Here is a 71,532-nt window from a genome sequence, read left to right as displayed (position 1 = left end):
GAAACTCTGCTGGGTAAAAAATATGGGCCTCCACAGGCCAGGGCAGAGCTCATACAATGAGGACATTCATCTTGGGTGGCTGGACATCCCAGAGTAAAACAGACAGTGGAACTCCTCCAGCGCAAGTTCTGATGGCCATCCTTACGAGTGGATGTAGAAGTCTTCATCTCTAACTGCGCCCCCTGTCAGAAGTCGAAAGACTCCAGGAAGGCACCTGTTGGACTTATACAACCTCTCCCGGTACCCAATGACCCTGGGAGTCCACATCTGTAGACTTTATTACCGAAGCCTCCCGAGATCCTGGGGACAATCAGTCATACTAACTGTTGTTGACAGATTCTCCAAGGCAGCTCATTTCATCCCGCTGCCCCATCTACCATCAGCAACACAGATGGCTGATATTTTCATTAAGGAGATCTTTCGACTGCACGGCTTCCCCAGGAACATTGTCTCCAACAGGGGACTGCAGTTCATCTCCAAATTTTAGTGGGCCTTCTGTAGGAGACTGGGTATAAAGACTGACTTGTCCTCCGGCTACCACCTGCAGACAAATGGGTAGACTGAGCAGGTAAATCAGGATCTGGAAACCTACCTCAGGTGTCATGTCTCCACTTTCCAGGATGACTGGGTGACACATCTACCTTGGGCTCAGTTCTCCCCTAACATCCCAATGAACTTAGCCCCAGGCATGTCACCGTTTGATTGTCAATATGGATTTAAACCCCCTTTTCTCCAGGTCTCTTCCAACAGCTCCAGTGTTCTAGCTGCAGACCAAACATTTCAGGATTTAGAGGGAGTGTGGAGACTGGTGTAAGCAAACCTGAAGAGGACAGCACAACGGCAAGAGACCACCACTAACCGTCATCGGAGAGACTATTCTCCACTCTGAGTCAGACAGCGATGGCTCTCCACAAAACACCTTCGCTTACGTGTACCCTCCAAAAAGTTAGCACCCCGGTACATTGGACCTTTCAAAGTGACTGAATGGGTGAATGCTGTCCCCTACCGTCTCGCTCTTCCTAGCTCTCTCAGCCAGAAAATCTCGACAGCATTTTACATGTCACTGCTGAAGCCAGCACCAGGACATCTGGCACCTGAAAGGTCACCCACTCTCTATCTGGAGGACTCGGAGGAACCTCGCCCTCAGAGGATTCTCGACTCCAGATGGGTACAGAACATATCTGAATATCTGGTTCATTGGAGGGGGCATGAAGCTGAAGACAGGTCCTGGGTCCCGCGAGGGACTTATTTGCACCCCGGCTTTCCATGCGAGGTTCCCAAAGAAGCCTGATTCTAGTGCCTGGAGGTCACACTTTTGGGGGGGGGCACACTGTGATGCCCTGATGAGCTCCAGTGCTCCTGCATCAGCATCCTCAATCACCAGGGCACATTCCACATGTGCAAGGAGCTCATCAGGGCCATCTCTAACGAGATGAGACCAGGCTTTTCAACCTCGTTAAGAACCTCGCACACTATTTAAACCCTGAGGAACCATTTCTCAGGGCTCTGACATTGAGTCGACCAACAAGAGTGTGTGGTTTGTTCTTTGTTTCAGGTTACTTTACAGTTTTTCCCATTCACAGCCTTCCGGTTCCTGTTTGCAATGCTACTACTAACTATCATAAAAGTTAAAAAAAACTGTACTGAATTGTCATTTAAATGGCAAATATTTATAACATTTCTCATAATTAAACTAACTTATGTTTTATATTTATATACAGATAATATAGTGAAGTTGTGACATTGTGGGTAACTCAAATCTACTGTCATGAGTTTTGATATACGGTGAAAACAAGTAGATATGATGTGTTATGATTCAGTAGCATACAAAAACAAATACCAGTGTTACCACTAAATAACATTAAATAACCATTAAATAGCTCTCAGAGTACCTCTACAATAAATCTCAACAACTTCTTCTTTCTCTTGCTTCAACACTTTCTCACTGTATTTTCCCCAACTTCTCTTTTTTTCTCTTTTCCATAGACATGAACTTAAGACTCCTCCCACCTGTTCAGGTCCAAACAATCGTGGATTTTCTGTTTAGTTTCTGTTTTGAACCAAAAACAAGCAGAGGAATCCAATACAGACAACAGGAGACCCACATACTCCTGATCAAGATATTATTAATTAAACAAAATAAAATGTTGGATGGATATGTTAGTATATGAATATACTGTATATATTAATGTTGATTGTGTTTTAATGTATATTCTGCTTTTATTCACATGCTGCTGGCAATAAATCATGTGATGACTGTTATGTCTGCCCAGTGATGAAGCTGCGGGGCATGTTGCAACTGTAGGAGCCGTGGGTCACGCATCCACCATCCTGCCTGCTTTGCAGCGGTTGACAGGGAGACAGTAGGATAGTTGTAGCACTTGAACATCAGGTGGTCTGTCTTATTTAAGCCCTGTTTAGTTTCACCTCAGCAGCCAGCATCATGTCACTTACAAACCACCAGTTAGTGTTTCCCAGTGAAGTCCTTCCCTTTTTTTCCCTGTTCCCTGTCTGCCTGAATTCTTCCTGTAGCCAATCTGATTCTGGATTTTCCCCGTCACTTACCTGCTTCCCGACCTGCCTGGACTTCACTTGGAACCCTTTCTGATGCTGTCCTGTCCTGATCCAATCCTTACTGTGGCATGTGGCTGTGCTGTCAAGGGGCATACTTATGTACCATTGACGTTCACATTGCACTAGATTTTCTCTGTGGTGGGCATGAAGCACTTCTGTTCACCTGGTGTTCGTGCTAGCAGTGATGTCTGCTACTGTGTAGTTCTTGCAGCACTGGTGCCTCTGCTGGCTGAGGGGCCTGGTAGTTTAACCCTTAAACCTTGCACCCTAGATTACAGCACAGCTTCTGGCCTTGGTGTTTTTTTCACTCCGTCAACGCTTCTGCACTCCAGCTCTGTTACCTGCCAACCTGCTTACCATCCAGACAACTATAGACTCTGCCTCAGCCTGCCAGCCTTTCAGCTTCTCCTCTGCCTTGACTTATTCCCTGGACCTTGCCACTATTCCTGAACCTATTTGAGGGAACCAGTGTTAATTTCTTCAACAAAAATGAGCTGAAAATGTTTGCCAATGACCTGTTTTTCATTTTAGTTAATGAAGAAGAAACACTCAGGAAAATAATCCACAATAACAATAATGAAGATTAAACTGCTTTGCATTTTTGTTTGAGTGAATTAAGATAAAAAAAGAGCTGTTTGATTAACACTCAAACTGAAATTACTTTTGTCATGAGGTTCAACATTTGCACATATACTTTCTCTCTGGCAAATAGCAGGCTGGCTGTAATGGTTATAATACTAGGACTGCGGCTGTATGTGGACTACGTGGTACCTGGGGGTTACCACTGTGCAAGAATTGCAAGTATTGGGGTGTGCCATTTTCTATCCTCTTTTCTTTTGTTTTGTAACTGTCCCTCATTTCCAACTGGTCTAATGTCATGAATTCTTATTGTTTGTTAATAATGGATTAACTTAATGGATTAGTGCCCAGATAGACAATGAGATGTGTACAATTTACTAATTAGATTAAATATTAAAACTAGAGCATCTCGCTTAGAAAAAGAATAGCCATGGAGACACAAGAAATGCATCTCCATGCTTTCATCTGAAAAAGATCTAGAGGCTGGCAGTACTTCATATAGGATAAGCAAACCAGGAAATGCTATTGTAAAAAATTACTGAACATAAACAGAATGTGGCTAAATTATGAATGGAAATACTACAACAAATTTGAAGCGCCACAGTCACAGCACCCAGACACTTTTGCACAAAAAAGATGTTTGTTTTTTACACTGTAGCTAGTCAACAAATTAAATAGAAAACTAAGCAAGAAAAAAACATATTGTACAGTTTGTGTATTAGGAAATTTTCAGTCGTTTGTCTTGGCTACAGAGTAATGTGTAAGAAGTAAGTTACTGTTTTAAAATGTGAGAGTTGGTGTTACGTCGGTGTAAGCCAGAGTAGATGGTAATGAGGGCCCTATGTGGTAGTTTGTCAGGGTTCAGGGAACAAGGGTCAAGAAACCAGGTGTACTTAGCCATAACGTGAGATCTGAAAACTGTGATTGAGAAGAAGCGAAGTTCAGGAACTGGTAACACACAAGTGAGTTTGCTTCAAAAGGCATAGATGTGAGGCTCAACAGGGAAACCCAATACTGAACACCAAAGTAACAGTGGACAACTCTTAAGTAGTCTAAGGCTGGAAGGTGTGGTGGTAAGCAAGAGAACCGATTGGATAATTAGACCTGAGGTCTACATCTTCTCGAACTGGAAGTTAGAGGCCTGTCTCTAATTGTGAGAGACCGTGACAGTTGGTCAAACATGCTATGCGTGCTACATTTCATAATGGCACTCTGTCAGAACTTACAGGTTAAGAAGACTTTGTCTAAAATTTGCAATTGCAAATTTGATATCACATCAGTATTAGAACTGCTTGACATACTGTTGCAAGACATGGGTAATGTCTGGCCATTCTGGAGGATCTTCACAGAGCTGACAGTTCAGAAATTTAAGAAATATAGCATTATTGGTCACATGAGTGAGTTCAAAGGTTCAGATGGTTCCCTGTATAAATAAAAGTTTTTTTAAAAAACATTTTCAACATTTCTTTGAATGGACTCATTGACAGTTTAGAATAAATACTTAATTTGCTTTTAGCTTTAAGTTTCTTCACATTTGCTTTTGTTGTCTTTTTCTTCCAATTATAATCTTCAGAGTTTTCCTTCTTATATTTATATATCCTTGTGTGTCAGTGTAAAGCAGTGACTAATTTGTTTTTATTTACTTGCTACCAATAGCAGAAGCCTAGATTCATCAAGCTAATCGTACAATTAAAACAGACTCTCTTCCCTCAACAACTGGGTGTGTCAAAATGACTTAGCAAGAACTAAAGTTGCTTACTGGAAATCTAACCTAAAGATGTTGAAAAAGAAATAAAAATGTAATGAGGCCACTGAAGAAGATACAGTAAAGGACACCTCAAAATACCAAATAGAGGTGTTATAAGCAAGCGTGTTTAGAAGCTTTAATGGTGTAAAATAATTTTTAGTTCTATGAAGTGGTTTAAGTAAAGAGAAAAAAGTGCTGAACATCATAATCTGTCTAGTGTCTAGTGCAAAAAGTGTTCTGTGGTTAGATCTGTGTGGTTAGAAAGAGAGGTGAACATTGTGCATGTGAAAAATGTCCTAATTAAAAAAACCTTTAAATATAAAAAAGAGGGATCATAAGTGACTCTTATTAAACAAAACACAAAACAATCAGTGTAAACTTGGCTTGCAAATAACACGGCACAGTTTTCTAAATAGATAGAACCAGTTAAAACCATATTGTTTATTTTATGATAATTTTTCAGTTAGCACAAAAAATTTTTTTTGTGAACATATCTGTTTATCACTGTTCCAATTTATCAGCTTATCATATTTCCCACAAACTGTTTCTTGTAACTTGCAAAAGCTTGATATCTATACACTGGGGTCTTCTGCTAGTTGACCACTTTTAACATTAATATTTTTTGCCTGTATTATATTTACAGAAAAGTAGAAAATAGTATTTTATTAGGCCTGTAATATGGAATGGAGCATATTAGTGTCATAAGCTATTTAAGGTAAAATAAAAAAAATATATAAAAATTTGTAAGGGTTATTGTCACTAAATGTTTGAATACAAAAATACATTTTAAAAAAAGAAAAGCCCATTTATTCTGTACACAGATATACATTGTAATTATAACATACTTAGTGATAAAAAGTATGTTTTCCAGAAATTAATTTATTATTTAATGTAATATTTAATTTTTTAACTATCATGTACATAAAGCAAACAGTCTACCTACCTCTTAAAGCTGCTACAACAGATGTCTTCAAATAAGTAAGACATGACTGTATTACCGTAAGAAGTGTCCTATCACATTCTTTTTTTTGCTTTTTTATTATAAAAACAACATATAATGCTCTTTCACATAAATACATAAACAAACCTATGCATCTAGAAAAAACCCATCAGCAACAACCTCCTCCCACTATGGGACAGAACATGACACCTTTCTTGGGCAAATTATCCTGGCACAATGCCAGTCAACATTAGACTTGAAGCAGCACTCCGCACAGCACCTCTCCGAGAGCAGGCATGCCCCCATGAAGCACATGTAGTAGATCTTAATGTCCAGGTGCTGCTGGGAGGTGCAGTTCAGGAACTGGGAAGTCTGGTTGTGAAAGCAGTGGTAGTGCATGGATGTGCAGTGTGGAATTGTGGTCTTAGTCCAGAAGATTACGGCAGCATTTATAGAACACCATCCAGACAGCTTTCTGATTGGAGTATTCTGGTGATGAGTCTATAGTTGTAGCTGCTGTGTCTGACCAGGGTCTCCATCTCAGTAGGTCGAGGTCTCCCTCACTGTAATGACATGGGTCTCACTGCCATCTCACTGTGATTTGAAAATATCAAAAAAAAAAATATTTGAAAAATATTTTGATCATTGACAGCCATTACTTTTCTGTTACACGTATGTTACATAAACTAGACCCCCTACACACAAGTCACCAATCCAACTCAGCAAGAGGTTCTCTTCTTTAGGCAGGGCATCTGTCGATGAGGATAAGGTGTTCATAATTGGCAACAGGATAATCAGGAATGTTAGAATACCTAACCATCAGAAAGCTGCGTCTCTTTAAAATGCCTCCCTGGGGCCAGAGTTTCTGATATTGAAGCGAAACTAGACACATTTTCAAGCAATGAAGTTGATCTTGGTTGATCATGCTGGAACTAATGATATAAAGTACCAACAATCCAAGGTGTTAAAGAGCAGCTTCATTTCTATGTGCAAAAGAGCACAAAGAAAATGTTGGAATTTGTGTCTGGTCCCTTACCAATCCTATACAAGGGGGATGTATCCTATAGTAGACTAAACTCGCTGGTTTGAGATTTGGTGTGCATCCAATAGAATAACCTTTATTAATAATTGGGACATTTTTTGGGAATGGCCTGGATTTTATAAACAGCATGGTCTCCACCTTAACCAGAGGGGATCATTAATTCTATCCCAAAATATAGCAGACAAATTGCTTGCTTGACTACTAAGAGCACCACCCAGGCCTCAGCTATGTGATCTTAAATCGTATGCTGTCTGTACTCCTACCTCTAGTTCACCTCCTGTACCGACCCAGGTTCTCTACCACATGACATCCCATCAATCACATTACTATTCAGAACCAGATAGGACTGTGAATAGAATAGACAGAAAATTGCAACTATCACTAGATCTAGACTAGATTTCAGACATTCCTTTAGGGGCTCTTGTGTTGACAATTTAATCTCCATTCCACTGGTAAGCCTAAATCAGTTAAAGCAGTGGTTCTCAAACTTTTTGGACCAAGTACCACCCCTAATCCAACCAAAGCATCCAAGTACCACCTACAAGTCATCATCTCATAGGAACCCCAGAAATTCTCAATGACCAACATGAGCGCGCGTGCACACACACTCACACATACATATAATAAATATTATAATTATAAACTTTATTTCATATAGCGCCTTTAAAGGTGGCTTCTCAAAGTGTTTTACAGAAAAAAAAACAGTAACAACAACTAATAAAAAAGCACCATTTCAGTGTGAGGGGTGAGCTTGTTTAGTCGAGCAAAGCAGATGTGAATTAATTTTTCTAGCCTTGATACAATTTACAACAGAGTCACAACAGAGTCTAACAGATTTTAAATCGTCAGGCATTTTCTTGACGGCAAAGGTCTCGCGGTGGATGTTGCGATGCGTCCATTAATTTCTGGAGCAACCTCTCTAATTCGTGCAACTACACCGTTATGTCGGCTTGTCATTGCTCTAGCACTCTAGTCTGTACAAACTCCGACACATTTTATCCAGTCGATGCCATTCTCTTCGATAAATTCATTCAGAAGCTGAAATATGTGCTCTCCTGTAGTTCCTGTTGGTAGCGGTTTACAGAACAGAAAGTCCTCACGGGACGTACCCTCAAACTCGTATCTAACGTAAACGAGCGAATTGGCCAAATCGACTACAGACTCATCTAATTGCAGTGAAAAACATCTGCTCATCTTAACGCGCTCTATCAGTGTACTTTTGATATAATCCTTCATTTCAATAATTCTATGAGTGACTGTGTCTTTCAGGGGGAGTGGGGCAGCAGGTCGAACTGTTTAGCAGCTTTTTCTCCACATATAATACGTGTCAGCTCTTTTGCCAACGGTAAATACGGTTCTTCAAAAATAGTGTGGCTTACCTGCTTTAGCAATCCGCAAGCTTGCATTTTTCCGCGTTTCCGTTTTTATTTCCGTATTTATTTTAATAAAATAATATTATAATAAAATATTTCATGCACATGGGAGCGAAACACAGAGACGCTCTGTGTATTTTTCGTAAATTAACTTAGAACAGTTCTTAAATAGTTTTCTGTTATCTATCACGCTTTCCTGTGCTCACAAGATTACCAGCGTTCTTAGCACGTATTTCTATGCATTCCTGTGTTTACAACTTGGCATTGTTCCAAAATCACGCACATTCTCCTTCCTCCCTATTTGCTGGAGATACAGTAGCTTTTTTAAAATACAATTGGTCACTTGCGTCCGTAGCACGCATTCCTATAGAGTGGTATAGAATTACAGAGTATCTCTTGTGTCCACTGAAGTATTAGCGCGCACTGTATCGCAGTACGTAGCTGCGTATTCGACACGTTTAAAATACAAAATACAAAATATGAAAACCCGTCCCGATTTTTCAGCACACACGACACAGTTCCAGGGTCATTTGGCGTACCACCTGGCGGCACTCCACGTACCACTGCCGGTACGCGTACCACAGTTTGAGAACCACTGAGTTAAAGCATAAAACTACCATATAATGCTCACTGTTAAATGTTCACTCACTGGGCAACAAATCAGTTCTGGTTAATGATATGGTGCTTGACACCAACTCTGACCTGTGCCTACTAACAGAAACCTGGCTTAGACCCACTGACTCTATTCCTTTTGTTGAAGCCTCACCTAATGGCTATACTTTTTTACAGAAAGCTCATCACTCAGGGCGTGGAGGTGGCCTAGCAGCCATTTTCAGTGAGTCCATGAGAATTGAATTAAAAACTATTAATGACTTTCACACATCTGAAGCAATGCCTTTTAAAATAACACACGAATCATCTACATACATTCTATTAGTGTACAGACCCCCAGGACCATATGCATTGTTTCTTTGACGAATCTGGTGAACTGCTCTCTGATTCAGTTATTAATTTAGACAAAGTTGTAATATTAGGTGACTTTAACATACATATGGACATACAGTACAGACAGACACCTTCAGTACAAATGTCTTGTCTTTCCTTGACTCTGTAGGTTGTACTCAGCATATAACAGGTCCAACACACATATACAATCATACACTAGACTTAATCATCACTCATGTACTAGTCCATCCCATCAATAACTCTTTTTCTGAACACTCTTTAACTTTTGAGATTTGATTGCACTTGATAGCTTCCAAAGAGAAGACTATTACAACATGACACATTAACTTTAATACAGTGGTTGTTAGACCGCTCCTTAAGAAGTCAAATTTGGATCCTTAACAACTACAGGCCTGTCTCAAATGTCCCATTTCTATCTAAAATTCTTGAGAGAATAGTTGTGGCTGAACTTCAATAGTATCTGGACTCAAATAATATACTTGAGAAATTTCAGTCTGGTTTCTGCCCAGGCCACAGCACCGAAACTGCATTAGTTGACAAGTGTCATAAATGTCATAAATAATATTCTGTTAGCCACTGACGCAGTGCTTGTGCTTCTAGATCTTAGTGCTGCCTTGGACACAGTTGACCACTCTGTTTTGTTACACTTTTTGTGGAACTTGTACTAAACAGTCAACATTCTGAGCACAAACTTTGTTCAAGTTCATCTCAATGCTATCAAAGACTACGCACTTGAAAGAATTGACTGTCATTGGAAGGTTACAGCAGGATCCTTTGATGCAGCAGAAAACAGATTGACCAGTGCTGCGATGGACCCGGTTGCTGTTCCCCCATCCTTCTGCACAGGAGTTATGAATCCATGGTTGTGGATGAGTACAATTCAATATTCACCACTTTATACTGTTCTTGAGAATTCAATTGTGATGTTAACACGTTGATATTAATTTAATTCAAGTAGCGGTGGATACAGTTAGACCTGTAGAGGCAATTTCAGTCTGGAATGATGTCCTCTCAAACACTCTGTAATATCTCTGGAAGTATGGACAGTACAGGCCAAGTTTAGGGCTTGAATTGGATTTTTCCTGTCTTCAAAGATCAATTTTTCAAGTTTTAGTCTTGACAATTAACTGAAAATTATTGTAGACTTCGTTATATTTGTCTCCTAGCTTCGATAAAAGTTGGACAAATACACAAAAATACATAATTCTACATTTTGTGAAGACTGGACCTAGAATGATATTACTCACATATCCAGAAAATGTATGTTTTGTTACTGGCTAAAGTTGCTAGCTAAGCTCAAGGTGTGAATTATTGACCACTGATAAGAACTGATTGGTATGTAAACAAAGCAGAGCCTATGTTTTTTTCTTTTTTGTGTCATCTTACAAAAGATGTCCTTTATCCCATTGCTCTGAAAGGTCAAAAACACAAGGAATGGCAGCAATTTGAACTAATTAGACCAGCTTTTTCAGAGGTGGTCGGTTTATAGCCATAGAAATTGAGACTTTCAGTTTCTCCTGACCCAGGTGTTAGTAGACACGCAGAGTTAATTGAAACAAACTGAAATCAGCATACTAACTAGAGATCAATCTGTGGTTAGCTTGGAGCTTTGTGTTAAACTAGTGTGCCAACTTAAGATCAACTAGAATGAACTGCAATAAAATCAGACCACATCACCGTATTAAACATCTTCTCAATTGCAAAGTACACAACGTTACAGCTGCTGCCCTCTAGAAGTTACTGAATTAGGGGAATAACTAAAACCACCTCTTCACATGGTTTAAGCAACTTAGAAGCAGACCAAGCAGATCACATAATCAATATTGAAAGTTCCCAAATATAGTGGAAATAATATGATTACTACGTAATGAATTTACGCATCCATTGCTTGGAAATTATATTAATATTTAAATAAAATTGTTTTCCAGTCAAACAACATTTATTAATAATGAACTTTATTAACACATTTATTAATGAAAGTGTTTATAATTAATAAAAAAAAGTTTAGTGGCTGTCTTTATTAGTAGCTGTATGTAGACCCTTTATAGTGAATTTTTAGATATCCTGAAAAGTCATGAGAACTGAAATTAAGGAAATATTGGGGTGTACTTCTTAAATGTGTTCTGTCAACCTGGGTATCAATTGAATAGATTTGTTGTATTTTATTGTGATGGGACTCTACACTTTTGATTCTCAAGGAAAGGTAGGGATATTGGTGATTTGAGGACGCAGTGAAGAACTTGTATAGTCAAATGTAAGGGTTAAAGAAAAATCTTATCTGCATCTTTTTTTTAAAGTGATTATTTATGACAGTTCTTCAGAGCAATGTCCCTTCTCTGCCCTGTGGCTGTGATCCAATAATAACAATGTTGAAACTGGAATGTGGATGCTGGAATGTGGAATGTGCTGAATTCCAATCAGTGTAACTTGAAAAGGTAGAATCTCACATGCTACAGAGATGGTGCTGGCTCTTAATTGACTAGTATGCTGACCAAATGAGAGGCAAGTAAAATGCTATTTTAAAATTCGAAACGTAAACACGGTCAAAGGAACAGTGATAAACTGAAATGAGCTGTAAAAGTCTATTACAGAAGTCACCTAAGTTTACCTTTTTAGAGCTGCAAATATATTTTTTTACTTGTAGATTAAATCTACTCCCATGTACTATCACCTTATAGTGCTATTTCTGTTTTAGAAATAAAATTGCTAATGCTATTGGACATTAGCCAGTACTTTTTGTAAGTATTTACTAACTCAGCTGTAAGCATATGTACAGTAGTACATACCTTTGTCCGTCATTGTTCAACATACCTGTAACTATCTCACAACCTCAGACATAGATCCACAAATTAAGAACTCTTAGTTGAAGTGCAACAAATGTGGCTCCAAAAAGAGTATAAGACTTGTGCAGACACAAATGTAGCCTATACATAAAACTGAAATAATCATTCACTTATATATTAAGGATTTCCTTATGAATCTTAAATAATTTATCAATGGAAATAAAAGCCGCTATAATACCGTACATGTTCACATTTAGACCAATATCTGCTGTACTTATGTGCTTCTTGAGTAATTGTAATTGAATATCGCATTAGTAGTTATGTATCCTCATCTGATATTTTAGCATAAATGCAATTCTTAAATTAAATACTAACATTAAATTGTCAGGGACATACAGTTATATATAAACATGAGACAGACAAAGTAATAATTCTATATTAACTTACTGATTAGATTAATTTAAATGTTCTTATTCAGAGCCTCCCTCAGGTCCTGCTAATTAGAACAACATCTACGCTGAACTGGAATTAGGCACAGAAGGCCTGTGAGAGTGTGGTCTGTAGTCCTGGAGCGCGAAATGCTGCTAGGCCTCTTGTGTTCACTACAAAATCCAAGCGAGCTGACATATGCTTTCAGGTAAAAGGAGCAGAAGTTCCTGAGCCAGCTAAGCCCTGATGCATGATGAAACTTTACTAAGCGTCCTTGTTGCTGTGAGGGATGGGAAGAAGTCTGGCAATGCTAACCAGAGGCAAGTGAGAGGATTCAACAGCTGCTCGCCTTACCAGAATTGAACAGGCTATTGGGAGGTGTGTAGAATACAGACCTTCTCCTCAGGGTGCCGGAAGGGTGAATGAGCTCAGGCTCACCTCCTCAGTAAAGGTGGGTACACCCCCCTCCGCAGGAGTCTAACCGGGATCCTCCTAGTCCCTCTACTCCAGTCTCTCTAATTGGGTGAAAGGATCTCTATCAGGGAGACCTCCATGACTTAGACTCTGGAGCTGACTCCATCCCTGAACTCATTGACACTGTCAGGAGGCTTAAAGCAGAGAGGCCAGGCAAGAGGCATTTATTTCAGGGTTTCTATTGAAAACGTTTAACACAGTGAAGCACCGATTGATACTGGGGTTGAAATTTGTTTGATGTCTTTGGGTTGTAGCAGCAAGGCTTATTAAAATACAGGAATTAAGTTTGCTGCTCCCTTGCCAGTCCCTCTCTGCTTCATCTCAAGTGGTGCTGGATACAGAGAGGCCATTCCATTTGGTTCACATTTAAGGTGTTTTTCTAGCTGATAGAGTGTCCTGATAAGGAACAACTCCCAAGGCTGAGACACATCAGCCACCCTAATAAATGGTCATCTCTGGCACCTTACTCATTCACTCATAGGAATTAAATTGATATCAACTAGGGTTGAGGTAACAATTGAATTCTCGAGCTGCAATGCAGAATGTTGAATACTCATCCAATCTGTGGAATTTAGATCTCCCGCGGACACATAGGAGCAGTGGCCGGCTGTTGCTGTGTCCAATCGGCGTTCTCTGGCCCGGTGCCAGCCTGTGCTGGTTCACCATGAGAGAAGGAAAGAGATTTCTGCTGCGATGCGCTGCTGATGCTCTCTGAAGACCGGCTAGTTAGTGTTGGCTGAAACTAGCAGAGTTTGTGCACATGAGAAAAGTGACTGCGGAGTGTGTCCAAGTTCACACTCTTTAGACAGGAAGAAGACCGGTTCGTTCCTGATGTAGTGCTGGTCCTGAATACTGATATTCAGCTGTCCACAGTTCCGACCGTAGTTCACTTGTTGATCAGGTGAGCAGGTGGGTTCATGAGGCTTGCTGCCGGGGTAACCTGGGGTGGATCCTTTGGTTACGTGCTGACAACCTCTGTTCTCGACTCTTAGAACAAAGTAAAGTCCTGGCACTCGGACACACTGGCCGTTACGTGGTTGTCTGAGCTGAGTCTGAGAATGTCCAGGAGGCACAGAGGAAGCCCTGCGCTGCCTGTTTTACCTGGAGGAACTCCGGTCGTTCATTGCTTGAAAGTTTCATGGGAATCCGAGACCCACGTGGGGTTACCCTGCCCTACCAGTTCCTGATTGGCTGATGATGAGTAACAATGCACTCTGACCTTAGAGTTGTAAACAACTTTGAATAAGACTCTCCCAGAATCTCCCAGACTTTGAGGCTCCAGAGATGACCATTTATTTGCCTTGCTGGAGAATCTCAGCACTGGGAGTTGTTCCTTATCAGGACACTCTATCGGCTAGAAAAACACCTTCATTGTGAACCAAATGGAATGGCCTCTCTGTATCAAGCACCACTGAGATGAAGGAGAGAGGGATTGCCAAGGGAGCAGCAAACTTAATTCCTGTACTTTAATAAGCCTTGCCGCTACACATCTTTAGAACATTTTAGAGACGCCTCATCTTGGTGATACTTTAAAAAATTGGCACTTGCTATGCATAGTGAAACAGGATCTTCTTCAACACACTGCTTCTTTAACTTGGGAAAAGGGAGCACTGCGCATTGTTGCAAATAATGCATTCAGAAGGCTCTGCTCATCTATTCTTACACAAGATGCACAGTTGACCTCTGTCTAATAAGCTGTGGCAGCATATCTGTCATTAATTACTTTGACATAACCATGAAAGAGATGGAGATATGTAAACCACAAAACTTTGCACAGTCAATGTGACATCTACAGCAATATTTATGCTTCTGTATCTTGAAAACAAATCCATTTTCCAGCTCCAATACAAGTTTAAATAAAAGTGTGTCAAATTACCATTCAGTATTTCTACGTATTTTCTGTTGACAGCCCACTTTTGGTGTTCAAAGAAATATGCGCAAAATACAACACAGTGGCAGGTACGAATAAGATATTTATAACAAACACACAAGACAAAAATTAAAGTAGGTAATCTCCAAAATACTACATTAGAAATAATAACATGTTCAAAAAATATTTACATTTCATAACGGTGTCCTTGAGAACAATGACAGTACATGTTTTTCCAAGAACAGATACACAAAATTGAAAAAAGAAACAATGCACAAAGTTAAAGAGGTGCTTCAACTAAAATCAACCTGAAACACTTAAAAAGGCAGAATACACACTCCCCACTCACAAATTTGTATAATGCTAATAACAAACACTAGGGCAGCATGGTGGTGCTGTGGCTAGCAAAGCTGCCTTGCAGTGTTGGGGCCCTGGGTTCATTTCTGGACTTGTGGAGATCTGCATGAGCTAGATTGTTCTTCCTGTGTTCATGTGGATTTTGTCAGGGTGCTCTGCTTTCCTCCCGAAGTCCAAAGACATGGTTGTAGGATAATCAGCCCTAGTGTGAGTGGTTTAGGTGGGTAGCTGCATCAGCATGCATAAGCTTCAAAGCAACAAGAAAATAGGTTTATTCCATGCTGAAAAGAGAAGAAAGAAAGCACCATGTTTCGGCTGTGGAGCATTTTTCAGGTGTAATGGACTGCCCTATCTTTCTTACACCCGAAGAAGGCTCCATGGCCAAAACGTGTGAGTGTACGTATTTGTGTCTGTGTATGCCCTGTGATGGTTGTCAGGGAACCGATAGGTAGAATAGGAGGATCCTTATGCGTAACCGTGAATCCTGCAGAATGTGGAGTAGCACAGGGACAATCCGAAACATGTAATCGAGGGGCTTGGTCGATTGGAGAGGCAATGAGTCCGGTAACCAGGGAAATCCAAGAAGGACAATCCAAAAAACAAAATCCAAAGAGAGTGGTCAAAAAGGCAGGAGCAAAGATTAGAAACCAGGAGATCAGTCAAAAAAGTTTAGAAACGCACACAAGAGAATACTTCAGGAGGATTCTCAATAGTGAGCATGGGTTGGTGTGTGAGGGAACTTTAAATACTGAAAGGGACTTGGTTGGATAATTGCCCAGGTGTGAGAATTTGTGGAATCTGGTGCATGTGGGAATGTGATGGGTTCAATTAGGAATGAGATTGTGAAACAGTAGGTTTGGGAATGTAACTGCATTTGCAAGGGAGAGTTAGGGGCATGACAATGGTCTTGTGTCCAATCCATTGTGAAAACTGGCCCTGTGTGTGTCCTGAGATGGCCTTGGGCCTGTACACCTTGCACCAATGCCACAGGGCAAACAGTGTCTATCCAAACAAGCAAAGGGTACAAGGCGAGATACATACTGCCATCACAAGGTACACACAGACAAACATATACAAACTCAAACCAGGGCCATCTTTCTGTGTTCTTGTGGGAGTGATTCCGCGTGCTACAGACATCCTTCCTACACAAACCACGACTGCAAAACAGTTGATAAATGATTATTATTTACATACACGAAAAAAATGTCAAACATAATCCATATGAACATCAACAACATTAACAAATACTTTTCTGAATCTCTAACCTCCAATAAACAGTACTGTGTTTTTTTAACAACACTCCCTGACAGTTTATTTTACAATGTTGATGTTATGATTTTTACTCAGGTAAAAAGGGCTGTACACAATTTGATTTTAAGCAAAGAAATTCACTATTAATTGTGTTTCCAACTGTAAAACATGCTGTCATTGATGAGGCAGTGTTTTATATGTAAAACAATACTACATGCAGCAGTACTTTTAGTCTGTGTTTAACTGGGCCTGCTCAAATAGTGGTCAGAAATTTCAAATTTACAGAAAAGTGGGAGATTAAGTAAAAAATTCATTTTCACAAGGGATACTAATACTCTACATAATGTCAGCATGTCTTTGCTAAACCTTTCTTGATTTTAACTAGTTCAAAATATGTTACTTATTCATAGACAGATAGAGCTTTCTAAAGATATTCACTTTAAAATCCATAAATAGTTAAAAGGTGCATTATGTAAAAAGTCTGAGACTTAGAATTCAGTAGTATTAAATGTCATGAAAACATAATGTAAACATTTTACTTAAAACATAAAATTTAAGTAAACAAGACTTTGACTGTCACCGCATTGGATATGATCCATTGGATTTGATGGAATTTAGGATTTTTTACACAGTTTTAAGTACATTTAAAAAAAATGTCACTCATCGTCTTCTTTTGCACTTGTTCAATAGAAATAATGGAAGAGAAAACACAGATTGGGCAGAGACTTTTGTGATTGTGTCACCAGTAACGGTCCAGAGTGTTGGGCACAGGGCACATAGAGTTTTACAGGAGGGAGGAGGGCATTTTGGAGCAGGGAGAAGGGTGCACAGAGTTTTGTAGGACAGAGGAGGGTGTCCTAATATGGACACTGTATCAGAGGAAGTCCAACAGATCTGAAGGTGAGGAAAAAAAGGTTTCCTATGATTCTAAGATGTAGCAGTTCATTTTCCAGGCTCAATGGGCTTGAAGGATGCTGCTGAGCTGGGCATTAAGCAGGATGGCATTGGCACCTGGAGAAGTAAGGCATCACCAGCAAGGTAGTGGCGTACCATCTTACTACAGAAAAAGGGTTAGGAGTCTAGATGGCACAGCTGGAGTTTTGAGTACTCTGGTCCCTACTGTTAGCAGACAGGTGTGCTGAGAGAGTGCAAGAAATGTGTGACAGAAAGAAGAACTTTCTGCCTGCATCTGTGCCAGGAGCTCTAGCATGAATGGTTGTGCAATGTCCTTGCCAAACACCATCAGTTGGTTTAATTAGGATTGATATGAATGAATGGCTATTTGTGAAGAGTATGCACTTGGGGAAGACAACAGATGAAGAGAGGAAGTAGCAGAGCTGATTGAGGTAATGCGAAGGATGCAGTGAACGGTGAATACTGAGCTGAGAGTGATTGGGCAATGCCGAGTGAGACAGGTAGAACACTGCAGTGCCTGATTACATTAGTGAGCAATGATTGATGTGAGGATTGTGATTGGATGACACAGATTGAATGAGATTGAATAATCCAGTGCCTGATTATGTTGATGTAATTAAAGGAACACCAGCTAAGGAGAAACCTAAACATAAGGCCATGCATACTTCGCTCAGAGGGGACTAACAAAATAAGAGCTAGGATTCCAGAGGGAGTCTGAAAGGACAAATGACACAATGCCAGCATTGCCACAGAGACTTACAGAGGATTTACAGAATTCCAGACACAATTCTCCATAGATGCTATAAAATATTTGGAAGCATTTTTTATAACAACAGTCAGTTAGCATTGTATAACTCTGATTAGCCACAATGTCAAGCTATTATTGACCTGCACAAAATGATACACATGCAGGTAAACGTCTCTTAATTTAGGCAACAATAATGATTACAGTCACTTACTCTACAGCTGCCATTGAATGATCTTTTTTCTAGTTTGAAATGAAAAAACATTGCACTGTACACTTATTTCCTAGATCAGCAAATGCTTCTCAGTTTTAACCCTAAAATTAATTGAGAATAAACTGTTGAGTACTCCACACCACCAGTTTAAGTACTACAATTCAGTCACTGAGAACTTTGTGAAAAATGCAGATGCTAAAAATGGAGATCCTCACAATTAAACAATAATTGGGTAGTTTAGTTTGAGCATGTAAACGCTCATTATTAAAACATAAAGAATCAGTTATAATATGCATTAACATAATACAACTTGCATAAACAACTATAAAGGGATGCATATACAGTGCCTTCAGAAAGTATTCACCCCTTTGAATTTGTTCACATTTTGTTCCTGTTACACCTCAAAATTTGAACACATTGAAATATTTTTTTCTCCCTTCAATAACACAATACATCCAACACATTTATGAATCAAAAATACTTTTTATTCAAGAACATTTGTTTCTCCAGAATGAAAGACTTACGTTTCTCATTTATAAAAGTATTCACCCCCCCAGAATCAATACTCTTGTCCGATCGCTCAATTTGGTAGGACGTCCTGATCTTAGTAGTGTCTGGGTTGTGCCATGTTTTTTTTCCATTTTGTTACAATGGACTTCATGGTGCTCCTAGAAAGGTTCAAAGCTTTGCCGATCTTGTTATAACCTTCTCCAGCTTTTTTCCTCCTAACAACTTCATCTTGAAGTTCCACGGGCAGCTCCTTGGTCTTCAGGACAGCAGGACTGATCTGATCTGCTGTTGTGGGACCTCACAGTCAGTGATATTTATTATGCAATCAAGCAATTGAACACAGGTGGATTCGAAATGAACACAGGTGTACCTTGTTAACATATTTAGTGTGATCTCTCAAGATAATTGAATACCTCACCCAATTTAGGTTGTTAAAACAAAGGGGGTGAATACTTATCAATTAAGTAATTTTCAGATTTTTATTTTTAATATAATTATGAAGACATCTAAATACTTTATTTCATTTTAACATGATAGAGAATAACTTTAACAGGAGTGGAAAAAATCCCATTTAAATATGCTTTGATTTGACTTTGCAATGCAGCAGAATGAGAAATAATCGATGGGGGGCGAATACTTTCTGAAGGCATTGTAAGTACTCTAATAAAAATTACATTAAAAATCATGAAATAGAGTGGCAGAAGAAAAGCAGAATAAGTCCAAAATATTTACAATTGATAAACATTTAATTTCCTAATTGATAATACCTAATTGATAATATCCTTTACCATGCATCTTATGGGATGTAGCACATAGAGGCCAGTAGTCTGCAATACTGACTAAAGAACAAACAGAAATTACTATCCACCACAACAATAATAAAACCTAAAGAGCTATACATATTCATATTATAGTGGCCATTGACTTATTAGTTGAACATTCAACTGTACTGCCACTTTTGGCTTAAAAATATTCAAGATCATAATCTTAGACTTTCATAGAGAAGAAAAGTAAGCAAAAGTAAATGTTTTCACAAGAATCTAATCTTATTAAACAGAAAGATTTTCACACAAAGACATTATAATGTACTCAGGGAAAAATGAATGACATTCTTACTGTATAAGATATAATTAATGCCTATCATTTGAATTATATTTTCAGTAATAATAAGAACTGCAGCCAACAGTTAATGGAGGGCTTCAGAGGAAAACTCATGTCCCTGGATACTGGCGCCATGACTCCATGAGATAAAACTCACATATTTCCTTTACTGTCAAACAGACACTGTAAGCAGTGAAGTTAATTATTTCTGTGTTGTGACAAATTGGGCAATTTAGCTGTAAAGTAGTTCACCATCATTAATTTAAAGGCTCACATCTTACACTACAGCCCCTTTAGCCTCTGGAATAACAGTCTAATCAGACGATTTATAATGTTAAAATGAACCTTAAAATGCCACACCAGCAACACTTTAGTCAAGCATTTCATTGCCCATCCCTTTCAAGCCAGTTTTTGTTTTAAAATTCAGTAGCACATCTACCATTGGTCCTAAAACACTATGTTACAAGATGAAGAGAAATAACAGCGAAAGTCACTTTAGTTCAGCTGCACAGGTGTGTTATTTTATAGTTAATCCACCAAAAAAAAAAAATTCACAGAATAGAAAACGTTTCATGCAGCTTCTCATTAGAAGTTTTCCTTAGACTTGTCTGTGTAGTCATTCTCTTACTCTGAATTCTCTTGTAGAACCTAGGCCTGCAGCCTCTTCCTGGCTACCTCACACACCTGTTAAAACGGAGCATGCAATTTAAATAGGGAGGAAATCAGCCATTAAAGGACCAAAAGTTGGCTCCTTTCAGGCAGTGATTATACTGTAGCTTACAGCCTGTCAAGTGCAAAAGAAAGTGCATAGAATTACAGATGAGTAGGTAAACTGGAATCTTCTTTTATAGAATTTCACTATTTGAACCAAAAAGGGCCAACTTAAAAGTATTTGGTCAAGAATCTCAAGACATTTGATCTATGGATGTTTGCATTCTGAAAAGAGTAGCTCTCTCCCCTTTCGTCTTTCCATGGACATCTAATTAGTTTGTGAGATGTACATATAAACTCACAATCTTAAGCAAGGAGACATCTAAGGCTTCACATACATTGCTTTCTTCTCTTATATGAACATCCCTAAAAGCTACTGCTGTCACAGTGTCAAGAATACATATCTCTATTTCTGTGAAGCGGACACTCTATCTAAACTCTACTTGTCCTCACACAGCTGACTGTACTCCTCCCAATGGATCAAGACAAATATTCTTGATCTGCCACATACTGTGTGCTACTTTAGGGGATCTTGACCATTACAGCCCCTCTGAAATGCCGAAACCTCCCCCGATCCATGCAGTTTAATATTATTATTTTCTACAAGTACCTAATTTCCTAAGTATTAGTTAAATTTAAGTAACAATATACTTAATCTGGAGACTACAGTAAATAAAAGGGAAATTAATTCAAAACTGAACATTGGGTTGTAAAGCTGACTTGCAAACTTAATCTGGGTCCTTGCAAGAAAAAGAGCCCCTGACCTGCAATTACTGTATTAAGCTTGTTGATTATGAATTAATATTCTTCTTACAAGTGGGTGGAGATCTTGTGTCTAAAGTTTCTCAGAGCCAGGTGTAATACCCACCATTCTCCTAGTCCTAGGTTTTCATTGTAATTTTACTTTCAAGATCTGGTTTATAGTACAACAGAATTATGCACCTCAGCCATGCTGAAGGGATGGGTTTGATCTCCCTGAAAAATGACCAGTAGAAAATGAACAGAGCTGGGAATGCAAATAATACATTTGCAATGTCTTGGGCATGTACATGGGGATGATGTCATGGATGTCGGAAGGGACAAACCGTGGAGAGACAGGAGAGCGGAAAAAGACCCATATGCGTAGCGGTGGAACGGGGAAAAGGCCCGGGCTCAGCAGTTCAGGAGTCATATAGAAACCAAAGCCCTCAGGCAGTGGACGTGGGGTGACCAGGATGGTAGGCGGGTTTCAGGACATCTGAACGTCAATGCTGAGCGAAGCAGAATAAGTGACCCGAAAATATAGAGCCCCAGGGAGAGAGAGACACCGGAAGGAGAGCAAAGGACAGGAAACTCGGGACAGGACAGAGTAGGAGCGCCCTCTGGCTGCAGAGGGTGTGACAGGTGCCAGTTTGTTAAAATATGATTTATTAGATTATTAATTGCTAGTACACAATAGTTTTAGGGAAGTATAATAATTAGAAAACCAGTACAAATCTAAAATAGTTCATTATATTAATGAGACCCTTCACTTTGCACAAGATTGAAAGTTGTTCAATCTGTGGTCATGTATTTATAAGGCTGCATCTTAAGTCAGTCAACTTCATAGCTTAATTTTTGTGATGGTTTCACACAAGTAGTTTATACAAAAGGATAATAAAAGTTTCAGACCCTCATTAATTAGCATAGCTTTTTTAGCTACTACATTTTAATGAATTTAAGGACACACACCTCTCTCAAATGCAACATGAAAAGCAAGGCATCTCTGTAACTACTTGACTTGTCTAATTTAACTGTTTCACAATGAATAAATTAACCTTTTTGAAATGAATAAGTGGGCAATTTTAATTTACCTGTAATACAAATGGTGGATTGTATTGTATTGGTATTTTGCAACTTTATGAACAATATGGCATACAGTAGCTTATGTCTGTGCAAACCATCAGCCTCTTCTCCCTTCACTTTATATCCTTCTACTAGAAGTCCTAGGAATATGTCATAATGTTACATGTGTTTTTGAGGAGTACTTGTTCTGGGAGTTAAACATGAAATCTAACCATAGATGTATTAAATGTTTTCCTTTATACTAATTACTTTTCACAAAAGGGAGTGTGATGTTATTTTTTTATTCTTCTGAAAATACTTTCATGATTATGGTATTCTCATTCTCAAACAGCTGCAAAACATTTTTCATTTTTTCTGGTTTTTCAAAATATTGCAAAATAATGCAAAGTTAACTCTTAAAAAAGCAATATTTTTCTGTCCGTGGCACTAAAATATTTCTATAAAAACAGACTTCAAATTAATAATAATAATAATAATAATAATTGCTTACACTTACAGATGCAGCCATTCAAAACAAGTGGGCGATACCGCATTATTTTGCGGTGCGCTTTACGCAGTCTACTCCGAGTTACCGTAAATTCTCCTATAGTACCGCAAGTAAAATAATAGTATCCGGAATTTCCGCAAGGTGGAGCTAATAAAGCTCAACCTCTCATGTTTGAGCTGTCGCCATCAAAATCTTTAACGAAGATATTACTAATAGTATTAATAATGAATGACCTTGGACAAGCTGTAAACTCAAAGTATTGCCCTGGTGCACATTCTTTTTTTCATTGACCGTCTTTGTAAAAGTAACACCACAGCATTTCGCAATCACGCATTTGTTTCCAATCATGCAAAGTACAGTAATTTTTGAGAATCTCCGATTCACCATGCCTTTCACATGCTCATAAAAGAGATTGATTTAGGAACATAAACATATTACTGTATGCAAACTGTACTGTATACAGTATGTATATGTATATTTAATGTCTTTACTGTGCCCGTTTAAGTATTGAATATTTATATTGAACTTTACCACTGAAGGGAAATCTTAGTAGCTGAGCATAAAAAGAATAGGAGCATACTGTAACTTGTGTGAAGGCCATAAACGATATTAATTTTGGAACTTAAACATACAGTATATGGCTGGTCTCGGTACTTTAAAGAAAACATACACACCAGTATTCCATTTCTCCCTAAACATTTTAAGCATCAAAGTCTTTAACTAACGTGATACCGGAGTCAACAAGCATACTTTTAGAATTTGATTAAAAGGGAATATAATATGGAATTTAAAACTGTATTACAGCAGCACAATGCACAATGCAACGTAAATCGCTATCTTTGTCTTTTGCGTAATAATGTTCACCTCTCTGTCCAGCAAATTAACAATAGTAATAATAATGAACTTTATTGTATATGGCGCCTTTAAAGGTGGCTCCTCAAAGCGCTTTACAGGATAAAAACAATAACAACAATACTGTTAGGCTGGGCAAACGATTTTTTTTTAAAAAGAAATACAAAATGAGATATAATGATGTGTTCCGGCTTAGACATTAACGAAGAGCATAACACATGGGCGGCCAGCGGGAGTGCTGGCTATGACGAATTAAACCGGTTTCACAGGTATTTTCAAAGTAGAAGGGGGCGAGATTTCCAGCGAAAGACACCTCCCCCCCTCCTAAACCACCCAGTAAGTACAGTACTTACTAGTTAAGAAAGCTAGGCTCCTCAATGAAATCGCTTTAACATGCTAATGCGTTGGTGTAACAGTCCTGGCGTGGCAAGCTTCTAATGTCAACCCGACTACGGGGAGGGATGTTGGTTTTGCATAAGGGGCGGGGCTATGGAAATGAGGTCTATTTGGGAATGTGGAGTTACATGTTCTGGCTGTTTGTGAATTATCGTTGTTGAGTATGGAGTGTTGAGGTATTGATTTTGTGTAATGCTTTATGTTGAAAATTGAGGTGGATTTTGTTTATGATAAAGAGGATAAACTGGGATGGGAGGAGGGTTTGGTTTTGCATAAGGGGCGGGATTATGATAATTGGAGGAATTTGAGAGAGTTTGCGGGCTATTTTTGGTTTGTATTACGAATAATTCGTACAAGATAATGAGATTTGTTGATAATTGGAGGACGGTTTTGCTTTAATGGTTTGATATATTTGATTTTGTATTGTGGTTGTTATCTATGTTTTTGGTTGGTATTATGTTTATATGGTTGTTTTTGTTGGTTGGTCGTTATTATGGTTATTATGTTTGTTGTGTCATTTTTGATTATTGGATGTAATAATCAAAAGAGAGAGAGAGCGAGTACGGAAAGACAGACACATGTTTTCACAGTTTAGAAGCCGCTCTGGAAAGATTAGATTTAGAAGCCTGTGGAAAGATTAGATTGTAATCGTTTTTATTTTTTAAATACATTTTAGAAAAGTGTAATCTATACTAAAAAGCTGTACACCACCTGCTATAGAGATACATATTGTAATACTTTCGGGTTCGGATAGGACGGACACAAGAACTCAGACTTCAGAACTCAGAACTCAGACTTGCGGAGTTAAAGCAAGTTTAAGTTAAAGCACCTTGAATTTAATTGAATTGAGAGAGAGAGCACAGCCAGGACAGACAGGCAAATAACATACACTCCACAGACATTCACAACAGCGACATATCATAAAACGTTTGCACATATTGTTAAATTATTACTTGTTTTTCAGGAAGTTAAAAAAACACTTGAATTACTTATCCAGTCTCTCGAAATAAAATTATTTTTCAAGCAATGCAACTAACGTCAGGCAACGTGTTTTTTTAATCCAACATCGACAGCCACATCTTAAATCTTGTCAGTCAGCTCTTTTTTCTCTATTTGAATTGTGGCGATTCAAACAACTTGGGATAACAAACGATATTAGTTTTGGAACATAAACATACAGTATGTAAACTGTATATGGCTGGTCTCGGTACTTTAAAGAAAAAATACAAACCAGTATTCTATTTCTCCCTAAATATTTTAAGCATCGCAGTCTTTAACTAACGTGAAATAACATGTGTATAAAAAGTGGTAGTTTTAAGCTTTTCTGCGAATACGCTCGATACCGGAGTCAACAAGCATACTTTTAGAATTTGATTAATAGGGAATATAATGTGGAATCGTGTATCTAAAGAAATTAATAACGATATAATTTGGTTTCTGTCAAAGCGCAGTGAAACCTATAACTTGATTCTTATGGACGCCCGGTCCCGCCAGGGATTAAAGAAAAACATGGAATCGCGTATCTAAAGAAATAACAGTATACAGTAACTATGTCCATGCACAAACAGTAGCATGTTACATTATTAATTTGGGGGTCTCCTCTTGCCAGAAAGCGCTAAATTGCATTTTGAGTGCGGTTTTTTACTTTTTTTAAATTACAACCCATACATAAGCTGATACTGTTTAGACTTTTATTTATTTTAAACTGTATTACAGCAGCACAATGTGCTTTTTCACGAAACCTAGAGTAACTAAATGTCTTGCGTTGTACAGCTTTTCAGCTATATATATTTATTGCTTACACCTGACACTTGAGATGCCCGACAAAAACCGGTTGAACAGCTCTGTTGTAGGTTTGCAGATCAGATCAGATTCCCTTCCCCCCACAGAAAGACAGACTTATTAGTCGCTATTCACTGCGACTCCAATTTCAGGCGTAAGCGATAGATCACAGTTTAGCCGATCTTGTTACAGCATGTTACAGTTTACTCTTATTAACCATATTCATTTTAAGTGCTTAATGCCATTTTTTGACCACTCACGAATATTCTTATGTCCATATCTTCGCAAGGGAATCAGTGCGAGTTGTAATACTAATTAAATGACCGCGGGCACTTTCCACCCCCTCTGACAGCAGGAACATAACCCATTCTCAGCTCAGCAGCTCATTACAATATAGGGTGTTCGAATCTTTGCTGCCTCACAAAGCTTTAGAGAAGTTAACATTTCTATTATCAACAAATTGTAAATATGACGTTTACATTGGCATTACTAATTTTTCACTTGAGTGTATGGAGGATTGTCAGCTGTCACTGAGAGCAGTTAATTAAATGTATTTTTTGATTCACAATCAGACAAATGCAACATAAATTGTTATCTTTGTCTTCTAAGTATATTAATAAACTTTCAGCATAGCTTTCTCCCCGTTTAGATTTATTTTTCTTGGGATTTTGGGATCAAACGTGGAAAGATTAGATTAGTAATCGTTTTTATTTTTTAAATACATTTTAGAAAAGTGTAATCTATAGTAAAAAGCTGTACACCACCTGCTATAGAGATACATATTGTAATACTTTCGGGTTCGGATAGGACGGACACAAGAACTCAGACTTCAGAACTCAGAACTCAGACTTGCGGAGTTAAAGCAAGTTTAAGTTAAAGCACCTTGAATTTAATTGAATTGAGAGAGAGAGAGCACAGCCAGGACAGACAGGCAAATAACATACACTCCACAGACATTCACAACAGCGACATATCATAAAACGTTTGCACATATTGTTAAATTATTACTTGTTTTTCAGGAAGTTAAAAAAACTTTATTATTATTATATTCCTTATTCCTTATTATTTATTTAATACCACTCGATACTTATATTAATGGAGTTTAGTTGATACTGTTTAAACTTTTAATTATTTAGATTGTATTACAGCATTGTACACATGCTTAAAAGAGGAGAAAACGCAAGTCTTCTACAGGTGTGAGGGTCTTCTGCTCAGAATGAAACGCTAAAATGTAATGTAGGCTCTGAATGGGTTCAATTATGATTTGGGCTTGATTAAGGTCGCTGCCTTTCATCCAAAATCCTGCTCGAATCCTTCTAAACTAAAAATTAGACACGAGAAGGGGCTCTGGTGAAATTTCTCTTTTTTTAATTTATCTTTTTTTCTTGGAAAAATATCTTACCCGCTGCAATCTGGGCACAGAAGGATTAAAAGAAGCCAGACAGGCAGGGGGAAGAGTGAGTTCTAAATAAAGAGGTATCCAGGTAACAGTGAAGGTAACAGCCGCAGACGTGGCCTACTTAGCCCGCCAGGGTTACCCTACTCTCCCAGAGGAGGCCCACCGGGAGATAGCGCTCCAGGCGTTCCTCTGGGCCCTGGCGCTGACTGAGGTGCAGTGCCACATGATGCTGGCCGCGCCTGTCCTCTTGGAGCAGGCCCTGGCTTTGGCTGAGCAGGCTGATGCCGTATTCGAGGAGACTGGTGGGCACCAACGGAGGGGCGCACGGGGAATCAGATGGGGAGGAAGAGACGCCCAGCGCTGCGATGCTGGGGGAGCGACGACGGCTGGTCATCTGCCACCGCTGTGGGGAGAGGGGACACATCGCACGGGAGTCGCCCTTGAGCGACTCTACCCCCACTCCGGAAAGCCAGAATGAGCGCTTCACCCCACCTGCTGCCGTGGGAAGGGTTGGCCACAGCCGGGGCTTATTTCTTCCCTGCCTCATCGAGGGGAGACCCTGCCAGGCCCTCGTTGACACCGGTTCGACCATCAACCTGCTGCGGCCTGGTATCCTGCCGGGCACGAAGGCAGCTAGACCCCCAGGGCGCTCACCGTGCACTTTGGGGCTGCGTGGGTGAAACACCCCTTCTACAGTACCTTGTCCCAGTCCGTGAGGATTGTGTCCTGGGGTTGGACTGGTGGCAGCAGGTGGGTGGTTGCCTTGACTTGGGCCGGCGAGAGTTGGTGGGGCAGGGGGAACGAATCAGTTTCACGGTGGGCGGAGCGGGAGGTGTCCGGGGTGTGTGGGATGACTGGAGCGGGAAGCGGGGGTGGCAGCGGCGTGCGTCGCCTGGGCCTGCCGGAGCCGCATGTGTCGGGGCGAGCGTGCCAGAGCTGACTCCCAGTACGGTGAGATCAGCTTGCCCCTACCCGGTCTGTAAGGCACTCTGTGCACTGTGGGAGGCCTTGGAGGTAAGGGACGGGGTGCTGCGCTGGGGGTGGAAGGTGCCCTCCAACGGCGAGGTCACTGCTTGACAGCCTCCGGCTGGCCGTGCACCGCTTGGAGAACTGCCCCACAGAGCGACCGCAACACCACAAACTACCACCTGACCTCGCCGCTGGAGGGTACCCCCCACCCCCGGCGCAGCACCCCGTCCCTCACGCCCAAGTCAAGGCAACCACCCACCTGCTGCAACCAGTCCAATCCCAGGATACAGTCCACATGGAGTGGGGCAAGGTAGAAGGGGTGTTTCACCCTCGCAGCCCCAAAGTGCATGGTGAGCGCCCTGGTGGTCCGGCTGCCTCGGTGCCCGGCAGGACACCAGGCCGCAGCAGGGTGATGGTAGAACCGATGTCGACGAGGGCCTGGCAGGGTCTGCCCTCGGTGAGGCAGGGAAGGAATAAGCCAACTTTTCTCACAGCAGGCAGGGTGAAGCGCTCCTTGCTTAGAATAGCAATATTATGGACAATCAATTGACAATAAACATAGAAAAGCACATATTAAATTTGGGAAATTTGGTTTCAAAAGTCTTCATATCAACGATGCCTATACTGTGTTCCTCTACAGTATGCTAATCTATTGTAGTGCATTCGCCCCCCTCTTAGGCTGCACAAACGATCTTTTAGATTTTTATAGAGAAATAGAGGCTGTACAGTATGTGTTACAATATAAACATTTACTGTCAACCTTTAAATCAACAATTGATTTAAAGACAATCTGTCAAAGCGCAATGAAACCTATTACTCGATTCTTATGGACTCCCGGTTTATGTCTTTATTTAGTGGTTTCATTAGTGACAAAGGCTAAACTTTCTTGGAAAAATGTCTTTTATGTAAACCATGTTTGCTATTAATTCATTTAGGGCTAGAATATGTTCATTGTCTTCCAATGAAAGAAGGGTTCCTTTCGCCGTAGTCGGGAGACATTAGAAGCTTGCCACGCCCGGACCAACACATTAGCATGTTAAAGCGATTTCATTGAGGAGCCTAGCTTTCTTAACTAGTAAGTACTGTACTTACTGGGTGGTTTAGGAGGAGGGGAGGTGTCTTTCGCTGGAAATCACTTCTAGTTTGAAAATACCTGTGAAACCGGTTTAATTCGTCACAGCCAGCACTCCCGCTGGCTGCCCACGTGTTATGCTCTTCAGTAATGTCTAAGCCGGAACACATCATTATATCTCATTTTGTATTTCTTAAAAAAAAAAATCATTTGCCCAGCCTAACAGTATTGTTGTTATTGTTTTTATCCTGTAAAGCGCTTTGAGGAGCCACCTTTAAAGGCGCCATATACAATAAAGTTCATTATTATTACTATTGTTAATTTGCTGGACAGAGAGGTGAACATTATTACGCAGAAGACAAAGATAGCGATTTACGTTAAGTCTAAACAGTATCAGCTTTATTTATGGGTTTTAAATAAAGGCGATTTAAACGCGATTTAAATCAATATAAATGTTTATATTGTAACGCCTAGGTGACTATTCATTGTTATTAAAAGGACTTAAATTCGATCATGTTGTGATATTTAGAAATATAAATTTGTTTGGTGCAAGTGAAGTTTTATTTAATCTCTGAGCCAGGGAAACATTTTATTTTTTCAAAGAAATGTTTGTTAAAAAAAAAAGGTCATGGCTTCGGCCGGATTCGAACACGCAACGTGTGATATAGGAGTCAGGAACCTAACCCACAGCGCCACCAGCAAGGTCACATGAGGACTGCTGAAAAAGCCCTACAAAACATTATCAACAGACATCGTACAGCGCGTACAATTCTTATGTTGCGGTACATGAGTATAATTATATCGTTATCAATTTCTTTAGATACGCGATTCCATATTATATTCCCTTTTAATCAAATTCTAAAAGTATGCTTGTTGACTCCGGTATCACGTTAGTTAAAGACTTTGATGCTTAAAATGTTTAGGGAGAAATGGAATACTGGTGTGTATGTTTTCTTTAAAGTACCGAGACCAGCCATATACTGTATGTTTAAGTTCCAAAATTAATATCGTTTATGGCCTTCACACATGTTACAGTATGCTCCTATTCTTTTTATGCTCAGCTACTAAGATTTCCCTTCAGTGGTAAAATTCCATATAAATATTCAATACTTAAACGGGCACAGTAAAGACATTAAATATACATACTGGATACAGGTTACACCCCTACTCTTTTCAAGAAATGCCCTGGGATTTTTAATGACCACAGAGTGTCAGGACCTCGGTTTTACGTCTCATCCGAAGGACGGTGCCTGTTTACAGTATAGTGTCCCCGTCACTATACTGGGGCATTAGGACCCACATGGACCGCAGGGCGAGCACCCCCTGCTGGCCCCACTAACACCTCTTCCAGTAGCAACCTTAGTTTTTCCCAGGAGGTCTCCCATCCAGGTACTCACCAGGCTCTCACCTGCTTAGTTTCAGTGGGTTGCCAGTTGTGAGCTGCAGGGTGATATGGCTGCTGGCCATTAAATTAAATTAAATTTACTAAAGAGGGACATGGCAACCCTAAACGGCATGGTGACCCATTATTGGACCGCAATCCATAGGTTAAAAACTTCTAGTGAAGGTACATGAAAACTGCAGGCAGAACTCCTAACCACATTCTACCTGGTCCCATCATTGTTTTGCCAAAGAACTTTTACGCCGTCTTTTCATTTTCTCCTCCAACACCTGGGTGTCCCATTCTTATATTTATACCTCCGGTTATTACAGGTAATCCATCTATGACAGTACTTTGCTACAACAAGTGCAAGTGCTATAATCCCTTCCTATTCCAAATCAACACCAACTATCTTCTAAATTTCTCAAAATTAAAAATTAAAAACCTAACAGACTTGTCAAATACATGCTTGTGCTGTTTTCTTAACTGTTACATGCTTTCACACTCCATCTTTGAAATTCAGATTCAAACAGTTTTATTGGAATGACCAATGAATTACAGTGTTGCCAAACCATATACAATCAACACAACATCTACAGATATTTTCAATACAAATACATCATAGAATATTCATGTACAACACACAACACATACTACATTATTGAGAGACAGGCTCTCTCTCCGTTCTTCAGGCTGTGACAGATCACATACTGGGTTGCCAGCTCTCTGTAGTTCCCTCCCCCCTCTCCCAGTAAAATTGGATTGGGACTATTCTGATTCTGGCAGATTTGGGAATTCTGAGATCAAAATGGTTATTTTAGGGAAGAATGTCTAATCCCAGAATATTTCTAACAGTGCATCAGAAGGTGCATCTGTCTCTTTTTCAATAATATATTTAGTGTAATCCTGATCTGTAAGTGGACCCCACACATCACAGCCATTTAGGGCAATGGGTTGGATTACATTTTCAAATATTCACAGACAGATTTTTATTGGAGGGGTTGATGTTGCAGAGTCTCCTTCTAATGGCATAGAAAGCCCTGCACGCCTTCTTTTTCAGTGCCTTCACTGCCAGGTCAAAACTCCCAGATAAACTGATTGTCAGTCTGAAGTATTGTATGTGTAGCTGGTTGTGGGTTCCAATGTGTTGTTGTTCAATATGAAGTAGTACCCGTTTCCCTGAGATCTAGGTTCCTTCTGGAAAACCATTACTCTGGTCTTGTCAATTGACTGTCGGGACCCAAGTCTGACAGTACTACTCCAGCAGTACTGGCTCTGCTGCGGTTTCTGTTCTGTGGGAAACAGCAGGACCAGGTCATCAGCATAGAACAGGAACTTGATTTGTGTGTCATGTAGTGTGGTGTTTGGCTCTTCAGGCTGTTCCAGGTTCAAGCCTATTTCAACTCTTATAGATAGGCATGATCAGTTCTTGATTCAAGGTTTTAGGGAAACATCCATCTCTCAGTACTAGGTATAAGACTTTGAGCAGGACTTGCTGCAACTCTGCAGTCTCAGCATCTCGTTTTTGACTCTTGGCCACAGGCCGTTCATTGGTCTGTGGGCCTGGAGTTTGTCCAGTAGCTCTTGCTCTGTGATGGGGGAGTCTAAGGTTCTTTGATTTTGTTTTATAGCTGATTCAAATATTTTCAGTTTTTCATACACTGTATGTTGCTTTGCTCTTATATTTCTGGGTTTGGGATCTATTCATACACATGTTCAAAATAGGTTTTCCAGATTTATATCTTTTGGATGGCCAATTCCTCTGGTTTTGGTTTGTTCAAATTACTCAATTTTTTACCCAAACTGACTCTTTTATTGCACTCTTGCAGTGCTTTTATGTTTGTATCTCTCAAGTTTGTATCAAACCATTCTTTTGCTTATGTTTAGACTGTTTTCTACTTTTTTATTTTAATTTAGATTTTAAGGATAGTGTCACAAATTTGTAATTTAAATCTTTTATAGACAGATTTTTGCCTTATTTGTTGGTTTGATACGGAGTATTTTGGAATGTAGTTAATAATGTGTGAAATTCCTGGTTATCTATTGCTTTTTGGTATTCATCCAGTCTCTTTGTATCCCATCTGTACAACTGGATTTGTCCATATATATGAGTTTTTTCCTTGTATCTTTTTCCTGCTTGAGTTATTGCTACCAATTGCACAATCTAAACTTATAACCTCTGTCAAATTTACCCTTGTCTATTATAGTCCCCTTAATGTCCAGCACAGTTTAGCTGGTCTGAGTTGTGAATTCCACATATCTGCAATACCTATATACAAATAATACCTTCAAAACTTCTTTTTTGGCTCCACTGTTAGATAGAATACAGCTGTGATTCAACCCTTCTCTAAGCTTACCGGTAGCTGGATGAACTCCTGTGTCTCAGAATATTAGGACAGACTGATTATCTGAAATCAAATGAACCTTCCATCAGGCATGTACTATTTTTAAGTACATGGTATTCAAGAGTTATACTATTGTTTGTGGAATCTGTAACACTAAATCACAGGATTTAGTCCACTGCTCCCATGCTACTAGTACAATCTCCATACAGTTGAGTCAATTCTGTACTATAAAAGTCTCCAACATTACAGTGATATGAGTGAAAGGATTTACGATGGATTGTCAGATCAAATGCTGGAACATTTTCTGAGACAACGAGGGTAGAAAGTTATTGTGTCATTCGCTGGGTGGCCTCTTTTTGAGCATTAAATTGACTCAGTAAATTCTGTGGTAACCAGTCAGGTACCTGCTGGACATCAAATTGTGCTTAAACTGTGGCATGAGGCCTGCTGAGTTTTACTGGTGTCCTGTTACACTGTTACTGCTTATATCATGGTTCTTATTTGGTCTTCCATTCTAGGTTCAAAATAACAGGAAATGAAAATAAATATTTAAATAAATGATTTCACATTGGGGCACTTCTGGATACTATTCCATTCCACGACCATATGTGAAAGACCCCCATATGTGGTAGCATTGCTCAGAATCTTTAAACTTTTACTAAGTCCTCAACTCTTATTGTTTATTGTTTACTTGAATTGTAAACTTGAACAGTTTATAAATTAGTATCATATACTGTAGTTCAGAGGTTGACCACCTTTCAGAAGTGGTGTGCAAACAGTTAGCTCATGCACTTATTTTTAATCACATGCGATTACTTTTTACATGCCATACCTTTTTAATGTCTATAATAGCCCTACTTACATTTGGTTAATAAAATTTTGATATTTAAATTTAATAATATCTAAAATTAAGAAATTAATATGCATGTCCTATCGAAACCCTTAGTTTGATGTTTGGTGAAAAATTTGTTGGGGAAAAACCCATGTCACTGGTTTATAGCTGTCTGGTTTAATCAGAAAAGAAAACCATCAGGCCAAAATGTTGGAAATCCTAAAATCTGACAGAAAATTCTGATGACATTTCTTGCATGTGAACTCCAAACTCAGGAACACAGAGTGTGCAATGTTTTGAATGTATTTCAAAATGTTTATTATTTGGTAATATTAAATAAAACCAAACTTAACATCTGTTTTCCAGAACCCAACATACTATCACAAGAGTTTCACAACAACCTTTATATATCTAGTTCCTAATTGTACTTAATTTTTGTCTTCTTTACCCTGTTAATATAGCACTTATTTTAAATTTTGTATCCAAAATATATCTGTGTGAATGTGCTGTTTGTATAAATTGTTATTACCCAAATGTGACTAAAACTACAAAGAAATAAACATATATGATTTTATTCATAAAAAGAATAAGAATTTCTGTGAAAATATATTTGAGTACTTAGTTTGGTTAAGATGTACAGAACACCTTACCATTCTTTTTTACATAATACAATTGTCATGACCACCCCGCAGTGAAGTTGTGGGGCATGTGCAGCTGCAGTGGCTGCAGGCAACACCTCCTCCCTCCTGCCTTCCATGCACCTGTTTCTGAGGAGACAACATACCGGCAGCACCTGAATGCAATGAGAAATCAGTCTGCATTGGGTACTGTGGGTTATTTAAGTCATCTTTGGCTTGCCATCAGCAATCCCTTTTCAGTTCTTGCCCTGCACTGCACTTACAGACCACCTGCCAGTGGAGCAGAGTTCTCCATCATTTTCTCCCATTCCCAGTCTACCCACATATGCCTCCTGTATTCTGTTTTCTCACGTTCCTCTCTTGTCTGGACTTTCCATGTTGCTTGCCCGTATCCTTGCTGCCGGGATTCCTCCTTGGGAACCTGTCCTTTGCTGTGCTCTCACCACTTCAGCTTGCTGCATGTCTTGGGGAGCTGGCTGTTTGGCAGTTAGCTGTGCCAAGTGGGGCTGTGGGTTTAGGGAAGTGGCTACATGCTTTCAGTATGCACACTTCTGTTCCTCCTGCAACCCATATCTCAGTGGAATTGTCCTGCAGTGGGTGTGAGGTGTTCCTTGGCCACTCCCATGGTGTGCGCTCCTGCAATGAGGATTGCTGCTGCACCGGGGTCACATTTCTCTTGTGGTGCTGCTTCTAGCTGAGGGCATTTAGTTCCTCCCTGCACCTGGCAGCTCTGCACAGCTACCAGCTCTGGTAGTCCTTCACTTCCTGCACTCCAGCCCTGTCTCCAGCCCTTTAGATTCAGGTTCACAGTTTCACCCTGCCAGCTTTTCTGCCTCTCCTGTCCTGCTCGAAGACTCTGCATTGGACCTAGACTTTAGTGGGCACATCATTTGGTCAAGTCTATAGTGTGCCTTGTCTCTAGAGGAGATACCCTGTGAAGAGCACTTGCTCTGATCAGCCTGGTACCTGGTGGGCCAGCTGGTGTTAGGAATCCCTAATGAAGAGATATGGATCCTGTGCAGACGCAGGAGTAGGCAGAAGACATGGCAGGTGTACAATTCAATGCGAAAGGCGAGTTCATGGTCCAAAGGAAAAGGTGATTCAGTATCCAGGAAGTCCGACAGAAGCAAACAATCCGAAACAAGAGGCGAGGTCGTGGTCGAAAGGAGTAAGGTAGGTCAAAATCCGGGAAGTACACTGGTAGCAAACAATCCGAGTCGAGAGGCAAGGTCCGAAGTCAAAAGGCAAAAGGGAAGTCCAAAATCCAAAGTCATACGAGGTACAGTAATCGCCAGGTAGAGCTCTCAGGGAGTAGACTCAATACCGAGCAGCGTGAAGCGGGTTGGAATGGCTTAAATACTGTAGCCTGCTGCACCTATGGGGCGTCTGGTACCGAGTTAACATGTGCGGCAGCGCTTATAATTATCGCCCCACTGCTGGCACTGATTAGCTCTCTTGGGAGCTGGTCTGGGCAGGTTGGTGGTCGTGACACCTGGTAGACCTCACCTGTCCTACCTGGCTCTAGGTGCAGAATGACCAGCTCTGCCCTGTCCCTGGTTTCCCTAAGTACACTTGGTTTAAAGAAATTGAGTCCTTTCTGGAGCACGTTGGCCACTACCCCTGGACTGTGCTGCCCTTGCTAATGGGTCTGGAACACCTCCTGGCTTACCCCTGTCATTCTAATAGATGGCATGGCATGAAAACAAGATAAAAAAATCAGTTTCACTAATGTGTTCATTATATGTTAGTGTTAATTAATCCTGTAGCCAGAATCTAGAAATGCATTAAAATTATATTATACAGTATAAGTAATATATACAGTATATGTAATTTATCACAGTTGGACTGCAGGTATTTTACATAAAGACTTTAAAGTAAGCAGATGAAACCATATAACTTTTGATACCAGCTTTTTCATCAATATAGTTATTTTTTAATGTAATGCCTCTATATTTTTAGAACATAAGAAAGGTCTGCAAATGACAGGCAGCCATTTGGTCCCACTTGCTCATTTGGTAGTTTATTGGATAAGTGAAACTAAAATAGAATCCAGGCATCTGGCTAGAAAGCTTATTCTATATGGTCACAACTCGTTGAATAACTCTGTCCTAAATTAATTCCCTTTTAGTTTCCAGCTGTGACCTTGTGTCCTTGTTGCACTAATTTGAATCTTAATTATAATAAATCTTAAAGTATATATTTGAATCAAATCGCTTCTCACTTTGTTTTTTTTAAACTGATGAGATTTCCCTTAACCTGTTCATATGTGACAATTTCTTGACACCAAAAACTATACTATTCTTAATTATCATCTTTAAACTCTTTCTATGGCTATAATATCTGTTTTGTTTGATTTTATAATATTTTTGTCTGATTTTATAATATCTATTTTTGTGGTATATTGACAAAAATGAAAAATCTAAAAAGTCTAACTAGTGCATTGTAAAACTTCAGCATAGTTTCCCTGGATTTAAATAGTTATTTACTATGTGACTGAACACATAGTACATGAACACATTTTTTTTCTAAGGACCTAAGGAACATTTACATAAACATCCATATCCCTTTCTCATATATATTTCTTCTGCTCAGAATCACCCATGCAATATTCATAATGTGTGTTCCTTGTACAATTGAGCATCACTTTGAGCTTTACAATGTTAATTTTAATTTACTACTGTATGTGTCTGTTCATTGCATGAAAGTGTCCTTACAATTCTCTTCCCACACTGCCTATTTTTTGTATTTATTTTTGTATTTTGTATTTTTATTATAGATGAGGCTGAAAAACAGGCCAAAAAAGGATCCTTCCAGCATACCACTGCTTATATACAGTATACCCAAGTAAATGTTTTGCCCTTTATGACACACTGCTTCTTCTTAATGGGTTCTCAATCAAAATGTATACATCGACATTGATTTTTATAGCATTTAATTTGAACATCAGCATTTAATGGGTGATTTTATTTTAGATTTCTTACTCTATTATGCTGTATCCCTTAGTTTCATTTACTGTATTTTTTGTTTATTGGAAGACTTTTAGCAAGTTACTTAAACAAGACCTTCCTTTTCTAAATTAATATTGACTTTCCCTTAAAAGGCCTTTGGTCTCTAAATATTCTTCTAATTTAGTTCTATCCTGTAACTGAAGCAAGTAGAAATCCGATTTTTAATGTAATCTGAGTTTTAATTACATGTAATGAATACCTTTACAAGTCTTTAGTTACAGAACAACTGCTTTGTTTATTTAATCTCATATGTTATGTAATGCTATGTTGGTATGCTGTTATGTTGAAGGTATTTACATCTATTATGTGTTGCAAATTTCATGCCACAGAAAATGTTAGTGTGGTACAAATCTATGGGAAATAGTAAAACATGTCTGCAGTGGTCCAGATGTAAATTGAACTGAATACAGTCAGAACAAACAGTTACATTATGCCATATGTTTTTTTCTGTTGCACTCAGTAGTTCATAAACTATTATTGTTTCTGAAATGGATTTAACCCAGTATCTTAAACGTCGTCTCAATTTTGTTAAGTTCTATGAAACAAAGTTATGCAGAATGAGGAAGAAGTGTCTAATTGGGTTACCTCACGTGGAGGTCAAATGTTTGTCAAGTGTTTGAATTTCTCAAAAAATACAATGTTAGGCTGCTCATGAAAGCAAAACATGTTCCTGACAATGCTCAGCACGACAAGCTATTTAGAGATAGAGGAGTCAGGAAAGGTAAAGATTAATGACTCTGAAACAATTAAAAATGGAGAAAATGCAGAACCAGAAAAAGTGTTGATGACATTTCCTTGAAAATCAGAGCTTTTTCATGAACTCCATATAAAAAACAAATCCTGATATTTGAGATACATTTAAATTATGGCTAGTAATAACCTTACAAAATCAATGAAGTAGTTTACAACTATTTTTTTTGGTACATAATCAGAGGGGACTCATGTTTGGCCAGATGTTAAGAAGACACCATCTGACCTAGTTTCTGTTATAGTTGCTGTAAAGATCTGTATTATAAGAATACGAAGTCTGATATTAAAGCTACTGTGTGCAGCAGTCTTATAGTGGGCACTGCCCTTGACTCTCACAATGGGGGCGGAGTTCAGCATGGTTCTTTTAAACGTGCCCAGCTCTTTGAAACAGCCAGAGAGTTTTTTGAACCGCTGCCAGAGAGGCTGGCCTAGCAGTCACATCTGAAACTTTTACAAGCTCCCTTGCCTGCAAGCAGGAAGAAACAGAGAGAGATTTGTAAAGAACTTGCAGTTTACCGTTTGCTGCTCTCTTACAATATTTGCATTGTAGCAAACTATTCAATTTAATCGGACTCAATTTTAAAGAAAAACAAATGTAATATCCAAATCTAGAAGCTTACTTGGGGGGTGGAAAATAAAATAATAAATAACAAAAGGTGTGACGTCATTCAGAATGCTGCCCGGGACAATGCCTGAAAGAAGATAAGGATGAGAAAATGAGATTGAAGCATTTTGTATTTAAGCAGTACTGCCTTTTAACAAACCTCTGCATGATGCTAAGGACTGAATTTGCCATAGAAAGGCTGGATTATTTTGGTCACTTCCCCTTCTTGGTAAGGAGTCTCAGGGATCTACATGTTCTCAGCAATGCAGAGGAATAATTTTGCAGGTATTGGTTGTCCCAGAATTTGCAACATTTCTAACTATTAACACGTCTTCACAAAAATACAGCATTAAAAAATTTGATTTAACCAAAAAAAAAACTCTAAAGGGCTTTTCAGCACCTATTTTTTTAAGTATTAGTAACATTGAGGACTACACAGAGAAGGACAGGGCTGGAAAATAGTGAGGACAGAAGGCCAAACTCACTTCTTTGTTTTTTATTTATTATTATTCAGGTTTTTTTGTCCTGGGTACAGCGGGATAACAAGAATGCAGTGACGTCATGCACAATTTTCATTTTTGTTGTTGTTTTTAGAAGCTTAATAATGAAGCAAATCAAAACAGAAATGCAGGCAGATGCAGAACAGCCAAAGAGCTGTTTAATGATTACCCTGGATGGGATCTCTAAGGCTGTACTACCTGGGATTGGTGCCAACTGCTGACAAAAGCCTCCACAGCATGCTTGGGAAGAACATTTTAACTCCCTGTTTTGTTTTGGTTTTTGTTATTTTCTCTTCCATGAAGCATCCACAATCTCTAATCACAGCGTATGTTCTTATTGAATTCATGGGTCTTGGCAAAAAAGGCATGAGAATAATGTAAGTATCCCTTTCTTTTCTTATTTTTCACTCTCTAAAGCACAACACAACCATTTGAGATGCATCCACAGTTTTTTTAATTAATTTGGAAGTAATCCATTATCCTTTATATGTCTGTTAAATTATGTATAGCCAGTAGGAGAGTGTGTATGTATGCATATGTGTATGTGGGGGAGCGGGAGGGCTCTAGTGAAACAGTGTCCCTAAAAGAATTAACATGCAAAAGATGTGACTTGTCACTCTGTTGCATGACATCGTCTATTCAGAGAAAATAGGTAGAATCATTTTATTGCAGGATCTGTGCAAACTCAGTGCCTCTTTCTCTGGCCTTTCTCTCTTTCTGTCTCTTGCACACTCACACCCTCACTCTGTCTCTCCCACTTGGCAGCAGGGCCAAAATGGGCAGGGAAAAAGCAAAGAGAGAACAGTTTACAGGGTAAAGCACAGGCCGCTAAGCTGGCTGAGTCTTGAGCCACAGCCCCTGTTCAAGTGTGGTTGATTGTCAGCGCGCCCCTCAGTCTTTCTCTCCCCATGCAGCCTAACAAGGGGACACAAATGTGTTCATCAGCCCGCGTGTTGCTACCTCCATGGCCTGTTCGCCTTCGGCTTGCAAGAGATCCTCGCACTCCCTTTACAAGCGAGTCCAGGTATTTAATTTCTTTAATATTACTTGAACATCAAGTCCCTTTTTAAAAAAAGAGCTCTTTTCTATTTTACTTCTTCGCTTTTCTTCTCCTTCATCATCACTTCCGTTTTGTAACGTGTCCTCCTCGTCCCACTATCGCAATGCAATTGCCGCCATTACCTTCAGAAAAACAACCAAGCTAGCAACAGAAAATAGTTTCACTATGTAAGAAAATCATAATGTTATAAGGCTAAACAGTACAATTTTCTTCATTGTTTCCCTAACTGCAAAACATTCAGTTTCTTCTAGAGGAGTTGTTCAGATTTGACACAATGCATAGACATCATTCAGCATTTTTGCTGAAGGACATTTAAAAAAAAATCATCAACTGCCACCAATGCTGGAAAAGTGAAGCTTTTTGTGTTCTGCTCTTGTAATTTTGGAAACCAAAAGCACAGTGAGGTTTGTGTGAAAAATAATCTCTTAATCTGTGGTTAGCATGGCCTAAACATGAAGCCGTGAAACCAAATAGATTATACATTAAAAAGAATTTCTCTTGACAGGTCTGTTTAACAGGTTACATTGCTGAAATTTGGAGAGAAAAAATTTGCCTTCCAGCCAAAATTAGACATTACTTGATTTTTTTAAAGAATAAGTTGGATCAGTTTTACTTTGGAAAAAAATGAAGGTAATTTCTTCATATAAATAACAAGATGAAAACAAAAGCACCTCTGAATAGGTCATAATAAAAGCAGTGGAATTTCTTGAGAATGAAAAAGGGAATGTGCTCCTACTGTATATTAACTGTGCACAATAGTTAACCTTTGTGTCAGTTAATAAGCTTCCACATATCTATATAAAGATACTATATTATATTTTTGTTGTTATTGTAGTCATTTATTTGCATTCACAACATTAAGTCATTGGCTCTAGTAACTTTGAAAGCAGAATGTACATTGCTGAGATGCTAAACAAGTAATATACAGTACAGCAGAATATATTTTTTTCTTTTAATTACGATTTGACTCTCATTAATATATTATTTGATTCAGGATTTATATATTAAGAAGTTTTTATTAAATAGCAAATGATTCAATAATTAAGTAATTTGTGTAGCATTTTAAAACAAAATGAAAAAGAAGATGAATATATATATATAATATTCATTCTCAGATTTTAGATAAAAATAAATGAAACTTAAATCAAGAGCGGATAAATAATGGGAGGAAATATTGCATTTTTGTGTAGTGGTGGAATTTCTACGCGTTGCGAGTATTATGAAATGCCTTAAATCCAGTAGAAACCAGTTTGGCAATTCTGATGCAAGCAGGATTTTGAGTAGTAGGGCTTGGTCTCAATCATTTTTTGCCGCTCTTACCTTCCACCAATCATAATAGTTTAAATGTTGTTTATTGTTTTCTTTTTAATGATTGTTGCTGATATGGATAACTGCATTTTGTACGGAAGATTGTGCACTGATTGAAACTCAAACATGAAATTATAAAGTTTTGAAAACTTAACAAATTTGAGAAAACAGGGTGGGTAAGACATTTAAAAATAATAACAAAAATTTAAAATTTATTCCATGTTAAAATGGTCGTGTAAGAGATTACAAGTGTAAACGCTAATTAAAATAATTGCTGAAGACAATGGTGTTTAGCACTCGGAAAGCATTGCTGTTTTGAGAAAAAATGTGTTTTTGGTGTTTTCGCCATTCGCTTCTAAGACCCTAATGGGTCAAATTATTAATACTCTATAGTTAACCAGCTCCCTGCTGCAGTGGTTTGCAATTTTATTAAAAAAAGGGACGTAACTTCTGTATTTTATTTTGAACATTATGTACGCATTTCATTTTGAATAGCTCGTCTGTGTTTAGAGCAATCAATAGCCCACACTGACTATGTGATTCAGCAGTTCTCTGGAGTTCTTACCGAGGAAAAAAAAAGTTTTAATCCGTACATGTAAATGCAATCATAGCTTGGAGAATAGTTTCCTATTGCACTACTTAAGCTATTGATTTATATGGTAAGTGTAATTAATTATAAGTTGATATAAAAAAAACAAGTTATTTGTTAGATCATAACTTACTGGCATAAACATTTTTTAAATTTGTTGAAATTTATTCCCAATATATATATATAATTATTTGGAAATCTAGGTTCATACTTTTAATTGTTCAATCAGTAAGGTGTGTGATTTTCAACTAGAAGTTCAGGACAAACTAACATGGTAGAAGCTTGTGTGTGTGCGGTGAGGGGGGTAGGGGAGCCAAGATGAACAAACAGCAGTGGGTTGTTTTTCTGAGTTAGAATGTATCATCCACTTCCTCTTCCCCTTTGCTCTCCTCAGATGAACTTGTCATGTTGCTTCATGATTTTTTTCATGTGGCTGTGACCCAGCTTCCTCCCTTTTACAGTATTTCTCACAATTGTCTGTTCAGCTCAGCCTGCAGTGATACTGTAGGGCAGGGAGCAAAGTCTTTATGTTTTATCAAGTAAGACTTTAAACATTTAAATAATTCTAGAACACAGTCTTGCCTCCAAAACAATGTGCAATCTGTTTAAATCAAGTAAGAACATTGGCTGTATAACAGATGTGCAACAGTTGCAGCCATGTGAAACATTTATTTAAAAAAACAATTTCAAACTACTGTATTAACACCCTTCCCAAAAATATGATTGAACTTCTTTTTAGTTGAGGAGTCAAATAAGAAATAAAATAAAATGGTTTATTTTTACAAAATTGTTTTAGCTATGATACAAAATGGTTTTAAAAGTTTAATTTTCTATTTTGTTATAACAAATAAAATAATTCATTTTAAAGGCTGTAAATAGTTAAAGTACTGCAGTAGTTACATAAAGGATTCTTAAAAATGTTTGGTCACTTTTAGACCTAGTAAACATCTCTTTTTCCTTTTTTAGCTTTCTTCTATTATTATAAAGTTTTACCATCATAATAAAGTAGTTTCTTATTTGATTTCAAAACACCGTATTTTATATGAACGTTGATTACTTTTCCTTCACAATGTATAGAATCACTATTACCTTCAGGATGACAGGGTAAGATAAAACAAGTGTCAACACCCACAAAAATATTTGTTATTAGGCTCAGAAATAATTAAAAGCTGTGACAGATGCATCTGTCATTGTAGATCAAGCAAAACTTCATGCAAAGTATAAAAACATCAATTCTGTTTTGGAAAGGTGTCAAAAGCGCATTGCATAGATTGTTGTATTAGGCATAAAACATTTGCCTTATTTACTTACATTTCAGAAAAAGATAAAACAGAATGAGAAGGACATACTGTAAATAGCTGATAAAAATTATGAAGCTGAGAAATAGTGGCTCAAAACATGAACTTTTTCTAAAACAGTGAAAGTACTTATAACTTTATAATAAAACATTTAAAAAATATTTTTACTAGTTTTCACGGTTTTCTCAAAATTATCCCATACGTTTTTTTGTATTCTACATCTCTATAAATTCAAATCAAAACAAGGGTGTTTGGCAAAGAGAATGAAGTGATGTGGAGTAAAGGGAATCTGTTCCTTTTCTGCTCTATTTAGATAAAGGAACAAGTAATGCTTTTTTCCATGCTGAAAAGATAAGAAAAACACGTTTCAGCTGTGGAGCCTTCTTCGGTGTGAAGGCTTGAACTGTGATAAAGGGCTAGCCTTCTCAGAGTGCAGATTAAATTTCTTATCCTCATTAGGTCAGCTGTAAAGGCACCCTAAACATAGTTTGTAACATTTGTATGTATGTTACAGGTCAATTTTTATTAAAACTTATTGCTTCTTTATTTTCTCATTTGCATTATGTTTAATATATTAAGTTATTTTAATCAAAATTAATGTTTCCTAATTTGCAGTTGTTGGCTTTCAAAAACTTTTGACTCATAATTAATTGAATGAAATCCACCTATTTATTTTCAATTTAAGTAGTTTCTTTTCAGTTCAGTCTAATGTATTTTTTGGGATTGATATGCTTCTTAGTTCTATGTACCTGTCTAAACACATGTTGGTGAATTTAAAATATGCAGTCTAGTAGGATTATCACTTTGTCAAAGTTTGCAAAAATTATAGGGATTTTTTTTTAAATTCCTTATTAAATATCATTGTCAGAAAGTCATTTTGTGATTAAAAATCTAAACCAGTAAGCAAGAATTTGAAATAATCTACTTCAATCTACTTTTTAATCTTTTTTTTTCATAAATGACATGTCACTGTTAAAGCTATCTTTGTGGCTTCCTGTTGCAATTCTGCTGTTTTTGCAAGTAAGGCATTCAGTTCATGGTACTTTAATGCCATGGATCTGAGACATACTACAGGCACTGAGGAATAAACAAACAGCTTGTTGCAATTTCCTCTGAAGCGGAGGAAATCATTTGGAAGAATTAATTAACTAACCCCTCTCTTCTTCAAAAAAGCAGCTGTCCTGTGAAGGGACGTCTTATGCTGTAAGAGTACAGAAAAAAAGCTTCATGGCAAATAGCAGGCATGAAATGTAAGAAGGTAGAAGGGTTGATGTCACATACAATTTGCTGCTCTTGAGGTGGGCTTTACAGGCCTTTTTAAATGAAAATAAAGTGAACAAAATTAAATATTCAGGGGCCTGATATTCCATGTGCCTTCACAACTGAGTGAAAATTGATCATGAAAACAATTGTCATACAGTATGTGACCGATGCTTTATGTAATATCCAATAATGTAATGATATATTTTAGTGTCATTATATTTTAGTATAAACTCACATTTTCAATCATATTATAGTAAAATCAACTAGTTTGTACAGCAGAATGTTTTCTAAATTACAGAGCCAGTTTTTATTACTAATGTTTTTTTCATCACTATTATGATTGCATATTTCACAGAAATTAGTATCATTTATGAAACTGCCACTACACAGCAATTGCACATTCCTTTAAACTTTTGAGCACAGCAAAAGCTGTTGTAAAGATATCATAATATCTTCAGAGGGTGTCATCTGTATGATGGAACCACATCTAAAGTATAATTAAATTTCAGCAATAGTTCGTGGTTAGTACATGCTAACATTTTTAATTTTGTATGGGGTTTTTCAACTACATTAATTTAAAAATAATTGAATATATAATTAAATTGATGGAGTGGCATGGCGATGCAGTGGTTACCATTGCTGCCTCTCAGTGCTGGGGCCTGGGTTCCATTCTGGACCTGAGCTGCTATCTGTATGGAGTTTGTATGTTCACCCTGTTTGCGCATAGGTTTCCCCCCACAGTCCAAAGATTTACTGGTAGGTTAATTGGCTGCTGGGAAGAGTGGCCCTAGTAAGGGTGTGTACATAGTATGTGTCTGTGTCTAGGTGTGTGTCCTGTGATAGACTGTCTGGGGTGTGGCCTGCATTGTGTCTATTGCATGCCGGGATGGACTCCAGAGACCCCACAATGCTAAATTGGATGAAGCACATAGAAAATTAATGGATGGATTAATTAAATGGATGCTACTGCACACAGAAATGTGAATAAAATATGAATATAAATCATTAAATCTTTCTTAATTTATTCAAATGAGTGAAGCACGGAGGTGCAGTGTTTAACATTGCTGCCTTGAAGCTCTGGGGCCATGTGTTCCATTCTGGATCATGGGTGCTATCTACAGAATGTGGAGTTTGTATGGTCTCTCCATGTTCATGTAGGCTTTCTCAAGGTGCTCCGGTTTCCTTCCACAGTCCAAGACTTGCTGGTAGGTTAATTGGCTTCTGACAAAACTGGCCCTAGTGTGAGTGTGAGCATGTTTGTGTTTTAGATATTTAACATATTTGAATCAACGCAGTTGAACACAACAACACAACTGTGTGTGATAGACTGGTCCAGGGTTGCTGGGACATCATTGCTTGCCATTGATTAGGCTCTGGCTCCCCAGCAGCCCTGAATTGGATTAAGTAGTTAAAAATATATGGATATGCAATATTATACTGTTAAATCCAGTCAAGTAGACATTAACATTACCAATTAAAAAATAGCACCATTATAATTAGCCCATAAGCATATAAAGCTTCCCATTTCTTCATAAACCTTCATAAAACATATAGGTAAAGGTAAAAATAAAATAAATAAGAAGTTAAAATTTAAGAAGTTTGTAGAATAAACCCTCCAAGTATGTGGCTGACATATTTACAACTCATTAAAAACTAACATAAAACTTTATTAACAGCTCATTGTAATAATCAAAAAGACTCAAATTCATAAAACTTATGACAAAGTTGATTCAAATATGTTAAATATATAAATTTTTCAGCCAAGCACCCCTTAAATGCAGTAATCTCTTGCGAAATGTGAAGGTTACATTCTTGAAAACCTTCACAAAAGGTAAACTTACGGGTTGGTAAACTTAAGACCTTAGGGGAAAGAGTTAGGGAAACTGAAGTCACCATTGAACCTATTAAAATCCTTCAAAGAAAGTAAAAAAATCTATTTTAACTTATAGTTTTAAAATCAGTTTCTCACATAATTCTTACCTTTATTGCTGTGATAACACCCATGTAGATTGGATCAACACGAGCAAATCAAATGGTGTTGCTATTTTCATTAAAATAAATATATGAGTAAAAATTGCAAGCTTCTTTGATATTACACACAGAAAGAAAGAGACAGTAGATGGGTAGTGAATCAAAAAATTATCTACTCAAGAGGACCTGCTTTTGGTCATTGATGTCTCAAAGCAACACTATCTACAGTATGATAGTGCAAATATTGTTTGAAGCTCTAGGCCCACTTGAACTGCATCAAGTTAACTGTACTAATCACCAACAAATTTAAGCACAAGTTAAACAATCTGTAGGCCAGATTTGGTAGCTTGCCTGCCTGAAGGATTAGAAATTGAGAATCCTTATAGATAGGATAGAGAGGATGCTTACGGGCTTACTTTCTTTTTTACTTTCTCTTATCCTTCTCCTCATTTTTGGTGCCTCTCTGGCTGGATCTGGTAAATCTTGCACTGTGAACTTTTTGTTTCTCCTACAACATAAATCATAAGACACCTCTATGTTCTTTAACTAATGCATGTTCATTTTCTATGTGGATTGTTCTAATCTTTTTCTGTGATTAAACCCAGACTCTGCATAAGAAGAACAAGGTAATTTTCTGATTTACACTGGTTAGGTGTACTAATTGTACACATTCTAAATGTTTCTCTTGTGCAAAAATGAAATACAGGAAACTTACATTAAATATCTGGATGTCTCCAGCTGTGCTACAGATAGTGTATTACTATATAAGTATTTGCTTTTTGTTTCACAATAAAGCACTGAGTGCTTTTTAACTGAAGCCCGGCAAAGAACACACCATACTACAATGAATTTAAATGGGGATTTTTTTTAATTCTGGATCATATAAATAAGTAGTTGTATTATTTTCTGTTACAGAACTTAGAATGAATGCAGTATACCCTTTAACCCAAAAGCTTCACTTAGATATACATGGAGATATATACACACCAAGATGCACAAAGCACTACTAAAATAACAAAGACAAAGAAAAAATATGGTAGTGTCAATTGCCCTAAGGAAAGAAATACTCCACATTAGTCTGATGCAACATTCTTCATTGGTCCCATTACATTACAGAAATATAAAAAAAAACTACTCACTCTTTGATCTCGTCTAATCCAAGACGCACAGAATATCACAGTCTTCTTTTAACACGCTCTGAACAAGTTAAACAGAATAAGGTTATTATCAAAGAACAAAACAAATAATTTCCTCCACAAACAATGGTTAAAGTAACGCAAACATCTAACACAAATGTAAGACCATTCAACGTTGTGGACATTATTCCCGCGAACTCACCCACACAGCACTGGAACCTCATGGGGGTCGGGATCACTTCATCCCTAAACATCCACCAATTTTCTCTAACTAATATGTCACCCTCCACTCATATATAAGAAATATACGTCTCTTTCAAGGATTACTAAACTTCATTTTCGATAGCTACACAATCAACAGAATTCTGAACATTTACCACTCCCACAATTACTGGCGCGCCGCCGTCACTCATACGTACACGTCTTAAAGTGACAGCTACCAATTTCAGTGTTAGATTTCAAATATCACCTCCTTAACCACCTGGTAACACTCTCCCCTGCTTATGCGTCAATGTCCTCGGTGACACCATACATTATTTTAATCTCCTTTAAAGCTTCTAAAAAAAAAACCCTCGCCCAAATGAGCCAGTATTTATGAAACAACTGCTGAACTCATTTCCATAGACCCCAAGACTGACATCGGCTCATGGTGTGGGTTTCAATGTACCCCTGCTTTCTGTCTTTTACTTCGACGCGATGCTGGTATCGGGCTCTCTGCTGCAGCTTCCCAGACAGAATCATCAGCTTCTGCTGCTGCAGTCTGCACCACGACAACAGTCTCCGCTAGATCCCTACGATCAGGACTCATCTTTGACTCATCTACTTCCCTGTCAGGATCTAAGCCCGGATTCATCTCCTCCAGTACCCCTTCAGTTCCATCCTCTGAATTTTCGGAGTCAGACTCCGCGTGCAAAATCACCCTGGAACCAAGGCCGATAGTCTTGACCACCTTACGAGGAGTAGGGACGGAAGCTGCTCTCTCATGCACACAAGGCCTAACATCAACCCGATTTACCCTCTTAACTAGTCCACCCTCGATAGGTTCCACAGTGTAAGTTGTCCCTCGTACCTCAAGCACACAGTAAACAGTAGGTCCCCAAGCATCTTGGATTTTATTACGACCCAGAAGCCTATTTTTAAGATACACCAACTGACCTACACTGATCGGTGGACAGTAAACCTTGTCTCTCTATGCGGCAATCCTTTCTGCTACTTGCTGCTCAGAATATTCTCTAGCTCCGTTGTGAGCATCCCTCAACCTTTCCTGGTGCACAACTAACCAGTCCATCTTCGGATTCACAACGTGCTCGTGCCCAAGCAGAGCTTTAACTGGAAGATATGGCATTACCCCAAAAAGGAGGTAGTAAGGTGAATATCCTGTAGTCGCATGGGGTGTTACATTATAGGCATAAACCAACTCCTGTAAATGCTCTGGCCACCGACGTTTCTTGTCAGCCGGAAGTGTACGCAACAGGTCATGCAAGGTTCTATTAAACCGCTCGCATTGCGCATTCCCAGTAGGATGATGGGTGTCGTACGGCACTTCTTCACGCCGTAAAATCTACACAACTCCACAATCACCTCACTCTCAAAGTTACGGCCCTGATCTGAATGCAACCGTTTAGGCACACTGTACTTCATGAACCACTCCCATAAAAGCACCTTCGCTACAGTATCCGCCTGTTGATCACGTGTCGGGAAGGCCTGGCTGAACTTGGTGAAGACATCGGTGATCACCAAAACATTCTCACGACCATCACATGCTGGGTCAAGCAGTGTGAAATCGACAGCCACTACTTCAAGGGCCTGTAGGCAAGGAAAGACTGCATAGGCGGCTGGATCCTGGGCTGAGGAATCCTAGTTAGCACACACTGCTGACATCTCTTCACCCAAGACTCCACATCATCATACAGTACATGGCTCCCCAAAAACACCTCTGTCTGAGAAGCTGAAATGTACGCTCTATACCTTGATGTCCCATATTGTCATGTACACTCTCAAGCAACTGGTTTCTCAGACATGATGGTAAGAGCAACTGAAAACACTCACCGTGTCTCGCATCCTCTATCACCCGATACAACAACCCATCCCTCTCTCTGATTCTATTCCACTGTTTCAGTAATACCTGGACTTGTTTTGGCAGACTTCTCCGTTCTATAAAACTCTGTTATCTCTTTCTATCCCAAAAATGCCAAAATTCCTGCTTCAGGAAATGACATTTTTCCAACTTCATTTTAAGATCTGTTTCCTTAAGGGGTTTTAAGACCATTTCCAACCTCTCCAAATGTTCCTCAAACGCCTTAGAATATACAAGAAGGTCGTCTAAATAAACCAACACAATCTGAAAAATCAAATCATTCATAGTTGCCCATTAGAGACTCCCATTGGCATTCTAATGTATACAAATAGCCCAAAAGGTGTTGTAAAGGCAGTCATATGCCAGTCTCGCTCATCTACTGCTACCTGATGGTAACCACTGGCTAGTAGAGAAAAATTTTGCATCCTGCAACGCATCAAAACTTTCATCAATGTGAGGTAAAGGGAACGCGTCTCTTCTTGTCTTCTGATTTAATTTCCAGTAATCTACACAGATGCGGATGTCACCATCTGCTTTCTTCACTATGACAACAGGAGAAGCATATGAGCTACTACTCTCCTGTATGACCCCTTTTTTCAAGAGCTTCGAGATGTGCTCCCTAACTTCCTTGTATTGCGTCGGAGGAATATGATAGAGCTGTGTCACTGGAACATCATCCACTAGATGGATTTCATGCTTAACCTTATCCATACACCCAAAATCTTCCTCCTCCAGGGCAAAGAATCTACATACCTAGACAGTAATGCACATAACTCTGCCTGTTTTTCTGCAGAGCCTTCAATATCTAATTGGTCTAACACTGACAACACACTGGGAGAATACTGTGCATCTTTAACATCCACTGTCACTTGTTCTACATCAACAGACACCCGTTGGAACTTCACTTCACAACCTGATGCACTACTGACGCTCTCCACTATTGACAAGACACCCAGTCGTGTTCCAGGAGGAAGCCACACATCCTCTGCCAAGATGTTAACTACCTGTACCTATGTTTATGACCCTCTATCAAAGTGGGAACAACAAGGAGGCCTCCTGGCAGTTGTATGTTTAATGGCTTAAGTAACATCTGCATGTTCTTCTCTGATGGTTTTTGGACGACCTGTTACAATTGAGGGTGGCCACTGACCATGCAGGCACATGTATTGTACCTTTACCGGCTACCCTAGCAACAGCTTTCTTCTCCACATTACCTGTCTGAATTTTCTGAAATACCTGTCCCCAATCAGAGTCCAATTTCCCCCCCAACACTGTATCAAATTCTGAATGGACCAACTGTTTACACCAACTTATTATATTCATACCAATTACTCCTGGAACAGACTTCTGATTATTGTGGGGATCCTTCACCACTAAGAACCCACAGTCAGGGATTGTCAGGCCTAATGCTTCCATGTCTAACTCCAAATATCGGTTAACCTAAGCCAGCCAGCAGATTTCAACATATCCTCATCCTCCCTACACAAATGCTTTCTGAAAAATACCTCTGTTACAGTGCTTACGTGACTTCCGGTATCCAACAAACAGGGTGTAGAAACTCCTGCTATCTTTATGTCAACCACTGGAAAAACCCCAATAGCATGTTCTATTACTTGATCTTGAGATAGCTTTAATTTGTTGGAGTCTACTGCTTGCCCCTCGATTTTCCGACTCACCACAACCGAGGGGTTCTTGTTTCCCTGCTGACTAGGAGCAGCTGACCCCTCCCCATTTTCAGCCATCCTCACTGGACAATTTCGTGCTACTGTATGTGTCCTTCCGTCTGACATTTAAAACATATAGGCTTTCTATCATCTGTGAACTTCATCTGAATGTTTTGTTTACCTCTAACCCCCCTAGGCCTTTGGACGGCAAGATCTTTAACAGCTTGTGATAGCTCTCTAATGGCTTTCCCTTGCTCTGCTACCATTTTCAGGACATCCTCCAGAGTAACTGACTTTGTTTCATTAGCGTTAACCAAAGTACATTGTGCCCCCTCTACAAACCTATCAGGCCCCTTGCTCGTAGTTTTAGAGGCCTTAACATTCACCGACCTCTCCTCCATACTCCACATATATGCTTCTTCATGCACTTCTATCAGGGTAGATTCTGGTTTGTCCCTCACATATTTCCGGAGCTCCCTCCTAAGTACAGGATCTTGACTGCCTCTATGAACTGATCTCTAAGCATCTCTCTCTCTTTGGCCACAACCCCAGGAGCTTGTTTCAAGATAAAACTCCAAGCTTGAGACAGAGCATGTGAAAAATCACGAAAGCTCTCACCCTCCTTTTGCTTTCAGCCATAGAAATCATTCAGCAACTGAGAAGTACTGCGCTTATCTCTGAATACATCTCTGAGATAGCCAAATATATCACTGATTTGCTCTGTTTCAACTACACCACGCAGGTGAACCTCTTCTAAGGCTGGACCTCTCAGAAGAGACATAACAAAATCAAACTGATCAACTGGTGACTGGTTCCGAACACGCAGTACTCGCTCTACTTCTTCAATAAAGTCATCAACTGACCTGCCATCTATTTCATAATCACCACTAAACGGAGAAATATGACGTTCCCTAGGGACATAGACATAAGATCTTGAGGATGTATTACTCCAAGCAGCAATATTTGCCATTGCTTCTTCATGCTTCCTATTCAACTTCCTAAGCTGAGTTTGCACATCTGTCTCATTAAGAGTTCCCTCCTCTGAGAGAGAACCGTCATCTGCTTCTCGTGACATTGTATAATGCACTATTTGCCCGAAGAACTCAAACTCAATGACTGGCAACAGAAAGTGCTAAATAGCACTAAAGTCTCTGCCAACGTGCACTAGCACAGTCCGGAATGCTGGTTATGCTGGCGATCTTCTCCTGGGTCCTTGCTCCGGATGTCCAGGATGCTCACCTTCCCATTCCCACACCTCTTTGCACAGACCGGACACCGGCAGTGCAGCTCTTTACCACTACCGTATTTTTTTTATTTATTTTACCTTATATTGCATCTGAAGTTTCATCCAAATGCTCAGAATACCCCACTTCTGGTACCAAAATTTGTAACCCGGCAAAGAACACACCGTACTACAATGAATTTAAATGGGGATTTTTTAAATTCTGGATCTGCATTAAATCATATAAATAAGTGGTTGTATTATTTTCTGTTACAGAACTTAGATTGGATGCAGTATACCCTTTAACCCAAAAGCTTCACATAGATATACATGGAGATATATACACACCAGGATGCACAAAGCACTACTAAAATAACAAAGACAAAGAAAAAATACGTAGTGGCAATTTCCCTAAGGAAAGAAATACTCTACATTAGTCTGATGCCACATTCTTCATTGGTCCCATTACATCACAGAAATATATAAAAAAAACTACTCACTCTTTGATCTCGTCTAATCCAAGACGCACAGAATATCACAGTCTTCTTTTAACACGCTCTGAACAAGTTAAACAGAATAAGGTTATTATCAAAGAACAAAACAAATCATTTCCTCTACAAACAATGGTTAAAGAAACACAAACATCTAACACAAATGTACGACCATTCAACGTTGTGGACATTATTCCTGCCAACTCACCCACACAGCACTAGTACCTCATGGGGGTCGGGATCACTTCATCCCTAAACATCCACCAATTTTCTCTAACTAATATGTCACCCTCCACTCATATATCAGAAATATACATCTCTTTATTTAAATTAATAAACTTCATTTTCAATAGCTACACAATCAACTAAATTCTGAACATTTACCTCTGCATTCACATCACACGTAGCCACACACCACACGCAACTTTACGATGTCCACTCCCACAATTACTGGCGCGCTGCCGTCACTCATACGTGCATGTCTTAAAGCAACAGCTACCAATTTCAGTGTCAGATTTCAAATATCCCCTCCATAACCACCTGGTTACATAACATTATTGTGCCATTGTGTTATTATTTTATCCTGTGTATGTGGTGTGATGATAAATAGAGAAATATATATTTTGAAAACTTTATAGGGTTATAGATTTTTTTATTCTCGTTTGTTTCTTGACCACATTTGACTCAGAATTCTTTATTTCACTAGCCAGCTGTGATCAGACCACTCTTAAAATAGTTTTATGATTGCTTCTGATATGAATGTAGTTTTTAATCTAGCTCTTGATGGATCATATTCACAGCAGGGCCTCTCACAAAATGCTGCATATGTTGCTCAGCATGAATTTATATCTAAACTAATTGAATTGGCAAATGTTTAACCCATCTGCTAAGTATTTTATGTAATTATCACATTGGAATTCATTTTTCTCAGTTTATTAATGTGGACATTCTATCGATAATTCCCTCAGAAAACAGTTCATTTCAGCCCATATACACAAATTTCTTTCTGTTAACTGAGGCTCAGTGTTTTATAGGATGCAGTAAATGCCTTCATAAGGAGGGCTAGTGCACTTGTATCTCAGCCTTGTATCTTGAATCTGAATTACAACCCCTTGAGCTCACACTAAAAATCTATTTTTCTGTAATTTTGTATTTGAATTGAATATAAGAGAGAACTCAATCTTTTGCGCAGACCATGTGCAGAGTTACTTTTACATAGAACTTGGTAGCTTAGTATTATTATTATTATTATTATTATTTTCTTGGTAGAAGGCTGAACCATCTCTGAGCATTAATTCTCTGCAACAATGAAAGCTTCTTTAAATATTTCCTCTATTAAGACTTTCAGAGGCAACATCATTTTTTGACTTGATCCTATTAATTTCTTAATTCTACTTATTGGATTAAAAAGTACATAGCTCTAATATTCTGTATGATACTGACAAATCTTGATATTTCCCCAGAAAGTAAATCAATTGGTGGTCTTAAAATAGGCACTACAGATGATAAATAAAAACAAGTTCCATAAGTTTGCTAACATTAGTGCAAAGTTTTTTCTTGCCTTTTTGGGATCAGAGATGACCCTTACGATTTGAGATAACACAGACTGCTATAGAAAGAGGCTTTGTTACTACTTCTTTACTATCATTGGTGTTTAGTCCATCATTGGAGTTTTGTCCGTCATTGGAGTACAGCGCTTCTCTATTGTGGTCATTTTTACAACTTGCTGTCTCAGGAAGGCTGGAAGTATCATTAAGGATACCAGTCATCCTTGTTTCTCACTTTTCTCCCCCCTTTACTCTGGTAAGTGTTATAGGAGCATAAAGGCATGAACTACCAGATTCAGAGACAGTTTCTTCCCACAAGCTGTCAGATTACTGAACTCTAACCTTACCACTGACTCACACTGATGTTTTTTTAAGTTGTATGTTATTTCAACTTTTAAGGAAATTTCATAAATTTTTCTACGGGATCCATAAAGTCTTGTCTATCTATCTATTTAATTTATTGTTGTGCTGCTGCTGTTCTGTGTTTATGTTTTTGGTGATTTCTTTAATGTCTTTGTATTGGAGCATACATGCAAATAAGTATTTTAATTGCACTTGTGAATATGACAATAAACTGAACAGAACTCAGTATTGCAAAAAGAAAAGGACCTTTCTCTATGTGTTAGCTATTACCTGATGTCCATAATAAGTCCACATTCTACAATACATGGCAAGCACTTATAGACTTCAGACTTAATTAATTCATCGTGATTAAAGGGGGTTTATTGGAATCTGACAGATAATATTTGTTGTCTACCTAATACAATTTATAATGTGAGTGATACCAAATTTCCAAGTACAATATAATGATTTCTTTAGATTTTGAAATCTAAAGGCCTGGTTGGTGTTAGAACATATGGGAATAACAAAAAAACTGTCAGTTTTTCAAATTGTCAAACCTACTGGCAATTGTGCTGTCAGGCACCAATTGTTTTCTAAAGTTTTCTGTCTCCAAGAGTCTCCTCTCTCTAACTGCTGTTTGCCATTTTGTTAAAATTTCTTGCATAAACACTCCACTGATCAGACACTTCTATCCATATAAGTATTTCACTAGGAATGACAACACCCAAGATTAAAGCATCATGAAAGGATTATGGAGTGAAATTTTGTCTTAGCCTGCTTGGCTGAGGGCTGACCTCCTGCCATAGGACAAGGAGGCCAGGACCCCCATGCAGGGTGACCAAGGGGTATCTGCAGAGGTGGAGATGGGGTGGAGGTTAGATGCAAGAAACATGCAAGAGAGAGAGATAGTGATCTTGTACAGTAAGTATTTATAGTGTTTTGGGAGAGGAATGGATGTTAGGAGTGATTGCTAATTACTGACAGTCTGATTGAACTTGGTTGTTGTCATTCCTCCCAAACTTTTGTTATAAATTCCATTTTACTTGGAATGACAACACCCAAGATTAAAGCATCATGAAAGGATTATGGAGCGAAATTTTGGCTTAACCCACTTGGCTGAGGGCTGACCTCATGGCCATAGGACAAGGAGGCCAGGACCCCCAAAAGAACCAAGCATTAGCCCAAACCACCAATGCAGAATTATGAAAACATGGAGTGAAATTTTGGCTTAACCCACTTGGCTGAGGGCTGACCTCATCGCCATAGGACAAGGAGGCCAGGACCCCCAAAAGAACCAAACGTTAGCCCAAACCACCAATGCAGAATTATGAAAGCATGGAGGAGGTGAGAAGAATTCGGGGTGTCATGACTATGGGTCATCACAGAAGTTGGATAGCAACTGGGGGAGTGTTTAGGGTTACTGTATGCAAAGAAGGACAGCTTCTGATGACCAAGGCAAGTTGCTTATTTAAATAAATACACATTGAGCAGCAAGGAGGCAGCCTTGAGTTGGAAAAAACATCCACAATAGCTCCGGACTTGTGATAACTTGGTAAATGGGAAAGGCGTGTAAACCTGTTAATGTGTAACCTCTTGGTATCCGAGGCAGAGTTAAGTATAAGAGACTAAAGGCTTGGATTCTGGAACGGAACTGAAAGTGATGATGACCACTCAACAAATCCATGTTGGGACTGTGGAGAGGAAAACAAAAACTCCCATTGGGAGAAAATAAACCTCTTTGTGTCCCGCTCCCCCCTCCAGGCAGCTCATCATTTGAGCATGGGTCGGCCCTGTAGTACTGTAATTGAGAAGATGCTGGACTGACCCAGAAGCAGATGTGGCTTGGAAAGTGAAGTAAGAGCAGAACCGGAGCTGAGAAGTTGGTATCCGTAGCAGCACAGAATGAGAGGAATGAACCCAATGCCGAATTGGATGACGGGGATAGACACACGAATGAGTCAGTGACACAAGTGGGACTTACCTGCACGAATTTCAAGCTTTGGTAGCAGCAGAGAACGAGAGGGATGAACCTGAGGCTGAACTGGACACCGGGGATTAAGACGCAACAAGACGAGGACACGAGACATAAGGGCTGAGTTGGACACCAAGCACAGAAACACGAATGAGACAGGGATATGAGACATGGGACAACTGCTGACTGAAGCGGAGGTAGGACGTCGGACAGACCCGGGGGCGAGGAGATGGCCTCAGTAGCAGTGGAGACAGGAACTCGGGGATGAATTGAATGCCGGGGGTGGGGACACGAGCCACGGGACAACTGCTGACTGGGCTGGAGGTAGGACGCCAGACAGACCCGGGGCTGAGGAGATGGCCTCAGTAGCAGCAGACGGGAGGAATGAACACGGGGTTGAATTGAACATTAGGGATAGGGACACAAGATGCAGTTAAATGCACAGGAGAAAAGTGAGATTAAAAGGACATGGAGGAAAAACAGAGGGGGCTTGAGATTCAGAGGGGTGAGTTTAGATGCGATAAGGAAAACAAATACAGACTTCTAAATGAAGAAACGCAGGGAGATTGCAGAATGGATGATAGTGGGATTGGACTGATGGTAGCTCAGAGGTTTCATCCTGCTGTGAGCTGAGCAGAAGTGTGCTGAAGAGCCATAATTATTTATTACTCTCTGCGATGTTCAAAGCTTTTTTTTTTGCTTTACGGTTAAACAGGTTTGTGGGAAGCTGGGGGAAATTGCATGTTTGTTGCACTATTCTCTTCCTTGCTTGTGGCTGGAAGCACAGCCCAGTAAGAGGTTAAATAGATTAAATAAATAAAGTAACTGGAACATTAAATGGTTTTGATTCAGGTTGCCAGAATTTGTATTGTGCTAGATATTGTTCCTTAAAATAACTTTATCAGGAAAATTCCTTTTCCAGATGAAAACCACTTCTAATGGGTTATATAAACTCAGAAACAAAAACACATACTATAAATAGAAAAAACTCAATCTATTTGGTTTAAAATGTACAAATAGGGTGTTTAGACCCCCAGGGGATTCCCCCAATAGATCCCCAGGGAATAATAATTGATGAATGAAGATTTAAGAATTCAAAAAAGAAGAGCCCAAGAGAATTAACTGTAATTGCAAGTTTTGACATCTTAATGCACAAAGGGCCATCCTAATTCAATATAACTTTAGAAGGCAAATTCCATTGTCACACCAATGTAAAAAAGAGAAAAGAGTTGTTAAGAGCTTTAATTGTGAAAACAGGACAGGAGGGATTGACAAGTATTGCATATGAATCTTTCTACTGAATACCAATTCACAATTAATTGTGTAATTATGGGGCTGAAAAGTTTACAATATGTAAGAATATTTTGATTTTCGTAGTGTAAATCCCTGATTGTGGGTTGTGGTGTCAAGACCCTACTGCAAACTCTGATGTTGAGCAAGGTACTTTATACAAAGTGATCCACCTACCATCTGTATAAATAGAGACCAGTGCTGGACTAATCCTGTGAAGGTTTGGAGGGGGGACCTGGTTTATTTATCTGGAAAAATCCAGGATAAACTATGGTGTAATGGCCTGATGTGGCTTGGATATAGATTTTATCAGTGTAATTACTGTAGATGTTGAAATCTACAAATGCACCCATTCAGAATATTCAAGGCATAATGCTCCGTACATCAAAGTACAGGTCAGGTTACATCTACCAGTTTTTCATTTTTTTCAACAAATCTGATGCAAGAATGAACTACTTTGTAAAACCGCCAGATGGTGCAGTATATGCTTGAAGTTTCATGTGTCTAACATAATGTACAGTAAATCTTATTTTATTCCTAAAAATTAAATGTATATTAATGCATTACTTCTGTCCTGCACTAATCAAACTGTACTGTAACACTAACAGATTTGTTCAGTTTTTTAAATTACATACAGTATACAGAATTATTACTGTGTATAAATAGTAAAAATAATGCATCATTTTATTTTAGATGTTTACTTTTAATAGTATATTATATGTAGTTTATTTAAAAACATATCATATATAATATAAATAAGCATTTTGAAAACAAGAAGTTAGTTGTGAATGACTTGAATGACTTATTCCTGTATACAGATGCATACTATAAGTTGCGTTGGGGCTGGTACTGTATAAGTCTGCACTATATAAATGATTTTACTTTACCTTTCACCACAACAATGCCACAATAATTATGATAAAATGTTTTTGACATTTTAATGTTTTCATTTCAAATCACGTCTTCTTCTGTAAACAATTATAATATTGGCAATTTCAATTATTTGCTGTTTATATACATTTTATACTGTATAATGTTGTTTTTTTGCAGTATAATGTAGAAAGCGGTGCTTGGAGTTTTTATATAGTTGATCCAGGCAATGGTAGAATTAGTGGTAGAATTCTTGCTTGCTATTTGGAAAATCAGGGTTCGATTCCAGTCAATCTGCAAATTGAACCTCTAACAAATATATCACCTTTTTTCATTTCAAAATAACAAATATGGGTGAAAGCAGGTGGATCACACTATACTAAACTAAGTACTTGAAACATTATTTTATTGAAAATGTCAATATTATAATTGTTAGGAATAGTAGCAATTGTGTTTGTATGTGAAATTGGAAAGTAGCCTCTTGCAACAACAACAAGGGTTAATGCTACTTACAAACACTGTATGTGATTAATCTTGCCCTATACAAGAATAGTATCAAAAGTCCTACATAATGTAGGAGTTTAGGAAGTTCAAATTAAGAGATAAAAAATCCTGATTAGGAGAAAAATGTCCTGCATTTGATTTGTTTTCCTTATTGCAGAATATAGTCAAACAATATAACTTAAGAATATGTAGGAAAATTATGCCATGAATAAATAAAATGTATATTTGATTTATTATTAAATCACAAACATCAACAGAGCACATGCATATTCATTTTCATTTAAAAACCCTAAGACTGCACCAGTGAGTAATAGTGTAGACTCCAAACAACTACATCAATGGTACAACAGTGTATGACTCTCAAAATTAGGTGATAAACAGTAGAATTGCAATTATATTCGCCATTGCATTAACAGTTACAACACATGCAAATTTTAAAAAAAATCTGAAACTCTTTTAAAACAGCAGATATCAACCCTGCTGTATTTCACATTTACATGTGAGATCATCAGGTGCCCAGGAGATGTTCTGTTTTGAATATTGATGGTATAAAGAGGGGACTTTTTTATATTACTTAGCCAGATAACTTTAGTAAATATGTTGACAAAAGTTTGAATTTTAGGTTTCAGGAAGCAGGATCAAATTTCATCCATTTGAGAATCAGCTACATGAAGCTACAACCAGCACAAACAATGAAACCCACCAAATTCGTTTGAGCTCTTTTTGTGCCAGTTTGTGCCTTTAAAGGTTGTGTTTTGTTCCCAAAATATAGAGGCCGATTTGTTTCCGATTATTTTTTGGCCTTATTTCACTTGACCACGTACTGTACAGGGAACTTGATCCTTAGTAACACAGTCTAGACATCTCTCACACTGAATTACTGGATGAGGGGATAACAGCGCAAGAATATTTGCATTTGAACAGTAAAATAAAAACCACAAGAGTTGCCTTTTTTATTCTTAATATTAGCAAGCAATTACATTTTCTTTAAAAAAATGGAACGTATTAATAATTATAAATCCACTAATCCATCCATTTTCTAAAATCCTTATCCAAATATTATTATTATAATTATGACATCACAATTCCATCTTTAAATTGAATACATCAATGACCCTACAATTTCATTTTAAATCTTATTTTAATAAAAATATGTTAACATGGCAGCAAATATTAAAAAAATTAAGAAGCTTCATTTTTGGGAAATGTCATGATTGTTACACAGATTGTTAACTTGATATAATTTGTTACAATTGTGAATTTTAATAAAATTATTTCTGTGTCCCAATTAAGAGAAAAAGTTTATTTTTATTTTTTCCTTGGGGCACTAAGACTCGTGCTGTAGTTCATACTCTTCCATTTTCTTGCAAATGTTCTCATCTTTGCAACACTGCACCCTTTGTAATGACTGAATAGTTAACACCTCCAATTTTCTTTCTCACTCTATACTTTGTATTTAAATATACTTTGTATTTAAAGTAAATTTAAACAAACAAAAAAAAACAGATTAAATCAAAACATTTTTGTTGCATACTGTACATGTAAAAATCTCAATTGCAATTTCTGTTTAAGGGCATCTTTCTGAGCATCCTGGAGATTGTTGCTCTGGAAGTTAATTTATGTTAATACTATATTATTAATATTATTTTAATATTTAATGTACTGTGATATATAAAATGATCAGAAGTGTGAGTATAGTTTACATATTATTTTAGTATTAGAGAAAGTGTTATTTGTACCCATGGGAAAATTTATTAACAGTACAATTTGCATTTTGGCTGGGATCCAACCTGGAACCTTTCGCATGAAAGATGAGAAGTCTACCACTGAGCTGCCAATGCATCACTCTGATTCACATTTCGTTTTCGATTACAACAGATGTAATTAAAAGAGCATGTCAAGACTCCCAAAATAATCAAAGCAAGTGACTGAGTTAAAGACGTTGATGTAGAAAATGTTTATGAAGAAGGTGGAAAACTGTTGTGTATCTTATTTTTATGTTTGTTGTTTTGTTTTTGCCACTACCAGCTATATACGTTGAATATAAAATGTGTTGAATATTTTTCATGATTTATTAATCATAAATTAATATCAAAATGACATAGACATTACTATACTTTGGTTAGTAATACTTTGGTTTTTAGTTTTAGCTACTAAAATTTCACTTTAGTTCGAGGATTCCATATTAAAATTCCCTATTAAGTGGTTTCAAAGAAGTACAGTAGTGAAACAGGTTGCTGTAAATGAAGCAATAGTTTTACTAACATCTAACACACCACAAATGCCAACTATAGATCTTCTTCAGCCAGTGAAATGTTAAGTTTGGTGCCCCGACTGAAATTGCAGTATTCTGTGTTGAGTTTGCATCATGAATGGCTCCATCTGTATATGTCAAGATCACATTTTGCTCACGTAAATGCCAAAATATGGTAGTGACAGGGACATTGTAGATGCAATATTACATTTTAATAGGCACCTTTTTTTTCTTTTCGTATGAATTTTAAATGAATTTATCCAATAGCTGAAGTGAAGATATGGAAATTATAGAACTAAATACTGTTCTACAACTAATGACTGTTCTACAACTAAATGAGAAAGAACATTCATTTGTAATCATGGATATATGAGCTTGAAGACATATGGGGTAAGCAAATAAAGTAATCTTTTCAAAATAACATTTACCTGTTTAGAAATTTAATTAATATTGTTTACAGTGATATAGAGTAAAGAAGAGTAAAATCTCAACACTAAGTGTATGTAAAATATTTGGTGGTATCTAAAAAGGTAGGCAGGCTTTCTCCACTGCAGAGATGTAGAATATTGACCTTGATCAATTAAGTTTATACCAAGATAAAATATAGTAATCAGAAATACATAGCAGATGAGGTGGAGATGGAAAAATATTATCTGCATATAAAAATAATCTGCATAAAGTGGTATACAAGAGTTTTGAGTTATGAGTTTTATTAATGAAGTCTGTGTTTAATGAAATATTGTTACAATAGCCAGGGAATTTAGGTAGGATCCTATGCAGAGAAGTAAGCCAAATCCGAGAATTGAAATCCAAAGTCCAAGCCAAAAGTTCCAAAAGCCAAATAATCCACTTGGGTGCCATAACCGAAATCACTAAGCCAAAGTCATAAACCAAAACTCTGAAAATCCAGAAAGACTGAGAGCCTAAAGAAGCAATACCAATCCAAAAATGAGGTCAGGTAGAAAAGCAGTCAAAAACCAGAATCAAAAACATTAAAAAGTAGCATCAAGCACCAGGAGAAAAACTACCAGAATACTGAGCAGTAAAAGAATAAAGAGAGCCTGAAATACTGAAGTGCCAGGGGTGTGGTGATGAGATGGAAAAAGTGAATGGTTAAGTGTTCCAGAGAGGTCTATGCCTTCTTAAAGGGATAGTGCGTTATGTAACATATACAAAGTAGGTTTTGTTCTAACATTATCAAATGTATGCATGAAATTACTCCAAAAAAAAACAACATTATATTGTACTTATTACTGTTATATACATATAAAATATAATATTTTTAACTTTGTTGTCTTAATACATTTGGATGGAACTGAATAAGCCAGAATCAACCAGGTAATCATACTCAGGATGATCAAATGTATGTGCAGGTATAATTGAAGACTGACACAGTTGTCTGCATAATAGAAGATGGTGAAACAGAAACACATTGGAGGCCAGATTCTTTTAAGAAAGTCTAATCATAGTGAACTAGTTTATTCTAGTTTATACTTCCAGCTGGCATGAGGCCACCTTAGTTTACAGCTCAGCATCTGAGCAAGTTAGTGAGATGGGCTGATAGGATAAGACACCACTCAAAGGGTGTGTCTTTTTTATTTTATTTCTATAATAGGGATATAAGAGCATTGGCATCCCTCTGAAAACTCCCTTCTTAATTGGCCTTACACATGTCAAACAAAAGAAGACCTAGAAATCTTGCCTAGAATTACACATTAACTTTAGTAGAAGATTGCTTTAACATCACACAGTTACTCTGAACTGTTTGATATCAAAGCAATCTTCTGCTAAAGTTAATTTCCAGTGCATTGACCTGAGAAAAAAATGAGTTATTGAGCATGTTCTACAAAAGCTGCGATAATTTCCAGTTCAGTAAATTTAGTAAGATAATATTTTCCTTGTAATTAGAACTTAATAAAATAAAACTGAACACAACCCCCCAAAAAGGAAAAGAGAAAAGATTAAGATAAAAGAGAAAAAGGTTTCCTTGTTTTTTCTCCATCCAAACTAGCAGGATCATCCTTTCAGATCTGCCCATTATACAGAACCTCAATCACAGCAGGGTACAAAAGAAAGGCATAGAACTCCCTCAATAATCCTCTCATTCCTATAAAGGCATGTCTCTGCTTACCTGTCATTGGACTGTAATCCAGGTAAAAACAAAGCACAGTTTCCTTCTCTGAGTGAACAGGGCCAGACAGCTTGCTTTCCTTCAAAAATAGCTGTCAGTATTGTGTACTGGATACATTGGAAAATAAAAACATGGGCTTGTCGCTGCCCCTGAAAGAGTACACCCTCTCAATAAAACATCTCACTGTATTCTTCAATAAAGAAATTCTCATGTGGTTCCCTGGTCTGGAACACTCAGGCTGTTATGTTTTGATCTGTCTGGCAATCCCACAAATTGTATATTTTTTCAACTTAATATATCTTCAAGTTTGGTTACTTTCTGTTACAGACTTTCTGGTTTAGTAGATTGTAGTCCAGTTCTAACTTAATCCAATTTAAAAATGAGTTGCTGAATAGTAGTTTTCTTAGTATTCATTGGAACAGTTTGAGAGTTCACCTACTTTTCAGTCTCTTCTTGCTTGGAGAGGAAGCAATAAACAAATTCAGTTTCATCTGTTCCTCAACAAAAGATTCTCCAGAAAGATGACCCAGTTAAAAACCCACTTAGGTGAGCAACAGGAAAATGAAAAGAAAGAAAATTTGGTAGCAGGAGCTTTAGAATTGGGTTGTCATACTGGTCTCCTGGTCTAATTATCTCCTGTACGTTTTGTTGCACAGTTTTAGCACACTTTGGGGTATAAACTTAACTGATGTATGTCTTCTGCCTTTTTTTAATACTTTAGGTCATTTTTCTTAACAATAGTTTTTCGGCTGGATGCTTCCCCCTTCCTCCTTCTCTGTACTGGACTAAATTGCACTCAGTAATCTATACATTTTTTGTAGAAGAAAAGATCGGATATCTAATCCTGCATATTGCACCGTGAGAAATCCTTTGGTGCATTTTTGCAAAACTTCAAACTCTTCATTGTTTAATGGAAATAACGAGAAACATAAATCTTTCTATACATACAGTATGTACATACAGATGTACTATCAACATATACTTTGCTTTGGAATTTCCCTTGACCAATGTAAATTATAATTTGGTCATATTATTCTTTATCTCTTCACAATATGGTAATTAGTGGAAAAACATAAAATTGGAACAAAGTATTCTTTCATCTGGTGATAATCTCTTAATTTTTGCTTAGTGGTCTCAACTGTCATTTAATACTCTGGCATACTCTTTAAATTTCAGAATCCCCAATAATGGTACATTTTGTCAAATATTTCATCTAGTTCACTAGATGTTTTCAACTATGTTTTATTTCAGCAATGTGTGCTTATGGAGTCAATCAGGGGTGACAGCAGTTTACCTTTTACATAAATGGCCAAGCTTTTGCTTGTCCTGTATACAGTATACAGTGTCTTTAGAAAATCTATGACTATTTTACCATGAAAATGGGGATATTTTTCTTTTGATTTACACACCGTTAAAAATGTTTGTATGTTTGAAAAATCCTAATTGATGAGTCTCCACACCCCTGAGTTAATACTTGGTGGAAGCACCTTGTTCTGCAATTACAGCTACAGAATGTGTCTTTTGGGATAGGTTGGCACATGTAAGCACTCTAATTTACAAATTATTAGAGTTCCATCAAGTTCTTTGGTGGTGGTGGGGGGGGGGGGTAATGGATAGCAATCTTTGAGACATGCCATAAATTGGATTTAGAGTGAGACTCTTATTGGGCCACTCTAGGACTTTTACCTTTTTATTCCTTAGCCACTGCAGTGTAGATTTTTTGCTGTGTACTTTGGCTATTTTCATATTGAAAGGTGAACATTGGTCCCAGTTTCAGTTGTTGTTCAGAAGGCAGTAGGTTTTCCTATAGGACATTCTGTACCTGTACATTACATCTTCTATCTTGACAAATGCCCCAATTCCTGCATGAGAAAAATCCACATGGTATAATGCGGCCACCACAATGCTTCACAGTAGGGATGGTATTCATTGGTTGATGTGCTGTCAGGGTACAATCCTTTTTGCCACATGTTAGCAGTATCACTTAAATGCTTTGCTGCAGTTTTTCTTAGTAATTCCTTCCTTGTGTCATACAAGTGTGTGGAATATTGTTTTCACACACACACTTTGACAAGGCTTGGTCTTAAAAGCCTAAATCTGCCATTTGCCTCTTGGTAGCCTCTATCAGTTTACTTCTTACTTGTTCAGTTTAGTTTGGAGGGGTGGCCTGATGGTCTTGGTGGTGCCATAAACCTTCCACTTCTTAATAATCTTGACCATACTTCCTTTAAAGGCCATGAGACCAAATTTCTTCCCATTCCTTTTTGCAAAAATGCAAACATGCAATGTGTCAGAGGTGGAGCAGCTATTGTAAAGAACTTTGAAGCCACTGAGGTAGTGCTGGGTGATAATTCGATAACGATAATTATCGCGATATAATTTTCTGCGATATATTTTTAACAAAAGTTCAATAAATGTTCGATATGTTTATGCTTTGCGCAAAACACTGCGCGAGTGCGCGTGCGCGCGTGCGTGTTGCAGACCGGGCAGCTAACGTGGTGTTTACCCACACAGTGGTGGCTGACAGGATTGTAGTTAGAGTGAAGAAATGAGCGACACTGAAGCAAATGTAGTGCTGCCAACGACCAGCTCAAAGGACGATGACATCGTTGACAGAAAAGGTCATTCAACTTCGTAAAAAGCCAAAATATCTCCAAATTACCGATCAGACATAAAACAGAGCACTTTAAACATTGCAGTCTTTCTGAGCCATCTTCTATGTGTGTTTTATCACACTGCAGTATTTAATTTTTCTATTAAGATATTTCTTTTGTAAATTTTACTCACGCATATTTTGAAAAAAAAGACTTGAATACTCTCTACCTCAGATTTGTTTAATGTCTCTGCTGTTTGGCAAGTGTTTGTTGTGTTCTTAAAATAAAGAGTTGTTTAATTTACCAATTAACTGTCTGGTTTCTTCAACTTTCACTCAGGAGAAAAAATCTGCCTTTATATGTGATTTAGGAACCCAGAGGGTTGGTGTACCTGAGAATATTAGAAAAGCAGAGTGTTTTGGAGGTGTTGTGATGGAATAGGGCCTTTGGACTGTATTAGGACCCCTCCTCTTACATGAAGTATGATAGATGGCACATGTCCTGTTCCTGTTGGTGGCACTCTAGCAGTGAGTATTGTTTGGCTTGGCTACACATCCAGAACAGAAATGTGACCTAGCAGGGATAACAACAAGCCAGACTTTGTGAGGAAGTATGGGGTGTGAACAAGGTGGTGATTCAGCTATAAGGGCAATCCACCCAGACTGAGGAACTTGTGGCTGTTGGATCAGAGAGCAGGAAGTGTGACTGAAAAGACCTCCAACTCTGTACCATAAGAGTAGCAGGTATTGCATGTCTGTTCCTGGCTTTATGACAGTGCGGCATGTCTGAGACACAGGCTGGTTGGATGTGAAAGAGAAATGTCACCAGCTGTGGTTGTGTGTTGGTGTGTGGTGATAGTGTTGTGATTTAGTATGTTGGAAAACTAGTGAATATTGTAAACAGTGAGAGCGTATTGTCTGAGGGCTGTAAAGGTGTTGTGAAGAAGTGATGAAAGTGATGGTGTGACTGAAAAAGGAAAAAGAAATTAACTCTGTGGGATGAGCTATGGGAGTGTTTTATAGGTCATGTACAGACAGACCTGCAATGAGCTCACCCAATTGGCCTGTGTCTGTTACAATCATATACATCTAAATTATATTTTAAAAACAAAATGACCAAAACTTATTATTGGATTATTGGATTGTCTGAACCTGCCTTGGTAACACATTTTAAGGACCCACCTCTTATGGTTTTTAGATATGGTCCTAATTTGTGTGATCAGTCGACCATGCAGTAGTAATAGCAAACAATGAACATTAAATCCCATACCAAATGGGAATTACAGTTGTGGGTATTGTACTTAATGTACAGTAATAAAAGTGAAAACTAGTGAAGAGGAACAACTGACGGGAACAATTTTTGTTATTATTTGACTAGGGAAAAACTAGTGAAAAATGATTAGTGAACACAAGTCTGATTTATAGAAACAATAGAGACTATCCAAATTCTGTTCATTTCAGTAATGAACATCATACTTTTTCTACAATTTATGGGACATGATCCCTTTTTGATTAGTAATGATGATCATCCATTACAGATAAACTTGCAAACGTTATCTTCAAGCTCTGAAACCTCAGATTTTAAAAGAAGAATGGGATTTATGGACTATACTTTAAATTCAATGTTTTGCATATTTTTATACTTTTCATTATTCTGACTATACATGCACATTTGATTTTTTATACTGTAAAATATACTTTGTTTATTTTACATTGTAGTTTATTGGACTATATGATGTGTGGATTGATTAGCTGGAAGTGTGATGTTATATTCTCAAACACTGATAAGCTAATTATGACCATAATTACCAGTAATATTAAATAGCTGAACATTTTTTTATACTTAAATGTCAGCATTTCTTGGTATCTTACTTCTAATAAAATGTGAGTTTTGCATTTTTTGGTGTGCAGGTGTTTTTTTTTCATTTTTTGTGTTTTATTCTTTCTCCTTTGCACCTACAGTGAAAAGCAAAGTGTGAAGGTATTTTAAGTTTAACTTTTAAAATAAAGCTAGATAAAATGTTACCCCAGTGGGCAGTGATTCATCGAATATACGTATATATCACGGCGAAAATAAGGCTATAGGTATATGTACGTCGCCGCGACGTATAATCAACGTCGAATTGCAACCGTAAAATCGACAACATTAATAAACGCATATATAACGTTGAAAACACATCTAACACAGTGCCTGAGGCTTTTTGCTGTATATATCGTGTGTGCCGCAACTAGGAGTATACAGCAATCTGCACAGTGTACGAAGTAAATTATTTTCGCAGTAATTCATTTATTTACACTTGTATAATAAATATAGTAAATATAGTAATAAATATAGTAAATAAATGAATTACTGCAAAAATAATTTACTTTGTACACTATGCAGATTGCCGTATAGTTGAGGCGCACACAATATATACAGTAAAAAGCACAGGCACTGTGTTAGATGTGTTTTCGACGTTATATATACGTTTATTAATGTCATCGATTTTACGGTTGCAATTCGACGTTGATTATACGTCGCAGCGACGTATATAGATGTATAGCCGTATATACGTACTGTATATTTGACGAATCACTGCCCACTGGGACAGCTTTGCATACATACGGAGGGGGTCTTGCCACCTGCCTGAAAAAAACAGTAAAATGTTTGAGTGCCTATAGATTTTCTATTTTTATTTTCTTGAGAAAAGTTGATACCATTTCCTGGACACCCTGTCCCCCATCACTGCGCGGTGCCTGGGGAAAAATCTGTAGGGGGGCGTCTGAAATTCTGAGGGGGGTGATATTTCGGTTGAAACGGAACTGTACGGTGCAGCTACCCAAATGAAATCTCGCAGCTATGCCATTGATTAGTGCTTCATGATAGAAGATAACGACTAGCAATCTGGTATTTGCGATGAAGTTCAGTTTCACATTTTTCGTCACTCTTGTGGTTTGTATTGCCTGGAGCGAAAAGTACCACAAGCGTTCAATTTTGCAGCTACATTGACGGAGGTTCTGAATCGTTAATAAAAAATAGTCGTAAAACCAACAGAAAGCACAGACTGCTAGAACTAGTCCTAGTTATATAACGATTTTAAGTATAAGGATAAACTACTGCAAGGAATCGGTCCACCTGAGCAAACAGGATTGTAATGTTAACACTCACTAACGACACTGATATGTGCCGTTCCTAGACGGATAGCCCTCCTGCACATCAAACAATCCGAGTGACTGTTAGTGTCAATTAGTGTTGTCTGACCATTGACAAAGTACAACTATTTTTTTAGGGCGCAAGTTAAGTTAAGTAAATCCTTTTGCCCAAAACTGAAGGGGTGACACTCCTCCCTCCCCCTGTGACGCCAGGCCTGTCCCCATCCTATTCCATAATGTCATTATATATAATACCATACAACAGTGACTGATCCTTACTAACTGCATGCGTTAAAATTGCACATCAGCACATAGCAGGGGGCACATAGCCGCGATGTACTATCGATGTTAAATTTCAACCATAATATCGACAACATTAATAAATGCATACGTTGAGAAAATATCTAACCCAGCATATTTTCCGGTTATATACCACAATGCATTGCTAGTATTCGTTGGTCACCATTTTGGACACGTTATTCAATCGTAGAAGATTGAAGTATTTATCCGCAAATATCTCAGCAATCCTCTTTTGACGAGTAAGTATAAATAATAATAATAATAATAATAATAATAATATCTGAATACATACAGATCTTACTTAATATTGTTTTGATTCAAATAGTACATTAATAAGCAAAAAATGGCACATAAAAATAGTGTGAAGGGGAAGATGACAGAAAATCATTTTGCCATTTCTCTAATTATTCTTATTCTATGTTGTACTTTCAAACTTTGGGTACTCTTTAATTAGGACAGACTTTATTGCTCAACTGCTATGATTCAAGCCAAATTTTATACGTTTATTTCAGCTTTGAGCTTAGTAAACCTTAATGGTTAATTTTTGAGATTATACTAAAGAAGATATTAATCATCATTTATTTGGGGAGTAATATTATATAATTTTCTCCTAGCTGTGGTGCTGAAGTCCCACCCTACATCGACAGAAAAAGAAATAAAGGAGCACGCAATGCATTACTTGAAGAATGCATATGCAAGGCAGGGGGCCAGGAGATCTGGACACTGAAAATAATAGGTTTCTGGTTCTAACTGTTAGGAAAATTAGACAGGATTTGTAAATGGTGGACAAAGATCGTCTTAACTTCAATTGTAATATTTTTTTCTTGGAAATATAGAAGTTGTACATTTTAAAATTTATATTTGAATCAAAATGTGGTTTGAGTTAGTGTGTTAATGTAATTAGTTTGTGTTTGTCATTACTATACTGTATATTGCCATGTTACCAGAATGTGTAGCTGAAGTTTAAGACTAGTTGTGTTTTTATGATTATTGCCCATATGTTGATTGTTGATTGATTGTATACAATGTATAATTTGAAATACATATTTTTCAGGTGTGAATGTGTATTTTCAGAATAAATTTCTAAACCAAATCATT

The 71,532-nt window shown here is 38.0% G+C and overlaps 1 long non-coding RNA gene across 1 annotated transcript; it reads left to right on the top strand.

Moving 5' to 3' along the window:
• Positions 1–39,720: 39,720 nt before the first annotated feature.
• On the top strand, positions 39,721–71,094 carry LOC148830759 (uncharacterized). Its single transcript, XR_016091318.1, has 3 exons — positions 39,721–39,797; positions 40,335–40,444; positions 71,049–71,094. It is a non-coding gene; the product is annotated as an uncharacterized LOC148830759 (long non-coding RNA).
• The last annotated feature ends 438 nt before the right edge of the window (positions 71,095–71,532 follow it).

The sequence above is a fragment of the Atractosteus spatula genome, chromosome 7 (assembly GCF_055471065.1).
Source record: "Atractosteus spatula isolate fAtrSpa1 chromosome 7, fAtrSpa1.hap1, whole genome shotgun sequence".
NCBI classification, from domain to species: domain Eukaryota; kingdom Metazoa; phylum Chordata; class Actinopteri; order Semionotiformes; family Lepisosteidae; genus Atractosteus; species Atractosteus spatula.
The sequence above is the reverse complement of the archived record's forward strand: the minus strand, read 5'-3'. Positions and strand labels throughout refer to the sequence as shown.